We start from the raw sequence: 63,602 nt of genomic DNA on the forward strand, positions 1-63,602 counted from the left end.
TGTTGTAAATCTTTGTGCCAGCCAATGTCTCCATAAGGGAATAAAAGTGGGTAAACCATAACATGACGTTGTACAAAAACCTGTCGACAGAGAAGATACTGTTGTTCATTTTATAACAAAAGCTTAGGAAACAACTGTCGCAGTATAACGAAAATAGCAAGGTGTATGGGAGGCCGCAGACAGCATGGGGAAGGGTTTGGAAGAGGACAAATAGGAATCGAGAAATGCCGTGTCAGCTGTGTGTGAGCGGGACCGGTTTTGAAGAGGAGCCGCAGGCAGCGTGGGGAAGGGTTTGAAAGAGGACAAATAGGAATCGAGAAATGCCGTGTCGGCTGAGTGTGGGCAGGACCGGTTTTGAATAGGAGCCGCAGGCAGCGTGGGGAAGGGTTTGGAAGAGGACGTATAGGAATCAAGAAATGCCATGTCGGCTGCGTGTGGGCAGGACCGGTTTTGAAGTGGAAGCAGGACGAACCAGAAGAGAAATATATATAAGAGATTAATAAGTCAACTCATAAATGAAAGAGGTCTCTTTTTACATATACAGAATTCTTATTTCAAAGGAACTTTACAGTTTCATTAAAGGAATATTATACCTCTGTCACAGATTCAATTTGTGATGGTATATGCACCCTTATGAATGAATGATACATTTAAAAAATAGTCGCCCATCATATGACGTCCTTGGAACAATTTCTATAGCAGAAAGACATCTTAACAACAAATTTATTAAGGATCTACTAATACCAAAAATCTTTCCTACTGTAAAATTTTAGTGGGCATCAAAATACATTGTTGATTGGAAAATGGTGTGGACACTTCCTCATAGATTTATTTTAACAAAAACAGTGAAAGATCATATAAGATCATTCATAAATTTTATCTATGCAATAGTTTAATATCTAAATTTATTTCAGATATATTAAATCTATGCAGCGTCTGTGGTGAAAATAAAGAATGCATTGAATATGTTTTTTGTAACAGCATACATTCAAAAAGGTTTTGGCTTGCTTTAATGAAGGATTTTGGACAAACAACGAATGGTACAATAAATATAGAGAATGGTAATATCCTATTATGTTATACAAAAAGTAAAAAAGAATGTAACTATGTAATAAATCTGTTCCTATTAGTTGCAAAACACTTTATTCACAAAATGAGTTAGTAACAGAATTCCAAATTGATTTAATGATGACCTCATTTACTCAGAGGTGCATAACTGCTTAAGTGTCAACATGAGCTAAAATAATGGCACATACCAATTTTCTCTGGTTAAACAATGGTATTGTTACTAACTATATGCAGATTAGAGACCAATATCCTCAGAAGTCATTAATTTTTAAAGGTAGTAATTACAAACATTTTCTAAGAAAGTAGGCAGCTCTGTTATCACAATACTGTACAGAAATGTTGATGAGATACCAATCAAAGCAGTCTGATTTTTCAAAGCAGGCAACTCTTTTGAGAGATAGGTAAATACAAGGGGGCTTCGCCCCCTGCTCACTTCGCTCGCCTACCCCCGGCGTTTTGAACCCGTGCCCACTGGGCAGCCGTAGTTTCAGACGCGTGTTGTAGGAGCTTGCGTTGTTTTGAACCCGTGCTTGCCCTGCTTCTGCGGTTTGAGACACGCGTTGTAGGCGTATATCTGTCAGTCGAGCTTGTTCAGTTTGAACCCGTGCCTGCTTTGCCTCCTTAGTTTCAGATGTTGGGTCGTGTTCGGCGTTTTGTACGATCCCAAGCAGCACATTATTCCTAACTTCACTCCGCAGTAGTGCCACGCACAATATGGCGGTGACGCCTGCGCCTTCACTACGCAGTAGTGCCACTCACAACATGGCGGCAACGCCTGCGCCTTCCGTATTATGTCGGGTTTTACCATGCTGTTTAGGCGCCTTTGCCTTTCGTACTTTCCCGCGCCTTCCGACGCGCGATGTAGGCGCCTGCACCTTCCGGGTCTGCCTCCGCTGTGTGGTGTGGATGTTTAACTGTCGTTTTTTCTGCCTTTATATTCTGTATCTCGCTGTGCATGTGTTTCGTGCCTAGGTTTTTTTGAAGCTGTTGCATTCCAGTTTTCATCATCTATAACCTGCTCTCCATGTGTTTGGCCCCGTTCTTTAACCTCTTTATGACGTTTTACTTTGTTTCCTACTCTGTCTTTTATTTCTGACCTCGCTTTATCCTGCTTGCGGCATGTCAGAGGGTTCGTAGTCTCTCCCGTTTCGCTATTTGTGTGGCGCCTGCGCACTATGTCTCCTGCGTCCTCGGGCAGGTCCCTGCGTCCATATCCGGTTTACCATTCTCGATCGGTTAGTAATACTGTATGGATTTATTATGCCCTGTTCATAGCCACCAACAATAACCTGTAACAGGATTACTCGGGAAATTTGATTTTTCTCTTTTCTCTGTCTCATACAAAAAGGGTACCTATTATCCCTTCATCTATTGGCTTGTCCATTTATTATGGACGTGCTTTTTTTTTAAAAGCAACACACAGACGTGCCCTTTTTCTTTAACACGCCAAATTCCAGCCCATCACGTTATGTATATTTTGTTATATGCATAGAGATGATACAATGTTTAAATAGTACATTTGACTATATTGTATTTAATAATTATAATAACTAAAAAAAATTGGAATTATTCATAACATGGCGTCTGCACTTCAGCTACCAAATTCCATCTCATCTAAATAAATCTGTATTGCTACCCAATTGTGCTCGGTGTATATGACACTCCTATATTCCTATACGATTTTTTTAAAAATATAGTAAATTATTAAGACGATCGAAATAACAGAGCTAATCGAAGAGGCCAGTACAAAAGAACTCGCGATAAAATCACGCCCACAATGTTCTCTCACACTGTCTGCGGCCCTTCTGTTGTACGTCATTATGAAGCTGTCCAATGAGGTGTGAGTGTCTGCGCGGGCGGAATAGCGGCGCCTCCCCGAACTTAGCTATGTTGTGTAGCTTCGCCCGCCCTCTGCCGTCCGCCTTTGAACCCGGCAGATTTAAAATTTCATCTCAAAGCGCGAAGATAAACATTACACGGAAGAAGACGAGTTCCAGTTTAGTTTTATTGTTGTCTTGTGAAGATGAGGCTTCGAAAGCGAAGGACTGTAGCCAGGGCGTTGAGCCCTTCGTATTCACCACTTCCACGGACGCCGAAGTCTTCGAGAAAACGGCAGGTAATTGAGTAAATTAGTTAGATTCCAGTAAGCAATAGGCCGCAGAGCGCTGGTTGTGGCCTGTCGATGCTGGCAGTTTTTCGCGTTATTTATCACCCATACTTTGTTGACGAGCCCGTTTTGTGAGGCCTCGCTGTATTTTTCGGCCTCTATTTCTGTAGACGTGCGCTGAGCAATGTCTTTTTTTCATTTTGCTCAGACTCAACGAGTTAAAACAACGAGGGCCGCATTTACTAGTCTAGCTGGAAAATCCGATCATTTAGTGTTTTTTTGTGTATTTTTCCCTTTACCAAAGTCCGATACATAAAAGATGGAGGTTGATATATCAATGTCGGAAATGGTTTTCAGTTACGAAGGACGGAGCAGGAACGCAGACGTAGCACAGCAGCAAAATCTTATTTTATACACTTTTATGTCTCTTAAACTGGAAATAACTGTTACTTTTAATTAGGCGATGCGGGATGTTTCTACTTGTTTCGCAGTGACTCCAATATTTTTACTGTGAAAATCTGTAAGTTTGGCAGGTTTTGAAAGTACATTTTGGTTCCCAAATCAGTGTTGTTTAAGGTGTCCTTTTATGGTCGGGCTCATTGTCATTTTATATTGACTACATATGACTTTATCCTTTTTTTTTGTTTACAGTGATCCATTTGTAAAATCTTCGTTGCATATTTCTGTTGTAATAGATTAAAAACGGTGCAACTGAAATGTTTATGTACTGTGTAAATAGTGTTACCAAATGCATAATTTGTAAGGTTGTGACCCCCTCCCCCCCACATGATTGTGAAAGTTATCTGAGAAAAACAGCTTGATTTTGTTAGAATGTCTTTACAAACTGCCCCACTGTTGTTCCTGAAGGTCGCTATATACAGTATTCAGGGATAGAGAGTTCATTTCACTCCTTCATCTATTTCCAGCACTAATATGTATTTGTACATTTGCATAATTGTTTGCTGTTTTCTCTGTACGTTTCATTTTTAACATATCGTTGATATAGAATATTACAATATTTCTTTTCATTTTCACCATTAGTCGTCTTAAGAAGTCAAAGTGTATATACTCTGCTACAAGAAGTATTTTAGGTTCTAATGTAGTTATTAAATATTGCAGGTTTGCACTCAAAACAAATGATTCAGATAATGTTCAGAGCAGACGTGTCAACCTCGAGACATCCTGGTTAGATCCAGACCATTGGATCTTTAAGGCCCGCCATGTCGTTGTCATTTAAAACATACTGTGGTTAAAAAAAGCATGCTAGACTGTTGACAGTTTATTTTCACTCTTCCAATCTGTTAGTTGGTCAATTGCCTTACCAAATTAAATTTATATCCCACTGCCATGTCCAAGGAAAGAAAAAAATATATATATAAATACCATGTAAAGAAAGTCTTGCCCAAACTGTTTACGGTGTGAGGGACTTTTATGTCAGTTAAAATGCCAGTTTTATTATTAACTATGGTATTTGAATTAAAATACAGTGTTGAAGAGATTTTTTGAGCTGTAGGTAGAAATTGCACTTTTAGTGCTGGGGGTGGGGGGGGGATTGGGATAAGCAGAATGTTGTGGAACTGTTGAAGGAAGGCTGGCTGTTTTGATCTTGGATATTTGCTTGACATAACTGAGCATCTCGGTTTTAGACTGCATGGGTGAGCTGTTTAATTACAGAGATGCATAAATCTATTAAGGCTTTTCAACTAAAGCTGAGACTGTGGAGTTGCAACTACAGCAGGGTGTCTTTGTCAATCTCTCTGTTTATAAAGTGATCTCCAACTAAGTATACTGTTTCTATGTGCTCAGTATGCTTCAAAGGTTAACCTGCTGTGCACTGAATTTGAATAATGATTTGCTGATTTCAAAGCACAGGACTTTGGACCTTTTTGCACTTGACCATTGGGGAACTTCACTGATTACAAGCACAAGAAGGCATGCAAATGAATATGAATAATGTTGCATCAGTGCCACAATGTTTTCCGAAATGTACTATACAGGTCATAAAATGAGTTATTCCAAATATTGTATATACCAGTGTCTTCGTTTTTTTGTCAGTGCCTCTTTGACATCATGGACCATAAGGTGCAAACTAATTCAGCGTGAGCAGGAACACTCAATAAAACTGAATAAAAAAAAAAAAAAATTCAAGTGACAGTGAGATACGAAGAAAGCAGATTCACCAGCATTTGTGTGTCAGCTTTTATCCCTCCAGATCAGAGAATTTCCAGTTCCATTGTCTCAAAACACCACTCACATGTACAGTTATTCCCAGTTTCACATAAAAAGTAACCGCGTCAGATCTGGGGTGGGGGTGAGTGTTGTATCATGATCGCGACTGAGAGAATAAAAGTGGGGGAAAAAAACACTAACTTTTACAAGTACTATAAATTTACACTGGCTATTACAGACACAAATCACATGTATGTTTTAATTGTATAATATTAACAATAAGAGTAACTCACTACTCACACGGTAAATTTACGAGGGAACTGGTTTCAAACTCACGACCTCTGGATTATAAGTTGGCAGTTCTAACCACTGCACCACAGAATCTATCATTGTATTGTACGTGTACCTTTTGTGAAAGTGTTTATTTGATATTTGGCCATCAGCCTTCACACATTATACAGTTCATGTCTACATTTTGTTATTTATTACTAAAACATGAATAACATTTCTTTTTTTAACGATGTGTTTACATAGACACAGAGCACACATCAAATTATTTCCCCTTACAATTCCGGGTAGCTCACTCCCAGTTAATCAATCAAGGCAGGAACTGGGAGAACTTCTTACCCGTTCTGAGGAGGTGGGAGGGATGGTATAGCAGGTTGCTTGGGCTTATCAACGCATGTAGAAGACATAAGATGCTGACGGAGAGGTGCGAAGCGATTTAAGGTGGGCCGGATTTACAAGTTTTTTTTTTTGTTGGCTCTGGTAATTCTAGTATTAAGACACACCATTTGAGTTTGTACAGCAAGCTGTTTTTACAGCCTTCATTTTTAAATTGGGAAAAGAGACAAATTTGAAATTGATACTTAAACACAGTACAAATCTTTAAAAAAAAAAAAAAGTCTATTGTTTACTTTTTATTGCTATGTGCCGTACAGCATGAGTTTTGGTAATAGACAAGTACAACATAATTGAAATGATAATCCATATTTATAACTGCTAGGGCAGGGTAAAAATACCGATTTTTTTTTGCTTAATCATTATTTTTTGTTTAAACAATTCAATATTGATTCTTAAAGTCTCAGGATCCTTCTTGTGAAACTCTGTCCTGCTCAATTGCTATATGTAGATTTTTGCTTATCTTCAATTTTGGCGTCCGATCCAGTAGATATTGCTAACATGCCTTTTAAGCTTTCTACAGAAAAGGCACTTGACTACCTGTATCTAATTAGTGCATTGGACACTTAGAAGAAGTCCACACATTTGATTTAATGGTGCACCGGTAAAGAATTGGTTAAAAGCAAAGCTATATGGATGCTGTGTAGCTCAGAAGTTAAGTATTGTTGTAATACAACAAATATGAGAAATCATTTATCCTGACGTCACCAAATAAACATAATCTCAGTTGACGTCCAAACAAGTGGAACCTAAGCATTCTGCACTGGAGATGAAGGGTAGCCCCAAGCTTCCATTTAATTCACCTTGTGCACAAAAAATAACAATATATAGCAGTATTTATCTGATAAAATGTGAGACCCTACACCCTTGTTAAAAACAAGGGATTTCCACAAATGATACGGGTTTTCGAACTGTGGTGTGTTGTACCAACCACAAAGTAAACAAATGAAATTATTGTACCTAGGCATTATGAAGCTCTTAAGCAAAGTATCGCCACATGTTTTGGGTCAGCAGAGAGAGCAGCCCTACTTGCAACAGCTGCAGGCAATCGCACATCATGCCAGTCGCAGTGCAAGCAACCTTGCTCCATATACAGTATGCATAGCTGCTCAGATGACTCTGTTTAAAAACATTTCTATCATTTCCAACGAACATTTCATCGTGTGACAGCATCAATCACAAGTTTGTGTGTTGGTAAATCTAATAAACATTGCTTCTTTTTAAGCATGTGGCTAGCTGTACTTTTATGGTGGAGAAAGTTTGTAACACACCTCACCTGGCCAAGCAAGAGGCCCATTGTTGGTATTCAAGTTATTGTCTGTTTTTTACCTGCATTTTTTATTACTCTTTAATTTAATATTTTTTGCTGCTGGAGTATGTGAATTTCCCCCTGGGATTAATAAAGTATCTATCTATCTATCTATCTATCTATCTATCTATCTATCTATCTATCTATCTATCTATCTATCTATCTATCTATCTATCTATCTATCTATCTATCTATCTATCTATCTATCTATCTATCTATCTATCTATCTATCTATCTATCTATCTATCTATCTATCTATCTATCTATCTATCTATCTATCTATCTATCTATCTATCTATCTATCTATCTATCTATCTATCTATCTATCTATCTATCTATCTATCTATCTATCTATCTATCTATCTATCTATCTATCTATCTATCTATCTATCTATCTATATATCTATCTATCTATCTATCTATCTATCTATCTATCTATCAGCAACATGCTATTCCAAAATGTGCTTGTGTACAAAGCAGCATACGTGACTATCTCTAAAAGCTGCACCATATGAATCATATCAATGGAGGTGTCAGTCACAATGGCTGGTTCTTTTATTTTTTTTTTTTTCACCCCCATTCATTCAATATTGCTGTCAACAAACATCACCTCTAGATCCTCATTTTAAAATAGTTCCTTTTTGTCTGAGGAGGAAGTGTAAAAATACATTTTTGAAAACTGATGTGTGTAACTTGTAAAATTATTGAAAGACGCGAGTCTTCCCGCTGTATTTTTAATTTTGACTAAATCAATTTCTTAGCCAAATTTATTCCACTATTACGCATAACAGTTTAGTTGAAAGGTGTCTACTTGAAGATTCATAACACACAAATAGGTTATTGAATAACACTCATCATTTTTAAGGAGCAATATTTGATTACTTTATAATATACACAAGATGATACAAATATTTTATAAAGTACTGTAGATGCCATTTTATTGTATTAAAACAAAGAGTCCCCCATAATGTGGACTCTGATGTGGCGATACATATGTTAGGTATGTTTATGGTGAATTTTGTACGAGTGGAATGCTATGGAAAAAATGTTTTTTAAAGAGCAATGATATTTTTTTCCACACCTTCCAAGTACTAATTTTAACTGTTCATTACTAATCAAGTAATTCTTCTTAAATGCCATTCCATGCTTATGCATATGTTATGAAGTCACAATGTAGACACCCTACAAATACAATATTGATGAAATTTGTCACATTAATATAATGTTCTTTATGCATGGTTAAGTAATCTCTAAAAAAAGCCACCACTTCAAATATAACAGTGCATTCTAATTCAGTCAAGGTAAAATCGATACAGAATCCAGACATTGTGAGATGAAATCGAATTCGATCAGGACATTGCTGCCAGTACCCAGCCCTACCAATTACACCTCGAGAATTGCAGATGTCTGTCAGATACACTGAAAAAAAAACACACACCTGTATAAATGCAGTAAATGTATATTTTAACAGCAAACACCTTCAGTGCAATTAATGATGTAAAATGATTAATACCTATAAGTGCATGTATATTTACATTCAAGCATTGTTTAATTGCCAATACCATTTAATTGATACAAAAAAATGTATTAGAGTAATGGTAATTTTTTTTTTTTTATTAAACTTTATTTCAGATATTACAGAAAATATTTAAACAATATGACAGCTTGTAATTATGAGAATCTTTTTCTTTTATGCCATACATTATGGGTAAATACTTTTGTATATATTTTTATCTATTGTAGTATTTTTATGGTCACTGAACAATAAGCCTTACAGAATTTAATTTTGTTAATGAGGAAGAACATATAACACCTGTGGTGTATAGTTTTAATTCTAAAATTACGAAAGTTAACACTTTAATATAGGACATAACACTTCTACCTGGTTATGCAGGAGCTTAGTAAAAAGTTTTTTTAAGGGGGGGGGGGGGGAATCTGAGTCGGTCAATCAAGTAACATGAAATCAATGATCGGTATCAGCCTTAAAAAACCTGATCTGAGCATCCCTATTTCGAACATGTCTTTCATTTTTCTCTCTTTTTTGTTTGCCATAAACCACACATATATTAGTAGATGTTCTTTAGTTTTGTGTTTTTTTTTTTTTGTTTTTTTTTTATTAATAGCAGGTAAAAGAAGAAGACGAATTGTGCCATACACATAAAAGTTCAACAAAGAAACAGCCTGCCATGCAGACAAGGAGCAGTCGTAAAAAAAAGAGTTATGATGAGAATGAAGGTATGGCTTGATGGTTTGGCAACTCCTGTGCTTAATTGCAAATAGTTATGTTAAGGTGTACACTGTCTTAATTGTGCCTGACATTTTGAACCTGGATATCAAGTTAGAGTAATTTTTTCCATGCTATCTCTGGCACCTACTTTATTTTAGCCTTCACATCTTTAAGATGTTTGCTTTTTGTCTGTATCAGAATTAAAATGTTGATTTGCAGATTTAACTTGCTTTAATTTTGAGAAAGCACCAAGAGAAAACAGATGGGTAGCTATTTTAAAATTTGAAAGCCTGTTTCAATAGTCCCCCTCCCTCTCTGCTCAATCTCAACAGGATTTAAAACCCCTGTACGTGACTGCTCCTTGAAGGTGAGATTTGACACAGACTGTGGCACCCCAGAAAGTACTGTCGCTCGTAATATTTATTCACCTATTGTGAAGTTCTTAACACCAATGAAAGTAGGTAAGTGTCATTTAGATTATTCTGAAATAAATGAGAAATGTAAGTAACAGGGTCATGGAAATGTGTATAATAAACCTAGAATCAGACTTTATTTTGCCAACAGGAAAAATGTTAGTTTTAGATATTTGGAAATTTTCTTTAATCTTCCCAAATTGCACCTAGTAATATGTCATTTCCTTCTCAACATAGATACAGAAAGCCCAAGTCCTTTAAAAAGTGACACGGAAATGCATTCATTTGTTGAGTACAAGTATATGGCTTCAATGACGACTGATGAAGAAGATGGAGAAACATTTGACCCGTGAGTAATAGCCTAATTATGGCATACATTCCATGCTTCAGAATTGGAAATCAAAATAATGTGTTCTCTTCTGTGGTTGTCCCTTAGGTATGACTTTGTAAAAAACATTCGTTCGCAGTCTGAGCCACCAAGTGCTCGTATCAGAGACATCCCTGTAAAGACAAGAAGCACACCAGAAGCCACCTTACTACTAGACCTGGTATAAAAGCTGGCTAATGTCTTTTTTTTTTTGTTTGTTTGGTTTTCTCGACCGAGTTCGGAGTGTTTTGCCTTGCAGGCAAACAAGTTTGCAGAAATTTTTCTTAAAAGAAAAATAAAGTTAATTGCTTGTGTCTATTATGCAGGACGAGACATTGGTTTACAGCTCTTTAAGTGCCTTCCCAGATGCCCAGCACTCATTTTTCATTCACTTCCAGGATCATGAATACAAGGTATGTTGTATTTTTTTCCTGTTATTAGTAGAGACTTGCATGGCTGCATGGTCTGTTTGAGGAGTATATTAATTTTTAGCATATAGCAGCAATAGTTTCAGTCACACATGGTCAGAAATGTTTATCATTGTTCTGTTTTTCCCCATAAATAGACTTTTTAGGAGTCAAGTGAAGTGCATTTTCATCCACTGCAACTTTTCCCAGAGCTATTGTTTTAAGTCTTATTTTATCTTGCTCTTCTCTAGGTTTATTTGAATTTGAGACCTTTCGTGTCAGAGTTTTTGGAGCGCATGTCTCAAATTTATGAGGTTTGTATCTTTTGCTGTGATATGGAATTTATATTTAATAAATGGTGGCATGACATTGTGTTCCCTCTTTCCCAAGTGGTGTGACGTAGTTGGTTTTTTTTTTTTGTAATTTTTACTTGCATGTTGAAGCATTGAAACTTGTGGTTAATAAAATGAAAAAAGGTGAATCTTTAAGAAAAAAACTTTTTTCTATTTTTTTTTTTTTTTTTTAATCATTTGCCTCCAGTGTTCTAATCAACAAGGGGGCTCCGCCTCCTGCTCGCTTCGCTCGCCTACCCCCGGCGTTTTGAACCCGTGCCCGCCAGGCAGCCGTAGGTTGCTTTTGTATTGGCCTCTCTTTCAACCTCATGTAGCATTTTTATAGACTTAGCTAATGGGTGATTCTAAGATGTATATTTCTGCAAATTTGCGTTCGTGATGTGTTTCAGGGTGCACTGTTCCAATGCAATGTAATATTTGTCCACATACGCGAAAGCAGTATGGGCCATTGCCAGCTGGTGGCCTGATATTTACTCCGGTAGATGCAAAAGCAAATGAACCATTGTAGGATCTAATGCAGTTCATAAAGTTTTTACTTTCAGGTACATCGTTAGTTAGAAGCTTCCGTAGATATTCAGGATATTCATGTAAAGGAGGCAGTCTAACTTGACCCTTTTGATAACAACATGTAAATTCATTAGTTGTATTGCCAGTTGTTTCTTCAGGGAAGTTAAGTGAATGACTATGATTGCAAATGACATTCATTAATTCCAATGAATTTTCATTAATAGTGGACTCATTATAGAACGCGTTGTTAGCCAATTGGCGGAATTGTTTAGCAGGTCTATGGAGCCGGGCCCGTTTTTGTATCCCGGTCAGTCGAGCTCTCTCTTTTTGGAGCCGTGCTTGTTTGTGTTCCGGCATTTCAGACGCGCGTTGTAGACGTCTGCGTTCATTGATTGTTTCCCGTCGGTCCCGTTTTTGTATGTCTGTCACTCCAGCTCTTTCCTTTTGAACCCGTGCCTGCTTCGCTTCCGCAGTTTGAGATGCGCGCTGCATGCGTCTACGTTCATTGTATCTGTCCATTTGGGCTCATTTCTGTACCTGTGTTAGTCGAGCTTTTCATTTATGGAGCCGAGACAGTTTTTCTTCCGCAGTTTCAGAAGCGCGTTGTAGGCGCCTACGTTTGTTTTTTGTAATGCGGGCTCGTCTTTGTGGTCCCGTTACTCGAGCCGTATCGTTTTGCACCCGTGATCGTGAATTCATGACTTGTCTGTTCTTTATCGTTAGTAATATGGGTAAGCAATAAGGATGATCGCACTTATTGTTAATTGGGAGCGTTTTCTGTGGTTGTACGGTTAATAGTGCATCACTGTAATGAGATTCACCTATGCTGTATAGTTTGTACATGTTCAGATGACGTATGTTTAATACGGAGCGTTCGTTTCTTCTTATTATTACCCATCAGGTGTTGCGCCTGTGTTATCTGTGGTTGTCCTGTTAATATTGCATCACTGTAATGTGATTCCAGTATGTAGTGTAGTCCGGTTTCTTGTTTATGTATGACGTCGGGTGTCCACGTGCGGTTTTTTAGAAGTGCGTGGATTATGCTGTGTAGTGTGTACTTTGATTTCAGATGCGCGTTGTAGGCGAATGCTCCTATCGTAGTATCTGCCATTTTCCGTACCACAATTCGATGTCCATAATATCTCGGGGTTGATGTGTGACCCTTTGTGGACTCCATAGTCTGTCCCATTTTACTCTGGTGCGGGGGGGTGACTCCTCTTTTTCCGTACCATCTCAGGCTTGATTTGTGAACCTTTGTGGACTCCATAGTATGTCCCGTTTCATTGTGGGGTGGGGATAATGTGATTCAAATATGTTGTTCTGTCCGTATTTGTGGGGTTTCTGTATGATGTCGGGTGTTTGCTTGCGGTTGCTCTTTCGTTTTTGAGCAGTAATCTCGGGCTTGATGGGTGACCCTTTGTGGACTCCGTAGTCTGTCCCGTTTCACTCGGGGGCATGGGTCTGACTCCTCTTTTTTGTGTGCTATGGGCGCGTTGCCTCATTTCTTATTTCTGTTAGTGGAGGAGGGCTTTGTGTGGCGCCTGCGCACTATGTCTTTTGCGTCCACGGGCAGGTCCCCGCGTCCATATCCGGCTTACCATTCTCGTTTTTTTTTTTTTTTTTTTTTTTTTATAAACTCATTTACCTTCAGGGTTCTAATCAATGCTGTTTCCTGGCAAAGTCGCATGTAGTCAAAAAACAATGAAAAATAGTATGCAATGTCTGATAGAGTAGTGTATCCTCGTTCTTTTTTTACTTTCTCGTATACAAAGTATAGGGAAAGTATTGGAATTCCATTTTGAGATTTTGATGAATCTGGACATTTTAGACCTCCCTGAATCCAAAAATACCAATTTTTGAATTCTGTGTGTGCGAATGTGTGAATGCAATAACTTGAATACACTTTCACTTAGGTCAATCAATGTTTGCATACAAGTATTTCGTACAAAATGTAGATTTCTATCAACTTTTGGGCTGTTTCTGTTAATCAGAAGTGGTAGTATGTTTTATTCATGCAGCTGCAGAGTCTGATTTATTCAGCTTTACTGTTATAATAGTTGTTCAATATACAGGGTGGGGCATAAAGATCTCCCACATTTTGAAGGCGTATAAAAAATTAATGAAGCTATCTAAAAGAAAACTTGTATACATTTCTGAAAAGTACATAAACAGTTTTGTTGTAATAGGTTTTAAAAATCATATCAGACAGAAGGCGGTTATTCATTCATTCATTGCTGAAGACGTTCCTGGAAGTTCTCCATTACTCTCCGGGTCATCTCGGGCAGAATGGTGTCAATTTCCTGTCTGATCCTTTCCTTCAAATCCTCGAGATTGCGAATAATGTTTGATAACTTTTTCCTTTAGGTATCCCCAAAGGAAAAAGTCACATGGGCTTAAATCTGGTGACCGTGCTGGCCACCCCATGTCTCCCCTTAAAGAGAGCAAATTCCCAGGGAACATTTACCTTGGAGCGCCTTGGCGATTGCTGAATGGATGCTCTTACTGCTTCCACATTTTCTGGCGTTCTAACAGTCCTAGGTCTGCCAGGTCATTTTCTTTTCAGTGTGGACCCAGCAGCCCAAAGGTTAGAAATACATACCAAGATCGTTTTCCAATCTGGTACAGATGCATTTCGACCAAGTGCAAAGCGTGTATGGAACGCTCTCTGCGTCGCAATCACAGAACGGTTGTTCTCATAATACACTTGAACAACAAAGCCCAGATGTTCACCGTTCCAACTCCAGATGGATACTGAAAACAGTAGAGCTTAACCTACTGAATGAGACCTACCCCACCTCTCTACCCCCACAACAGCCCGAAATGTGGGAGATCTTTATGCCCCACCCTGTACTGTTGATTTGATTTGATTTGTTGTTGTTTTTTTAGTGTACATACAATAAATATAATCATTGTCTTGCGGTTTTCTCCTCAAATATCCATCCCCATTTCTGAGTATGCAAGAAAATCAAGGGAGACCATACATTGTGTGGTATATGCATAGCTACTTATAAAGGTAGATACTTAATAGGTATTGCAGGTTGGAGGACTGTTGTGTGTTTTGGGATGGGAGTTTTTTCTTTTTCTTCCCACTTTCCCCTTCATATATGATTCAAATCTACCTTTTGAGTTCTGCCTGGCAGTGGCTGGTTCGCATCTTTCCTGGCACACATGTCAATATCACATATTTTAAATGATTGTCTTGATTACATATGCACCCTTGTGGGCCTAAGTTTCTGTTAGGTTGGCTAGATTTTGGTTTTCAAAGAAGAGGACTGGGAGATTGTATATAATCAACACACTAAACATACTTTCTTATGAAATGAGTCTTAATTCTTTGATCAATTTAAGCTCCTTAGTTTATATTCAGCTTCTTGGTAAAGTTTCTGATGAGTTCTCTGCCTTAGTAGAACTTATGATTTGCACAGAGAAGTCATTCAAGCCATCTCTGCAAACCACATTTTTGGCTTGTCACTATTGTGAGAATGCCCTATATTTATTCATTCATGTCTTTACTATTCTTTTTCATAAGACAATCTGTCATGAAAAGATTTACTCCCACCTGCATAATGGTTTTCCCCTCATGTAGATTCTGTTATGTGCCCAGTTCAAGTGCTTTTTAGAGGTGTGGGAAAAAGGAATGCATATGAGAGAAAGCGGAAATAGGATAGAATTTTTCTGGGTATGGTATAAATCTTTAATGGGAGTAGGATTTTAAAAAGAAAAAATGTAATACCGTCACAGTTACCTTTTACAGGTAATAATTGCAGTTTGACCTTGGCCACCACCCAGATGCGGTATTGCAGTTCAGACAACCAACCTGGTGTTTATTAGCTCAATTTGCAGGCTTATCTTTTTATTTCAATATTCCAATATTATATTCTATTAATGGGGGACAAAAATTCAAAACCTTCATATAAGTTCTTGTATGAGGTGTGTGTGGCTAGCAAAGGCAGCTATCTTTGTCATAGGTTTATTAAATGTTCATTAGTGCCATGATCTGATGTATATTGCACAAGAAGGAAGCATTGAATACATTTTTCATTTCTGATAAGTTCCATATCGGTCGTTTTTTATTGTCACATGTACAGTGAAATTCTTACTTGCATAATATTCCCTTGCGGACACAATAATCAGCCTAAAATATCAGGAAGAGGAAAAAGCTCAAATCTAAGTCTAATATTAACAGTAATAACATGAAATAACACTAAGAATTACATAGATAAGAATCTCAGAAGATGTGACACTTAATTAGCTCAGTTGATTATGTCCAGTTTATCACATAAGACAGTTGAACAGTCTTTTTCTTAAAATTAAATTTTCTTAAATTTTTCTTAAGTCTCATTTTTGGTGGAGTTAGTTCTGTAGCACCTGCCTGATGGAAGAAGGGAGAAAAACATGCATGTAGGGTGACTGGGGTCCTATAACTCTTTTAGGGCTAATTTTTTTTTTTTTGTTTCTTTTCTCCCAGGGCTGAATATTTTTCCAAAAACTAACATTTTTTAAAAAAGAACACAAAGCAATTGTTTAACATATCAAATATTTACTTTTGACAAATGTTACTGTCTTGCATGTTGTATGAGCCTGCATACTCTTTGATTTCACATACATATCACATACATTTTACACAGCAAAGTCTGATCTCGCTCAAAGCAGCCAATTTCAGTCATTGCCACATTGCACTCCTTACAATATGTGTTGCTTTGGTGCCTATTTTTCAATTGTCTGTTGCTGCATTTTCTCACATATATTGTTAGTGTGTACTGTAGAGAGACAAGTCACCCATTTGCCTTCGTGCCATGCCACTGCCACCAAGTTTTCTGCCTGCATGAAAACCGTATTGTCGCCTCTTTTCATCTTCTGAAACTTTATGTATGGCATTATAGCCTGGCTCACCCCATGGGATTTGCTTCTGTTTATTACAGAAGTGAATAAAACTTTGCAGCAGCACGTACCTAAGCCACCAGGGGACAAAACACGTTTGGACCAATGCTCCCTGAAGTTATATCACCAGTTCTGTCCCATCTCTATTTGTAATGCCACAGCACGCTTCATCTCGTCTTTCGTTGTGGGTTTCCACTTTGAAAAACGAGAATGCGATGCAAACGCAGCCCGCAATTCAAAAAAAATCTCTGCCTACCTGTTTGTCTCGTCTGACAGTAGCTGAAAAGCAGCATCAGGAGAGAGCAGCCTGAAGTACTGCAGCTGGTGATCTGTCATGTCCAACAGCAAGCCATGCCGTCTTGTAAACTCCGGGAGCCAGATCAGCTCTCAACGGATCAATGTCTGTGTATTTATCCCATGCGAACCTTGCCGTAGATGCATCGGCTGCGCGAAGGCACTCAACTGGCAGCAGATCCACTGGCGCGGCATCGGCTGGTGTCTGATCAGCTGATGCCTGCTTCTCACTCTCTTGCTCGATCTCCTGATCACTGCCAATAAAATCCGATTCTGAAAAATCAAGAGTCCGACTCCGCGATAATGCGCAAAACATCGTCTGCCGAGTGTTTTCTTTTCTGCACTTGCTTCGCTGCCTTTTCACATGTCGGTGCCATCTTGCCATTGTTTACATTTCGCAACTCACATACACGCAAGGTTTAGTTGCCGAGTCAACGAGTCTAGCATTCCTCCAAGCACAGAGGGAATGCCTGTGACGTGACAGTGAGATTTGTCGCCATTAACAGCTGATTGTCGCCCCCTATCCCTGGATGTCGACTTTTGTCGACATTCGCCTTCAACCCCTCCTGTCGACAAAAGTCGACATCCGCCCTAAAAGAATTAAGAATTTGCCCTTGACCGGTAGCTCTTCACAAATGCGTCCTGTAATGATGATATCTGTGTGCTGATAATGATCCATGCTATTTTCACAACACTCTGTAAGGCCTTGCATTCCTTAGCTGAACTGCTGCCATACCAGTACACAGTGCAGCGTGTCAGGACAAACTTTGCAGTACATTTTATAAAAGCTGACAATTGCTGGTGGAGACATTCGGGCCATCCTCAGACTTCTAAGAAAGTGAAATCACTGATGAGCCATTTTGGTGACCTCTGTAAATTGTTCTGTTTACCTAAGATCATTGGTTGTAGTAACCACCAGGAATTTACAATTGTTGACTCGCTCAACAACCTAAAGAAGAAGGTGACATGGGTCTACCTAACTTTCAATTTTATTACTGGGCGGCAAATATACAAGCTATAAAAACCTGAATATTGACACAAACAGATGAACACACACAAGCTGAGTCCACAATAGAAATAAAATCCTGCTTCACTTCTCTATATTCCTTGCTTTGTATCCTAATTAATATAAGTTATCATCACTATACTACGAATTGTCCTTCATTTACTCACAATATGGAACCAATGTACGAAGGAAGCACTTCAAGATAGGGAAGGTTTTATCTATGGCGCCTCTGCATTATAACCACCTTTTTCCACCCTCTCAAACTTAGTTTTTAATGTTTGGATAACATAAGGGATTAAATCATTTAGAGATTTGAATATAGATAACTTCTTTACATCCTATGAACAGTTAAACTCCAAATTTAGCTTCCCATCAACACAATTTTTCCACTATTTCCAAAGAAACACATTGTATTCAACGGAATGTTTATGCTTGCACTTTATAAATAAATGGACAGTATTTTCTAATGCATTTTTAACTTATGCTGTTAAGAATTGATTGCACTGTAATAAACTAAACTAGTCTTTAATACTGATGTAAAGCCTCACCGATACCCACCTTTTTCAGACACAGGTCACAGCTTACATTACAAGTACAAATGTCTGAAAGACCTAACAGATTTTTAACCTGCTGTAATTTCACATCTCAACTTGTTTACTTCATAGATTTTTGTGTATACATCTGCCAAGAAAGAGTATGGAGAGAAGATCCTAGAGATAATGGACCCTCATAAAAAGCTTATTCGGTAAGAGAATTAAACAATTATTTAATATAGAAGATCTTAGAATGCTGTAATATATTATACATCAATTAATGTATTTCCCATGTCTCCTAGTATGCAGAAGTACCCTTTGGGCATTGATTGATAATTTTTCCTACTGTGGTAAATAGGTGTTTAAAGTAAAAGTCCTCCAGTAAGGGGACAGGACCGGAATAGAGCAGTGTGATATTTATTTGGAATGAATGGAATTATTGTTCAACACTTAAACCCTTGTTACCTTTCTTCAGGCACCGTCTATATCAGGAGGATTGCTTTTGTGTGCAGGGACATTATATTAAAGATCTTGCTGTACTGAAGCGAGACCTAGCAAAAGCTGTTATTGTGGACAATAATCCATATACCTGGCCATACCAGGTAAGTACAGAATTAGCATTTGTCCACTTAGTGTTGCAAAACCACCTTCAATCACTATGATCTTTTCTAGCTAACAAATGTGATCCCCATTCAAAGCTGGTACGGAAATCAAAAGGACCGGGAGCTGCAGAAACTAGTTCCTTACCTGGAGAAGCTCAGTACACTTGTAAGTAGATGTTTGACAAAAATATTGTAGATGTCTGATACATTTACTTGCTTTGTCAAAGTGTGAAAGTTTATGAAATGGTAGTTTTCGTGTGTTCTTAGATTCTGACTTTTAATTTTGAAGGAAGACTTCAGAGTACTTTTGAAGAAAAGAGCTGATCAGCTGCAGAGACTCCTGTCTGAGGACTGAAAAGGAAGCTAGATCACCCACTAGTGGTCTCCATTGCCATCACTACTATGGAGGCATGCCATGCTTGCCATTCTTTGTTTGCCAATGTTTTTATGAGGGGTGGGAGGGTGGTTATTGTAAATTATTGTACATAAATGTGTAAATAGTTCACAGTGCAAGTTTTAAATAAATTAAATATTTAACGAAATTCAGTTTGTGCTGATTTACTTAATTTTCCTAGATTTTCACCTTTCTCCTTCTGGGGAATTCTTACTTTGGTTGAATGGGATTTCACACTGGCACCCCAATGCCAAATTAGATGTTTTGCTATTCATTTTACAAAAACAAATTCTCTTTAGGAAAAATGCCCAGCTTCTATGTATGTAATAAATCACTGTCACATCGTACTTCACAAATGTGTTGATTTTCAACTTGTGTAATCAATGTCCAGTACTTTACACACTACAAAGAATTGTCTTTGCAACTTAAATGTTTGCTGTTTTACAAAGGTGAGTGTGCTGTTCAACCCTGGTTGGTCATCTATTGCACATAAATTATTTTATGTTACGGGGTTTCAGCCCAAGTTAGAGTGATAGCTTGAAATTCCTGTTGCTGCAATGTGCAAACAGAGTGAAAGTTAAAGCACTGCTTCTTCTGCTTAACTGTTGCATCCTACTGTAACCAGGAATTTAGGGTGTGTTTTGGATTTCCCCAGTCTTTAATTGTTGGTATCCTCTCTCTCTCTCTCTCTCGATAGATAGCATTAGTTGCAGCATAGTAAAATGTACAGTGAAATTTTTACTTGTATGTGCGATCCAACATGCAATTCCCAGCTATTTTCTGGCACCATGAAAATTCAAGAATATTTTAAATTTGCTTGCTTAATTTTACTTCTCCTTTACCTGTTTCCAAGCAACTTGTTTGGTGATTCTCTCAGTTCTTGAAGCATTCTGAGATAAAAACCCTGAATCTTTGATTATATAGATATAGAGATATAGATATATTTATATATAGATATAGATAGATATATAGATATATATATATAGATATATATATATATAGATAAAATATGGTAATGGTAAAATGTTGCCTTATTCAAAGAGATTACTCTGCATGTTTAACTCATTTACTGAATCTAATATTTAAAGATATTTGTTTTATGTATTTCATGTATGTATTTTGTGTATCCTTTTAATGGAGGTGTAAGCACAATTGATTTCATCCCAGCTGTTTACATTCTCCTCTGGTAAGGAAGATATGGAGCTTTTATAATCTCTGTATTTGGTTCTGCTGTACTAGTTTGTATGTATTGGGGCCCCTAAATTATATATTGGGCACATAGTGTTCTTAAATCAATAAAAATATTCACTTTTTGCCATTTTAACCAATCATCTAATAGTACTCTTGCAGTGACTAATGGTTTTATGTGAGCTGGTTAGAATATATCATTGGGACTTGAGTCACTGTGAGAATATTAGGAGCACAAAGTGTCTGCTCAAGATCGTGCCTTGGCAGTTCGTGTCACAAATTAAATGAACCAGGTGCTTGTTTCTGTATTGTATGTTCTAAAAGGCTGCAGTAGAGCAGGGACTGAATAAAGGCACAGTTACAGCATGACAGGTCAAATGTACAGAGCAGGTGTTTGCGTTCTCCAGTTTTCATTAAGTGGTGGCTCTTGTACCACTGCATCTGTGCCAGGCGGTGTATGCAACCATAAACTCTGTATTGACACATTTATAGCAGAGTGTGTCTGTCATTCACAATGATTGAACTACTCATTGACTTGTGGGTTGTGTGCCTTCCTCAGCAGAAGTGGCAGCATCCTCCTCTTCATCTACTCTATAACGAGAAATTACTTTGAAAAATATCAGCTTTGGTGAACTCCATGATTTTCATTTCCAATCTAATAATAATGGGGAAATCTCTGTACTTGTTTAAGGGTATAAACATTACTTTATTTACAAGATAAATCTTTTCTGTCAGAAAATTCCTTTTTTTATGTTGGTGCCCTCTTGTCTATTTTCATAGCTGCACAGTAAAAAAGAAAACACTTTTTAAAGTTCTTCATTGTTAAGTTTGTTTAACTTAAAATGCTGCAGTATTCCTTTTCATTTTAATTTATTGTACTAGTAAAATTAATTTTCCATAGCAAGGGAAAACACCTTAAATATGCTTATTGCCTGTATCAATAGAACTGTATTTAGGGTTTATTTATATAATTAATTGGATTTGAACCAATTCCCCTTGTTTTTTGAGCTATTGTTGTTTTGAAAACCTCTCCAGACCAACATTAGCAATTACTAGTACTGTACAAAGTTTCAGACTTGTTTTTCTTACTTTAATGCCTGTACCTGCTACAGTACATTGTTTGGGGAAAACATCCTTTGATTTATTGTTTTTTAATTAAATAAAGGGAGTGGAGTTTTAAAGAGGTCAACCATTTTCTATGTTTTTCTAATCACTGCTTCTCCTTACAAGCCTACTTCTGCAAACAGTATTATCTTCACTGGCACTTTATTTTAAGGAGTATCTTCCTACCCTGTAGTGCACTTAAGAATTAGGATTGTCCAAACATTTCATTTAATTTGCACTTAGAGCCTGGAGATGAGACTGTTAGAGTTATTGCACAATTAAATGGTTTGCGTTTGAAGAAAGCTGAATGAGCCAAGCTTTTTCTGCCTTATGACATTTTGACCCTGGAGAAATGTGTAAAATTATATTGTTAATTGCATTTCCTTAGATGGGAATATAATGAAAGATCTAAATTTGATATGAACTCCTACTATACTTTAAAATGACTTTTTTTTTTTTCCTTTTGAAAGTCTCTTAAATAAACTTGTTTAATAATTGTTCACAAAGTATTCTAAAAACATGAAGCCAGTTGCCACTTAGAAGGTGGCATTATAGTTTCCTTTTAAAGGTAAAGCTGAATATTGGTGATGGGACAGTCAACATTTTTATTTTATTTTTTGGTGGTCCTAAGCTTGACGACTTTTGGAAGTTTAGGGAGTTTGCTCCTCCTTCCAACATCCGTGTGGGTTTTGTCAAACTACTCTGCTTATCAGAAAATTAGAAAAATTTGACAAACATCCCAGCTAATCTCGTCAATGTTATTTTCCTCAAAGTAGCGTCAAATCGTGTTTTCAAAGGTCCTATACCTCATAACTTATTCCATTATGCAGGTATACATGGAAAATACTGTTTTGATTATATAATGTGATATATAATTTATTTGTGGGTGCTAAATTTAAAAATCAAAACCATCCTTCATAAAACACATTGGCTGTCAATTAGTTTTTTGTTTTTATGCTAAAATTAAATGCCTATTTTAATGATTATTTACTTTCAGTGTTTTTAGAATTTTAAAATGTATGCTTAAAATAAAAGGTAACTTATTCAACAGTAAGGTCACAATGTAGCTGTAATTTAACACCATGTAGAGTCCTAGGAGCAGGTGAAGCTGACAGAAGACCCCATTTTTCCTCCATTGAGTTGGGTAGCAGAGACAGAAATTAGCATGGAGGTCAGAAGGAATGACCAGCTAGAAATAAAAGCCCCAGCTTGGTGCTAAGAACATCATCTGGCCTCGCTGTGTGGATGCAAATAAAGAGCGGCTACCACTGCTTCATATTAGGCGTATTTAAAGATGGAGCTTGTTTTATGTATTTGAGTCAAACCTTTCTGCGGTTGTGCAAAATTGAAAGTGGTTATTTTTTGCTGGACCCGATATTAAAAAAAACGGATTTCTGGTGAAGAATTTGATGGTGTGATGAGCGACCTTGGGTGTCATTCAGAGAAGTAAGTTATAATTCATGTATTAATTAATTTTAAGGAATTGGGTTGCAACATAAGTCTCAAAAGTTCACTTTTTGGGTTTTATTTGGAATTATTTCTCTGAAAATCTTGGAGTGGTGAATGAAGAGCAGAGTGAAAGATTCTGTGAGGGTATCTTAAGTTACAGTGAACATTGGGATATCAGTATGATGGCAGGTTACTGCTGGATGATTCATAGGGACGCACCAGAAAAAGTGTGCAAGTGACATGCCACAAAGCAAAGTTTTGAATCAAACTAAGTGACAAAAACTAAAGATGTTAAATGTAAGTCAAGAAATATGTGGGGGTGATTTCATTACATATTTTTAAAAGCATTAGTTTGACTCGGTATTTTCATATTAAACTAACTTAGAACAATCATGTCTACATGATAGTGATTTTTCAATTGCTTTTTTCAATTTTGTATTTAAATGTGATTTGTGTGTTAATTAATGCACTTAAAAATAACATCAATTAAAACATTTTTTATGAGTTTTTAAATTTGCAGATTGGGTTTCTCTGCATTTAAAAACAACACTGACATTTTGTGTGAAATTTTCTCTTAAATTGTTTCCGCCTGTGTCCCTGTATTCTTAAACTTATTTAAACATTTCTGGTACTTACTGTATGAATGTGAACAAATCAGTCCTGTCTCCTAAACTGCTGGTTTGCTAAAACCAAAAACTTTGAACTCCAGCAGTTATTCTTACTAAGTAATACTTTTCACTTCAGGACTGGCATAGCAGCTGTTGTCTGGACTTTCTGCCTCTTGTGTGTCTTGTGTGTAATACAAAGACCAAAACTCTCACGTGTGTGTTTAGCTCGAGTTTAACCTTCTCCTGCCACAGTGGACTCTGCAGCCTGACGTCCTGTAAGCTCACTTCATCTCTGCTGAACTGCAGATGTAGTCTCTTAAGGTATGTTTTTGAGTTGTACACCTCTCCTTGAGTATTCAAATCCATCCATCCATCCATTTTCCAACCTGCTGAATCCAAACACAGGGTCACGGGGGTCTGCTGGAGCCAAGCCCAGCCAACACAGGGCACTCGGGCAGGGTGCCAACCCACTGCAGGACACACACAAACACACCCACACACCAAGCACACACACGGGCCAATTTAGAATCGCCAATCCACCTAACCTGCATGTCTTTGGACTGTGGGAGGAAACCCACGCAGACACGGGAGAACATGCAAACTCAAAGAAAGCGAACCCAGGTCTCCTTACTGTGAGGCAGCAGCGCTACCACCATGTCGCCCGTATTCAAATCTAACATTCCAATTTTCTATTGTAATACTTATATATAGAGATAGAGATATATAGATATCTATATACTGTATATCTATATATATATATATATATATATATATATATATATATATATATATATATATATATATATATATATATAAGATATTAATATAATATATATAGATAGATAGATAGAGTATATCTATCTATCTATCTATCTATCTATCACATTGCATTAAATGTCTTGAGTTTTCCCAAGTCTGAATTCTGTCCTGGTCCATGAACTGATGCTAGATTTTCTTTAATCTAATTTATGATCCACAAATCACTTTTAACAAAACCTAATTCTGAAAAAAAAAAAATACTTTGAAAGACGGGCTGGTGGCACAATGTTTAAGTCAATATTGCTACCATCTACAACACTGTGTCCTCCATTCCCAGCTCATTTGTGTGATGTTTAGTCTTGATAATTATCACATTCATTGACTTACCATGGTGTGTGTTAAGTTTACTGGCCTGTGATTTTTTTATTTTTTTATTTTTACATTCTCCTATTCAGTGTTGTAGATTTTGTCCTTTCCATCACCTTGGCATAAAGTATGAAGCAGCCCTAGAGGGAGCACCAGTCCAAGGCTTGGCACACACACCCATGCTCACTCATACCATGGCCAGTAGAGTCTTTCTTAACCAAGTGTTGCACATCTTTTTTGAAAACCCATGGACACTGACCGAGCACTGATCTCCATCAAGACCTTTAACAATATCATCTCACATCTCGATATATCGTTAATGGTAAGAGGCACCGCGTATTAATGAAATAGTTGACACCTGGCTGTGATTTAACACTAACTTGTAACCTATCAGTTGTGGGAAATAAAGGGAATCCTTATTTATGAAAGGGCTTAGTGCCGTCACATCATTTTAAAATGTGTAAATAATAATGCAAAACGTGTGTTGTATAGGTTTTTATTTAAAACCACACAGATGTACAGACAATTATGATGGCGAAACCACTGCGCTCTTCCTCTCTCCTCATTTTGTCTTCCCACATTTTCAAGTGTATTATTTGTGTAAATCTGACTAAATGAACTTAACAATGGTCCAGCCCTTAATACGGTATCGCCATCGATCCCCTATTTCGAGCCCAGGCTGTACGTTGTTAGATGTTGCGTTGAAACCCGCGCCGAGGTGGACGGCGTGAAAGTCGACATCATGGGATACTGAAACTCTGGAGCTGAAGATTTCACGCAGCCTGCACATTCTGTTTTAAGACGCTGCATTATATTCCAAAAGCATTACCAGTACAATTAGTATGTACAAAGGGAGATTTGTGGCTAAATTTAAATGTTAGTTTAAGGGGTATCACAATCCAAAGATAAGTGAGGGTTTTCTTTGGGAATAGAAATCCATCCATCCATCCATCCATTTTCCAACCCGCTGAATCCGAACACAGGGTCACGGGGGCCTGCTGGAGCCAATCCCAGCCAACACAGGGCACAAGGCAGGAACCAATCCTGGGCAGGGTGCCAACCCACCGCAGGACACACACAAACACACCCAGCACACACTAGGACCAATTTAGAATCGGAATAGAAATCTGATATATAAATAAATAAATATAAATGTGTCACACACCCACACACACACAAATGTAATTTATTTGTATTCTGCATAGATGCAAGTAAGACAATTATCTCAAAAAAGATTTTATCATTTTTAAGTGCGTGTATAAAAACAACCGAACCATTCAAGAAGTGATGCAGCATATTATGCATTCATTTTCTGTTCTTAATAAATATGTAACGAGTGAGGAAGTATTTAGTATTTAATTGGAGTTAATAAATTACGGGAAAAGCCGTTTGAAATAAAACAATAACTTGATGAGTCTAAACGAGGATCCTTGTTTGCTTTCCATCCATCCATCCATTTTCCAACTCGCTGAATCCAAACAGGGTCACGGGGGTCTGCTGGAGCCAATCCCAGCCAACACAGGGCACAAGGCAGGGAACCAATCCCGGGCAGGGTGCCAACCCACCGCAGTCCTTGTTTGCTTTAAGTTATGAAAACTACACGAATCTTTGTAGTCTGTGAAATAACGCGTACAAGATTTTTTTTTTAAGACCTCGATATCCAAGCCATTGGTTTAAAAGAACCGAGTCTTTCTCGTTTAAGTGGTCTTCAAAAAGCGGCAATATTGGTAACTGGAATCGTACTGGATAATAACGAGGCAGGAGCCAGCCCTGCACTGGGCACTCGAAACGGGTGCTGCTGGCACTGCACCAACGCCACTTCTACGAATCGGTTCTAGTGGGGCGTGTGTTTATAATAGAGCGCGATAACGGCTAAAATGTAGGATTCGGCTTTAGGCGATGAAAGAAAAAACAAATCTGCTTCAAGCACTACCATGGCACGGTGCCCCCCTTCTCATGTGAGACCGCTTCTCAAAGTGCCCGCCCCCTCTGTCTCCGCATGGCCCACGCAAACCCTTCAAAGGGGGCTGGGCGGACCGGTAATAAACTGAATGAAAAACAGCCGAGCCGTGAGCCCAACCGAACCGGTAAGTGGCGAAACAGTGTACGATTAGTAGCGAAGATGCAGGAGGCTGAGCGCTCCCCTGGATGGTCCTCTTTATTTGTTTTTAATTTGGTTAATCCGTGTGGCGGCCACAACAGTTCTGCTGATATTTAGTAGCAGAATGAAGCAGAGTCTCATCTCAGGACAAAAATTAAAGCACTTCACGAGGGAAGGTGGGTGGGACTAACTTAGAAGGGTCTGCTCCGATGCATCGTACAGCTACCGACAAAGACCAGTTGTTAGCTGAAAGTTAATGCTGTTGGATTTGTGACCGTCAAGTCAGAAATGAAAAGTCTATGAAAGACGCCCTAGAAAGTGTGTGGAGTGGAGCTTCTTTGAAGATATGGACACACCAGGTGCCCGGGTGAAAGCAGGAGTGCGAAGTTCATATGTGCGCGTGTGTCTAGTCACTTATAGAGCACGCTGTTGATTGTGTGTGTGTCCCTTAGGCTGTAGTTATAGTTTTGTTTAACGTAAAGGTTTTACGTGAATGTATGTCCGCTACGTGCCAAGTCAACCGATCTGACTGCGGTACCCAGTCATCCGAAAAAAGATTTAATGCCAACCTACCATCGTTTTAAAGCTTAAGAAAGCAGGACTCGTGCGTTACCAGTAAAGTAGTTCAAAGCAGATTGTTAATGTCTTTATCTGTAAAAATATCAAGTAAGATGTGGGCTTTAACTCTGAAGCGTTTGCATACATGCATTAAAATGAAGAGGGGCGGTTGATATCGTGTAGACTTGATGATTAGGTTTATTTATTTATTTCAATGTTATGTATGTATAGCACCTTGCATGACTCACGTATTAGCATCAGCAAATCAAGACGTGTGTTTTTTAATAGAACAGGAGACATTTGCATGAAATGCGCCCAGGGAATAAGGTTGGTGTGCCAGGCTTGTGGGCAGGAAATAGTCAAACATTTCTCATGGTCTTTAGATCCTAATCTCACTGTGAATAACAAATCTTTTTCTTTCATAATGCACACTTGCCGTGAAAATGAATGCATTAAACTATTCAAGACAATCTTGCCCGTGTTACATTTACATTCCAACTCTCCTTCACCTTGATGGCCAATGCAGTAACAACTGCGAACAGCAGCCCTGATTATTGCTGCTTAATCGTAGCGGCTGTGAGATGCTCCTACTCAAATGATTTCTTTAATCTTTTTAATCTTGCAGAGAAGGCAGTGTGTCTCAGTAAATATCAGAAACGGAGCATCGGCCTGCTGTTACACAGAGCACACCATTCATTTCACACGTACAGCATTTGTTTTGGCAATAACTAGAGTTCTTTTCGAAAGCAATTTTGTTTAATTAGATGGTCCTCCTCCTCCTCTTTCTCAATTTGTTTAGTCTGGAGAAGGATCCTCCTTACGATTTTTCTTCCTCCCATGCAATGTGGTCAGCATGCAGACCTTAGTGGGAGAGCAGGCGATGCCTCCAGGGCTCCATATAGGCAGCTGAGAAGATCTGAGTGGTGATTAATTCAGGAAGGACCAGGGTGGGATGAAGTTCCACCATTCGACATCCTGTGAGTGTTTGAAAGGAGAGGGCTTTAGTAGTTTTAATGTTCTACTGAGGGCTGTTACATCCTTTCTTAGAACAGGGAAGGAGGGTACTTTAGTGGTCTTTACATGGTCTCACTCCATTTGGGGCAGCCTTTGTGTCTCAGCCTATTCATCCCTCTGTTCCAGCTGAATCATGTCTTCGGGCTCTCGGCAGCCTGCCAGCCTTCGTCAGCTAAAGGAATTTGACAATCTTACCGAGTCCATCAGTGACCTGGTCCACCAGCTGCAGGATATCGATCCCACCCGCCTTTCATTCTCCCCTTTTCTGGATCTGGACACACAGATCTCATTGGCTCCTGTTTCCGACAGTCCCGAGTCATCCGTGTCTGAACTCAACTCCATCTCTGTGTCAGCACCAGGTTCCCGTACCTCAATTGAGATCCTGTCAGTCGAGGAGCAGTGTGAACCAGCGACTAGAGAAGACAGCCGAATCAAAGGTGGGTGCATGAGAGATGAAAACCTTGAATCATTTTAGACTGTCTTTCTTGAAGTAATTAAGATGGTTATTTCCTGTTTATTATAAGAGACGGTTTAATATTTACATTGGCAGAGGGAGAGGTTATAGGTTACCTTCATGTTGAAAACAAAAGAAGGTTAAAAATGGAATGTTTCAGCTGTGTAGTCCTCATCAAGTGTTCAACTGAAAAGTAAAGAGCAGGTAACCAAAATAGAAGGGGAAGGAAAGAACAAAGCCGGGGCAAGTGAAAGAAGAAATGGTGAGAGTAGGTGTGAGACACTGCCATTAGTGAAGATGAAGATAGACAATAAAACGTTGGTTGGTTTTTAAGACCTGGAGAAATAAGAAATCCCAAACTGGAAATGAGCTTTAGCTTCTCCTGTTTCTCTTTAAAAAGTGTCTTTGAAGGCCTGTGAAAGAACACTGACAGAGACACCAGTGCAGCTATGATCAAGGGATTCGAAGTCTTCTACAAAGGCTTTGTCAGGTCTTTGATTTTAACAGCTTGAACAGCTCCCTGAATGATCTGCTAGCCGTTTCCTTGTTTCTTACATGTAGATGGCTGGACGCTTTTTATGAGAAATGCAGTAGACGAGATTTTTAGACTGGCAAAAGACCCGTTGTTTAATATTGAATTCACCAGAGTGACCAGACACAAGGGCATTGTTGGTGACATATTTGAAAGTGAAACAGTGACTCTTGTTACAGCTCAGAGTGCCTGGTGGGGAATGTTGCTGTCCTCGGTAAAGTGGGCTGTGGACGAGAGGTTTGTGTCACTTAGGTGGTCGATGGAAGGAGATCAGGAGAGGGATGAGGACATTTGGTTTCCTCTGGGGAAAGAGAGAGTGTTAGGATGGAATGGGAGGACCAGTGGGATGCGGATTTCTTTTTTGGGGTCCCTCTTAGAGTTTATGTAATGAGGTCTACTCCTGGCTTGATTAAAGGCCCTGTCTACAACATGAGGTGGGGATCCTCTATCAATGAAAAAAACTTCACATTCTGAGTGCTTCATTATGGAAGTCAGCCTCATCACTGCAGGGGTGGTGGAGTCTAAGGAACTGTGAAAGAGGTAGGCAGCGTTTAGTATGCCAGGGTGGGAAGGGACTGTCGAGAAGTTAACTGTGTGATTAAGTTGGCTTGTAACAAAGTCCTGGAAAGCTGATGGAAAGCCTGATAACTAAAAATGGTAAGAGTTGTGGTAGAAACATTGACTGGAAACTCGACAGATGGATGGAAGCTTGTAAAATGATTGACAAATCTCTGTAGCTGGCTTTTGGAACAAGAAGCAACACCAGCACAATTGTCAATACATCTTCTTTTATAGATGATACATAGCTAGGAAGAAAAATGTCTTCCACTCAGCTGGTGAAGAAGTTGGCATAGCGAGGCCCCATTCTAGTACCCACTGCAATGCCACTGGCCTGGTGAAATGAGTTGTTATCAAAAGAGAAGGCATTGAGGGTAGGAACCAATTCTGCCAGTCTGATGAGCCTGAACCAGGAGTTGGTCTGCATACTCCGTCAGATTGGCTCTGATCCTTAGTGTGTTACAGAGAATGAATCTGCAAGACCGAGAGACTGTGTGTGGCATGGTCAGTGAAGGACAGTGGGTTACTGATCACCACTCCAAGGGTGAGGACTGACTTGTCAGGTGTTTGCGATTTGTGGGCTGAGCTGAACAGAGATGTGGTGCTGATAAGATGGATGAGTCGGAGGAATATGCAGGTCCATCTTTGCCAGGTTGAGCTGGTTGCAATATCAATAAGACACATGCAAAGAGTCAAGCTGATACCGTGAGGTCATCTGGAGGGAATAACACCTGGCTGGAATGACTGAGGTAGAGCATCCACGAAGTCTCACCTTTCCAGGGACGACAGAGGGCAGCGCTCATGGGCAGCTGTGGTGTTACAGCTTCCCGCGTGGCATGCTGGAAGTTGGAGTTTGGTACAGCCTTGTTGGGTTCTATGGGGGCCACCAGGTGGAGCTGTAGAACCCTACACACCTGGGAGTGAGTCCAGTTAACCCTGATGAGCCACCTAGAACACTCCTAGGTGTTACATAATAGGAGCCACCGCACTCCATTCGGGGAGCCAGGGTCGGGGCGAAGCTTGCCATTGGAGGAGTGGAGGTGGAAAGGAGAGGAAAAGAAGGAAGGAGAAGAGATGGTGTATTTGGTGCTTATTGTGCTGTGCTTCTGTGGGGAGTGAGAGAAAGACGCTTCCCCTCTTGTAAATAAGTGTGTGGCTGTGCTGGAACTTGTGTCTCTGCCTGTCTGTGTCGGGTTGGGGCGGCTGGAGCGTCCCTGGTTTCCATAAGATCAATACGTACCCAGATCAGCTTGGGCCTTTGACATCCTCCATTTCCTTTCAGCTGTCCTAAGCTCTGTCCACAGACTGTGTAGAGCTTCAGAAAGCCATGGGCAGGAGGATCTTTCACCTGCAGGCCCAGAGGAGAGAGCGCAGCCAGCATCAAGGCAAGCCACACATTATGTGAGAGGCAGCATGGTGGTACAGTGGTTAGCACTGCTCCCCCAAGGATCTTGCATTCAGATTCTGCACCTAATCTCTGTCTGTGGGGTCTGACCATTTTTTCTGTGTCTTTGTGTTTTTTCTTTTCCCCCAAACTCTCCTCCATTCCAAAAGTCATGTGTGTTAGTTTAAGAGGGAATTCTAAATTGATTATTATTCATTACTTTTCACCCAGCTAACAAAATATTTAGATTGTTCCTTTAGTGAAAGTCTTTATAGAAAGTCCTCTGTACCCTCACATGCTAAAGATGAGTTTGTTAGGTTAAGAGGCAAGTCGGACTTGACCCTGTTCGAGGGTGGGTGTGTGTCAGTGGGTCTGGCAATGGACTGGTGCTAAGTCTGCCTCACACCCAGTGTTTTAAGGAAAGGTTCAGGACCCCCCCACCACTATAAATTGGGCTAAGCATTTTGTCATCTCCTCCATAGACACAAGTTGGAGGGAGCAGTCATGGCAACCATGATGAGTAAATCACTGAATAAAGCAAGCTGTAAACAATGACACTGTGTGGGTAAAGAACGAGGGGCTTCTTCACGAAAAAAAAGTGAAGTTTTTCACATAGTTAATCCCAATGATGAATAGATGGGTTCTATGATATTGAAAGGCACTGTAGACAATATGAAATAAGGGAAGTTTGGTTTCCCTATATGAAAATATTATGCACTCCTTCATGGAAGATCTAGTTCTGCTATCTCTAGTAATTCTACTTTCTAATGGATAAGTGACAGTGTGGAGAAAGGTGCTATATGCAATGCGTGATACCTTACTTTATATGAGAGGGATTTATTATGTGAACAAGTTTTTATTGAAAAGAATAAGTACGATACTGAAGGAAACAGGATGTATGAAATTATGAGATAAAATGATCATCCACCCCAACCCCATGAGGAGCAAAATAAACAAAAAATGGAGAAATGATGAAAGTGGAGTCTGCGAGGCTAATCGGAAAGGAAAGGAGTCCACAGCCAGACCAGAAACGAAAGGAAGCAAAGAGGATAAGTTCCTGTCATCACTAGCCACAAGGTAGCCTTCCTCCCACAAGCTTGGTGACCAAAAGCCACTCCCTGAAGTTGGAACCAGTTGCTCCATTAATCCTCATTGCAGAGAGTTCACGAAGAGTTAGGTTATGAAAAGAAGATCTCCAAGAATAAAGAGGGGGGCAGAACAGGGAGATTTCCAATGAGAGAGCCCAGTGCAAGTTTGGCAGAGCTGGCACCCAGAGAGAACAACTTCTGCTGGATTGAGCTGAGAAAGAGTGTGGAACGATCCAGGAGAGGAAGCATATGAGGCAAGAGATAATCTGGACAGAGAGGGAATTCAATACAGAAAGCCAATGGAGAGCAACGGTGGGGCAGTTCCCAAACATGTGGAGGAAGGTTCTGAGGACATTTAAAGAGCAGAAATGGCTCCCTAAACCCTTACAAGGAGTATGACACAAGCGATGGACAAAATTATATGTGGTATGTTGATGATTCGGGATTCCTGGAAGACATAGTGATGTTCCATGAAATGGAGGCTCGACATAGAATACCACAGTAAGAAGGGCTTATTGGAGGCTTTGCACAGTGCTGCACATAAAATGGAAACTGATTTTACATGAGATGAGAAAGAATAGGCAAAGACAAAAAGTGGATGCCAAGGAAGAAGGGAGGAAACCAATACACCTCATGGACTGACCTTAAGGACTGGCTTCAGTTGAAGATGAAAGACAAAAGAAGAGGAGGAGATGGAGAATCTGGATCTTGGTGCCTGGAATGTCTGGAGTCCTTTAAAGATGTCCACCAGAATGTTAATAATATTTTATAGGTGAGGGATTAGCCACGCAATTCGTAACTGATATCCATTATATGCAGAATTCTTCATAACAGACACCTTCATGAAAGGCTTTATATAAAATCAGTCAGTTCCACATGCTCTTTATACACACCAAGTCAGTACACAACCTTGAGGTGGTCTTTGATGTCCAATGTGTTTACTGTTTCTTGGTCTTGCAGTTTCACTCTATAAAGCATCTGCAAGATCACACCATGTCTTTATGCAGTACAGTACAAGTCCTGGTCCTGGATTTATTCTTGTCAAGTCTGGACTTCCGCAACTCTCTGCTCGGTGTGTGTCACCAAGTCACAGCAGATGATTCAAAATGAAGAGACATGTCTGGTGTTCAACCAGCTGAGTTGGGCACATGTCACTCCTCTCTTCAGATCACTGCATTGGCTCATTGTTGTGACTCGTATTAAGCTGAAATCCTTGATGTTTGCCTACAGAGTAGTCAATGGATCAGCACCACTGTGTACATAGACAGTGGTGAGGTCCTGTGCTCCTTCTGGACCACTCAAGTCTGCTGATGAGCAGAATCTGGTGATGCCACCACTGCATGCTATCAAATCTCACTCCAGACTCTTTTCATGTGTAGCTTCAAGCTGGAGGAACAAGCTGCCCACCTCTAATGGAACATCCGACTGCCTTAATGTGTTGAAGACCCCCTTGTTTGTTGAAGTTCAGCTGATTCTAACTGTTAGGTTTTTATAATCTAAGAATTGTAACTCCTTGGTATTTCTGTTCTGAGCTTTTCACTTATAATAATGAAGTTTGTACCCTTGCCCCGTAACACTTATTTTCAAACAGCCCCCCAGATTGATGTTAACTCGATTATGTTGATCTCCTTTGTAACTCCCTTAAGATAAAAACATCTGCTTTCCAAATTAATGTAAATGTAAATTATTTCACAGTTCTGTCCTAACTGTTTTTTTTGTTTTTTAATTTAATTATAGATGGGCAGAATTTGGAACCCAGTATTTCAGAAGTGTCACTGAAAGTTGCAATGGAGGCGGAAGAGGAGGAGGAAGAAGAAGAGGAGCAAGAAGAACTAGAGCTTGTAACTTTGGGTATGATAAGTGAGACGTCTTTTTTGGACGTCAACAAAGACATAGATGGATCGGTTCCTCAAAATATTAACACAAGGGTGGAGCTTCATGAAGAGCTGGATAGTGAAGAAGCTGAGGAAGAACAGCCATTTTTGGGCAATAACTCATGGCCCAGTTCCCCATCTCCAGAAGATACGGATAGGGGGTGCAGGAAATGCTGCCCGGGTGTCCGTCTCAGACTTCTCATGTCCAGCTTCGCTGCGCTCCTCCTCACACCTTGCATTTTATACGGGACTTATATGTACCTACCCTTTGACCCACCAGTCTGCAGGGACTTGACCGAACGCATTGTCTATGCCATCCAGTGCTGCGTGGTGTTGACTTTGCCAGTCATTCTAGGTGAGTTTTGCCCTTTCTATTTAAATAAAATTGCAGGACATTAAGGACAAGATAAACGAGCCAAGTATAATACCTAAAGAAAAATAATCTGGGGGGAAAAGAATGGAAAGCAGATGTGAAACCAATTTTGTCACTGAGGTCCCATTTAGTAGATTGGATGTGTAGTCACACCAGGCTTTGAAGTCCTATTAATTAAAGGGTAAGGGAAATGGCTGAGGGCTTTGTCTCACAAAGCTTTGGCGCAGATGTATGGAATTATGCGTAGGAACTGTGAGACCTGATATGGTACCCTGTGATGTGCCCCTGCAGCTTCATTTCCTCAGGAATTTGCTTTTGAGACTTCGGTTAGTCCCCTTGTGCAGAGGTCATGGTCGATTGATCATGTAGGATCTGAGAGAGTCAGAGATGCCATCTTCATTATGTATGGGCCGTGTTGAACAAGATCTCCTCTTCTTATGGTGCTTGTGAACATCTTAAAGTAAAGAGGGCTGCACTGTGTGTAAAGGAATAAACTCTTCAGTCCTATTCTGATGACTGAAGAGAAGGTGATGCAGTAGGAGTGGATGTGGACCATCAAACAATTTTCATTATTTTACATAACACCTTTCACATGAAACATCAAACAATCAGGGCAAAGAAATACAGTAAGCAACAAGGTGGCAGTGCCCAGTTTGAGAAGATGAAACCTGATGAACTCCGTAAAATCAGGGTGCAACTGGGCGGTGTATAGAGGATACTGCTGCAGGTACAGAACTTTGGAGGTCCAGGAAAAAGGCTTAAATATGCTGGGTTCAAGAGAGTTTCCCACTCTGTTCCTCAGCTGCTCCCAACTGTGTGCTTTAGCCTGCTGGAGAGCTGCATATAGCTGGGGTTGTGGGGGGCCTCAAGGTAACTTGACACCATAGTCTTCAAAGACGTGAGGTCAAGAGGCGCCTTGTCTCTTAGCAACCTGTCTGGCAGTTTGCCAACAGGAAGCTGGACTGGGGTGTGCTTCCTTCTGAGCTGGAGGTCAGGATACTAGAAATGTGTGAGAGGTGTTGAGTGGGCAGCGGGATGTCTATAGGTGGCTCCTGGGAGGCTTTGTGGTGGATTTCTTTCTCTTTCTCTTTCGTTTTCTTTTTTCTTTTCATTTTTTAAGTTCTTCTGTAGCTTTGATGGAGCAAACTATATCTAGCAAGGGCAAGTGGGGTCTCTGTTTTGTGAGATGGGTGCTGGACTAAACCTGACTTGTTTATCACTGGGATATTTTTCCTAGGAAATTAGTTCTCAAGTTCAGTCACTATGGCTGCAGGTTTTGGTTGCAACCAACTTCTGCTTTTAATTGGACTCTAACCTTTAATTAAGCAAGCTGTTATTTCCTGTTTTCTATGTTTAGTGCCAATACATACTGTATATTACAGTACAAAAATGAGTTTTCTAATTGCTGTATGTTACATGGAATTAGTATAGTGTTTTTTTTATTGTCATTTTTATCATTTTCATTATTATCAATTTCATTACACTTTCCAGGTGTTCTGCTAATTTAAATGAGCATGTCAGTGGGTCTAACTGGTACTGGTAACCTTGAGGTGGAAATTTTAATACCTTAGACAGTGCGCCACATTTTCTCCTCTGCATGTGGTGTAACATCACCTGTGTCTCCCCAGCAGAGTGTGCCTCACGTCATATTTACTGTTCTTCATTTTTTAAATATCTTTATGTTTAGGGTCACCTCAGCTTAGTTGTTTAATAAGCACGGGGTACAGTTCACTCAAACCCAACTAGACCCTCATTTCTTTTATACAGGCCTTCTCTCCAGTGCTGCCGCCACACTCTGTTCAGCCACCGCTCAAGATTCTCCAGCTCAAGGTGCCACTCTGCAGCAGGTGTTTGTCTCTTCTTCCTCAGAACATCTTAGCCTTTACGCCCTCAACCTTGTAGCCCTGGCCACATTCTTGGAGCAGGGGCAGTTACGTGCCATTCCCATCCTGGCAGGGTTGTTTGGGGTCAGCAGGTAAGTTGGCACTGTTTCCTTTAAGCATAGTAACATTATTCTATAAAGTAGAAATAACACAGTGATTCATTTCTGCTTCAAAACAGTTTTAATAATTGTTTGCCTAAGCATATTAACTTATTCTTATTTATTTATTGGGCGGCACTGTGGTGCAGACATGTAGGTTAGGTGCATTGATGAACCTAAATTGTCCCTAGTGTGTGCTTGGTCTGTGTGTGTGCCCTACGTTGGGCTGGCATCCTGCCCGGGATTTGTTCCTGCGTTGTGCCCTGTGTTGGCTGGGATTGGCTCCAGCAGACCCCCATGTCCCTGTGTTAGGATATAGCGGGCTGGATAATGACTGACTGACTGACTGACTGACTGACTGTTTGTTTATTGAACAGTTTTGCATAACAGAAACAATAACCATCAACCCGCCCAATCTCCCCTATTCCCTAACCCCAGGGGGTTGCGATAATATTTTGGAAACCAATACATATGGTTTGCACTTCTGTGTTGGAAGACAACATGCTGAATGCACTAGCAATTACACCAACAATTAAATATTAAAACACAGAAACATCAAATCCTGGTACCGCCTTTGTGCAATCGGCACTATTGGAGCTCAGGTTGTGCTTACCTTTGTGATACACATGAGCCGATTCTGCAGCCTGGAGAGGAGAAGTCATTAATTAGATTGAAAATGTGTATTAGCATGATTAATTTGCACTTATTATTGACAGTTTTATTATTTCCAGTATAATATAGGCTTAATGTAGGCCACAGTAGGTAACATACAATTATTTAAACAACAAATATCATGTTTGTGTTGGGGGAAGTGTGAGTGAGGTATAAGGAATTCCATTCTGTGTCATCTGCTCTTTGCTTGCTCAGAATTGTGAAGTTCCTGCACTGTGCAGTTTCAGATCATATACCCCTCCAAGGGTGACCAAAAAAGATTGCCAGCAAACGTAATCATTGTTAGGGACAGGGCTGACATTTCGTCTCACACTCAGATCTGTACCTCCACTGCCTGTTATTACAGGTGGTCTTACATTTGCAGACATCACATTAATAAAGTATCTATCTATCTATCTATCTATCTATCTATCTATCTATCTATCTATCTATCTATCTATCTATCTATCTATCTATCTATCTATCACTGTGTGTACCGTCTTGTTCTGGATGTTCCGTTATACTGTGCCATGTAACTTTTTCTTTTTTTTCTTTCTCTCCATGCTGTCGATGTGTGATAACGGCAAGGATGACCTTGATGTGCTATCTCAGAGCACAGTGCTTGTCTGTCTGCAATGTTAGTGCTACACAAAAATGAAACTCATTCTTTTGCTTCTATAACTTGTTTTGGTTTTAATTGTTCTCATGTTATTCTCTGTAGTTTGAAGAGCTAGGGTATGCATGAAATGAAGTCTGTCTGTCCATCTGTCTGTCTCTCTCAGTACGCAGCATTTTATATTCCAACACAGAATGATTCTGTATTATAAGGGATGTGTGAAGATGAACACCATTATCAAGAATCCCCATTGAAAATGATTACCGTAAATACCCGCATATAGGACGCATTTTTTTTCTTAAGAAGTAGGCCTAAAAACCCAGGTGTGTCTTATACATGGACCAGCAAGCCCGCGATTCTCGAAAGAATTTCAAATCCAAGAATGGCAATCACTTTCTGTTCCCTCAGATATTTGGAGGGATGAAATATTATGGAGGGTGGGTGCGCCCTGGGAAAGTTCATTTAATTAAATAAACATACTTGTACTAAAGCGGTTTCTTTTTGGAGCTGTGACTCATCTGGTTCTGGTGTTTCAGAAGTGCGTTGTAGGCGCCTTCGTTTATTGTTTTTATCCATGCAGTCTCTTTTTTGTTTTTCTATGGCTGTGTCGTCAGCAAGAAGTCGTTTGCTGACGGTGGCGGATTCGCGTGCTGAAGTGACCATGGCGGCGGATCCGGGCATGGAGGGCTACATTACTAAACGAACGTGGTATATGCGGTGGTGTGGGCGGTCGCATTTGGGCGGCTGTACAACCTGGCGTGCACGCTTTAACTCAGGTTTAGTTCACAGGTCGTAGCCACGGTAAAGTTTTCATTTAATTAAATAAACGGGCTTGTGTTTGTATTACTAATCGTTGAGCTCCTTCCATTTGGAGCCATGACTCCTTTGCCTCTGCTGTGTCATAAGCGCGTTCTGGGCGCCTTCGTTCATTGTGTTTATCCATACGGGCTCGTTTTGTATTTCCGTTAGTTGAGCTCTTTCATTGTGGAGCCGTGACGTCTTTGCTTCTGGTGTGTCTGAAGCGCATCGTAGGAGCCTCATGTATTGTTTTTATCCATGCGGTCTCGTCTTTGTTGTTCTGTGGCTGTGTCGTTAGGTAGAAGTCATTTACTGTTAGGAAGCATACTTCAACTTACACAAACTGATTGCTGGCACAGTGGATTAGAGCAGGTGTAGTTTACAGGTTGTGGTGTTTGGGCGCCACGCACTGACTCTGGGAACTATGCGCTCGGTTTTATATTACACATCGTTGAGCTCTTTCCATTTGTAGCCGTGACTCCTTTGCCTCTGTTGACACCGACTGCTGGCACAGTGGATTAGAGCAAGTTTAGTTTACAGGTTGTGTTTTACTGTTTTACACGCTGCATACAGCGTTTCCCAAACGCAACAAACTTTGATAGCTTGCCCGCCTGTCCGCCCGCCTGACTGTTACCACCATTGACCACAATGTACTGGAGTGTTAAACTCTCGCAGCTGATACCTCACAAACTGTTCTTACCGTATTCCCCGGATATCCCTGACCCCATCAGATTCAAATTTGCCTTTTACTTTTACACGCAGACAATTTCCTGTTAGATTGGCATTTGCAATGACAATTACGTAATACGGTAAGTCACAGGGACAAACTTTCAATCCATTTAATGAGCGCCTTTTCCAGGTTAGGGTGGTGAGCCATCGAGCCTCTGTTCGCCCTCTTTACTTTTCGCATTTCTTTGATGGTACTTTCGGCTTTTCTCCATTTTCTGATTACGCATTCTGTCGGACCAAATTGCTGCTCAGCTGCCTGGTTCCCGTGTTCTTTCGTGTATGTGATCACTTCCAGTTTAAACTTTGCAGTATAGCTCTGTCGTGTTGTCTTCGCCATGTTGACTGGGTAATAATGAACAGCTATCTTTAAAACTACGTAATAGGATATTGGACTTTATGATCGTGTGCACGTGTGTCAGTGCCTCTCCTTCGCCTTCGATGGCTGTGTGACGGGGACAGAGAGGAGTGGTTTGAATCCAATTTGAATTTCAAGGTTTGTTTTCAAGCAACAGTCGGTTAGCAGTGCTGCAATTGTAGCTACCGGGGTATGCCTCAGTCCGCGCGCGATTAGCCGTTGCCCCCGCACTGGCATTTCACACCATTTCAAATTAAAGTATTTTTCAGGTGTAGCGTCGCTAATACTGTATTGATTTTGGAGAATGAGATGGCATTTGAAAGCTCATTTTACTATACATCCACCTGTATGCCTTATTGTGAATTTCCCATTGGGATTAATAAAGTATCTATCTATCTATCTATCTATCTATCTATCTATCTATCTATCTATCTATCTATCTATCTATCTATCTATCTATCTATCGATCGATCGATCGTAATGTTTGGAAATTGTTTTATTTTGAATATTCACGTCACCAATATGTCATTTTCGCCGTCTAGTATGTTTCTAGCTCTTTGTTGTTGTTCAGAGATACTCCAGCCTAACACAAACGCATGGATATAATCACTGGCGCTGGCGGCAGCAGCTTTTAATCAGTACCCCGGTAACTCAAAAACAGGATGCGTCCTATAAACAGGTACACAGGTTTTTCCATGGTTTTTAGGGTCAAAACTCCACTGCGTCCTATACATGGTATCGTCCTATATGTGGGTATTTACGGTAAAGGCCAGTGACCCATTACTACTATTAATAGACTTGGATTTACTTCAAGACATGAGAAATGTGGTCAAATTAACTGGATTAAATAAATGCATTTAGGAGTAGTGTTAAAAAATATAATCACAGAAATTTTTAATGCCTTAATCACCTCACAAGTCATCAGAAGCTCTAAATATAGATATATATACAGTAATCCCGCTGTGTATCGTGATTCAACTGTCGTGCTCGTGATTCAACTGTCGTGCCCCCGCTATATCGCGGCAAAATTCAATAAGTGCATCCTACCTGTAGTGTACTTTGCAGCCAATTCATAACAAAGCATATGGTTTTCAGCTGACACTACTGTAGACAAAGAGTTTTGCATTACAGTACCCAGATGATTTCTTACAAGGCCCGTTGTTGGCTGAAAGATGATTTTCATTCTCTTGGGCTCTGATTGGCTGCTGCTAACGTGGTGTAATCTCACAAGAACAGCGAGTGTGAGTCCTCAACGCATCTCAGTTCTCTGCGTATCGTGTACCTTGCTTGTGGTCCGATTGTTGTGAGCAAACTTTTTGTGAACTTTTCGTTTTGTTTTAAGCCTTATGATGGCTCTTAAGTGTCCTGCATCTTCTAAGAAGGGAAGGAAAGCGTTATGCGGACGTTGCTCTTGATTACAGCTTGAATGAATCGACGGTACGCTACATTATTATTATTATTATTATATTTTTATTATTATGTTACTCATATCCTTAGCCTGACATTCACATATCATATGTGTTTACAAAATGTGTTTTAATAAGTTTGCATTTGTTTAAAGCATATGGGAGGGGTATTTTAAGGCTTAAACTATAAACAAAATGTTTATTTATATGGTCTTTCTATATCGTGGATTTTCACCTATCACTGATGGGTCTGGAATGTTACTTACACAATAGGTGGGGGATCACTGTGTGTGTGTGTATAGATATAGATATAGAGTTATACTGTATATACACACACACTCACTGAGCAAATTCTTAAGAACACTGTACTAATTCTGTGTAGGGCCTCCTTTTGCTCTCAAAACAGCCTGCTTTTCATCACATGGATTCTACAAGATGTCAGGAACATTCCTTTGAGCTTCTGGTCCATTTTGATATGATTGCATCACACAATTTCTGAAGATGTGTTGGCTACACATTCATGCTGCAAATCTCTTGTTCTGCCACATCCCAAAGGTGTTTTACTGGATTCAGATGCGCTGACTGGGAAGGCCACTGAAGAACACTGAACTCATTGTCATGTTTATGAAACTGGTTTGAGGAGGTTTGCTTTGTGATATGCTGCAGTATCGTCCTTTAAGTATTAAGATTTGGACACCAAAAGAGTAAAAATATGTGAGGCATTCAAAATGGCCCACAGAAAGCAAGCTAGCAACCTAACTGTCTTGTCCAAAAATAGATCCTCCCCCTAGGGGAATATGACCCTAGGAAATTGGGAGGCTTCAGGTCTGTCTAGGCCTCAAAACAGAGAGCAGGCTTTTTCAATTCAAAATACATAAAGACAATCTTAAATTTTTGAAAATCCGTCTCACAAGAGGGAGTACTGTGAAATTGTGTACTACACTGTGTTATAAAAGAGGATTTATTAACAAAAATTGCAAAAATAATAAAATACTATTAAAATATCAAAAAGGGAGTCTAAAAATGATTATCTTTATCCTCTGTAAACAAATCTCAATACAAAACACATACAGTAAATTGGAAAGCTTAAAACAGCAGCAAAGTCACTAGAACCAGTAAATACAAAGAAACATAAAATCAAAATGAAGACTCACTAAACAACCAAAGCACATTCAATGAACTGTGAGGGACTGCATTTCCCATAAGGCCTTATAGGGTTAGGGGCAGACCCCCAACAGTGATGGACAGGTAGCCCCACCTCTTTGGGAACCTCCCACAAAACAAAGACATTTCAAGAAACAGTACATAAACATTCTTAAACACAACAAAAACAGTAATAAATTAAAAATACCAACTAAATAATAAATGAGCAAAACAACAGTAACCTTTTAAAATGATTTAAACTGAAAAATGAGCAAAAAAGACAAGAGAAGTAACATAAACATAAGCCAACCCTGGCCAGAGCATAACAAGAGGTAGCCATTAGAAGATGGGTACATTGTGGGCATGGAAAGATTGTCAAGGGACAAGTGGGCTGAGAGTCCTCAGGAATAGTTGGGGGTACCAACCAGGCCACCCCATTTAGCTCAAGAGTCAAAAAATCAGATCTTAACCAGATGTTCGGTGGTGCAACAACAGGAAAAAGGTGTATTAACTGCCTGTATGGCCAACGTGGCTTTTCAACAAAAAAATGCTCTATCACAGTTGGGGACGTCCTTCATATAAAGAGTCTCGTTCCCAAATGGAACCTTTCCTTCTGGGGACATACTAGTTTTTATGCCTGACCAGAAGGGATATTGTGGGAGCATTTCTGTTGCCCTCTCTGATCATCTTCTTGGTCCTGAGGAGGGAAATGGAAATGATAATGTTAGCAACAGTGCCCCCTTCTGCCCTGGAGTGGTATCACAAGCACCAGCAGGGTTTGAAAGGTGATCCTTAGGTGCCCATATAGGATGTACATGGTCAGCAACAATTGATTGATTTGTATTAATGGGCCTAAAGTATGACAAGAAAACATTCCCCACACCATTGCACCACCAGCAGCAGTCTTGACTGTCGACATGAGACAGGTTGGATGCATGTTTTCACAATGTTTGCCACAAATTCTGGCCCTTCTGCAGTGGCGTTGTTGGGGGGGCACGGGGGGACATCTGAGCCCGGGCGCAACATCCAGGGGGCACCAAATTTCCCTTCCCCATTGCATTTTGGCAAACAGGAGGGGGCGCGAAATCTTCAGTTGTCCCCGGGCGCTGAAAACCCTAGCTACACCTCTGGGCTTCTGTCTGTGTGTTTCAGCAGAAATTCAGATTTAACAGACCAGGCCATGTTCTTCTAGACCTCAGCTTTCCAGTTTTGGTGATCCGGTGCCCACTGCAGCCTCAGCTTTCTGTTCTTGCCTCACAGGAGTGGAACCTGACATGTTGTTCTTCTATTGTAACCTATCCGCCTTAAGGTTCAACATGTTGTTCATTCTGCAGTGCTTTTCTGTTCAACACCGTTGTTTAAAGTGCTTCTGCATGATCGTAGCCTTCCTTTCAGCTCAAACCAGTCTATTTATTTAGGGTGATGAAAAAGATTTGAATTTGAGCAGTGGCGTAGCCAGCTTACTGAAGGCCCCTGTGCAGCGGCCTGAGGTGGGCCCCTCCTGTGTAGCATAACTGTTAGTAATTTATTTGTAATTAGTTCCTAGGGGCCAGCTGGGCAGTGGCATCCGCGTCACTATCAGATCACATGCTGGTGACAAACAAACCACCTCTCTAAATGGAATTTGTAATAACTTTTTTAATTGCTTTATTACAGCCGCTGTAAGTTAGCAAAAAAAAAATAAATTATGGGAATGAAATGTGGTAGGTGTGGGTATTAGTAGTAGTAGTAGTACATTAATATATGTAAACTGTGGACTTGCTTACTTTTCAAAGACAAATTGTGAAGGGAGATGATTAAAATGTAACGTAAGCTAGAAAGTAGAAAGTGTGCTGTAAAATGAAGCAATTTCGATTTGTAACAAATTAAAATGACAACACTGGCTGGCAGGATATTACTACACAATCGACCTGTTTTACACAAGTTCTGAGAAAATGGACATCATAAAGTGGTCACGCTCACAAATCCTCACAGTAGTGATACTAATGCACACTAAGCCATACTAAGGTACACAAGAAAACAGATTACAGATACATTAAACTGTTAAAGCTTACAAACATGGAACTTACTGACAAGTCACAAATTGTATTACTTATATCACTACTACCTTAAAATTCTTACTTGCGTGTCTTCTGTTGCGCAAAAGTTCCAACATTGTTTGACACGTCAAGTTGTCTGGCCCGCTCGTTTTTGACTGAGAGTACAGCCAAGCTGCTAAGTCAGTCTTGCGACATGGTGCTTCCGAGGTCATTTTTGATGAGTTTTAACGTGGAGGAAGATCGTTCCCACGCAGCAACAGTCACGGACATGTAAGCCGTGCACATGCCACTGAAAGTAGACAACAGTGCACTGTGATCTATCAGCAACAGTTCAGCTTCTTCGAAAACAGTCGACTTGGTTGACAGGATGGATTGAAAACATGCAAGAAATGACAACAATTGAGTGGGAAACACCGGTGAAATGTTGGTGAGAAGATCGGTCGCAGCATACAATTCGTCATCAGCCATTGAGGTCAGAGTTGATGGTAACAAAGACATTGAATGTTGATGCCACTGCATCGAGACTGTGAAACTGATGTTTATGTGATTAAAAATTTCTTTAAAAATCTATAAGGCCCCGGGTGGCCCCCAACCCCCCCGCCACCCCTCCAAGCTTGTAGGCCCTTGTACTTTGCACAATCTGCATAATCCATTGCAACGCCATAGAATTTGAGTTATTTAGAAGAAAAATAGGCAAACCAAACAAGCTGTTTGACTCCCCTCAATATCGTCGTCATCATCAGCAGGTTGTACCTCACAATGTCGGCCCATCAGTTTGGTAAACAGGCCGTAGTCACACAGGGTCAGGTCTGATCAGCGTAGGTGTGATATCTCCTTGAATCTTCCGTTCCACAATTCAGCCTTTGAAACTTGTGCCTTGAGTGCGGCATACTGTGGCAAAGAAGACAGGGGATGGCTGACAACTTTACTGCCACTGTTTCCTTATTTATTGCTACAAATACCAAAAACAAATCCTTACGATCCTGAACTGTTAGGTGGGCTGTCTTAGGCAGTACCAATATGGACATCACCCTCAACATTATAAATAATTGTGCACCTGATCTTGCCATCAGTGATATGGCCTTTGGTGTTGGAGAATTGCAATGCTTCTGTTGTTTTGAAAGTTGTTTGGATTCTGAGTCATAATTATATATCCATATTTCATTCAAAGTCATGAAACACTCCTTAAATTTCTCTCAGTCTAAATCCATCCATCCATCCATTATCCAACCCGCTATATCCTAACTTCAGGGTCACGGAGGTCTGCAGGAACCAATCCCAGCCAACACAGGGCACAAGGCAGGAACAAACCCCGGGCAAGGCGCCACACACACACACACACACCAAGCACACACTAGGGACAATTTAGGATCATCAATGCACCTAACCTGCATGTCTTTGGACTGTGGGAGGAAACCCACGCAGACACGGGGGAGAACATGCAAACTCCACGCAGGGAGGAACTGGGAAGCAAACCCGGGTCTCCTAACTGCGAGGCAGCAACGCTACCCACTGCGCCACCGTGCCACACTCAGTCTAAATTATTAGCTCAAAATTCTAATTAGGACACTAAATGCTATGATGCGTCATTTCAGGAGTTAATAATTTGACCACACAATGTGCACAAACCTTACTTATTTTTAATTAGTCATAAATAATGGAATAAAATGGCCCATACCTGTAGAGCAACTGTTACTCTTCGATCCTTTATTACTACTAGTTGTAGCAGTAGCAGTATAGACATGTATGCAAAATACAGCAAAATTCTTACTTGCATGTTCCTGTTAACATGCAACACTTTGCACTCTCCAGCACCATGATAAACTTCAGATTATTAAATAGGAAACATAAATCAGCTTACCTAAACCACACTGAAGGCCCAATACATCCAATTAAACTCAAAGAAACCAGCAGTATCCACTACAGACAATATGTTTTTAATTTAACACATAAATTATCCATTTGGTCTGATATAAAGATACACTCCCGGTCCATTTCCCTCGCGGTGGCCTTTTCCTCTTCAGATAGAGCCACTCATTTTCATCACTTTCTGACCCCTCTTATAGTCAAAGTGTTTTGCTGGAAAAACGCAGTGGTGGTCGCTACCACATTGGTTTAGCAACTCCAGCCTGGTCACGTTGGGGCTTTGGTTTCCCAATTAGTGTGTCGATATATTGTTATTGTCAATCATTCATTGCCCACCATGCAAAGTCATTAGCATTACAGTTATAAAACGTGTTCACGTGCCCGAGTGCAAGAATGTCACTACCACTCAACAGAATAGGCTGGTAAGACCAGTTTTCTTACTTTTTAGACCCTTATTGGTATTTTAGATTAGATTAGATTTTACTTGTCTATTATCATTTTAAATTTTTTGACCCACCTTCTATATACTGTGCCTATTTTTAATGTTTTCTTCCTAACTCTAGCAACTTACAGACACACAGATTCTTGTCATTTTATTAAGTTGGATAAGCTGATTTCCACCCGTCCTGCAGTTACTGTCTTTTGGATGTATTCAGTGTTAACATTTGCAATGTATAATCTATTGGAATTTGTTTTGTAATGCATGTAGTTAAAAAAAAATTATTTTTATTCCAACAGATGGTGCATCACAAACATTTCTGCTGCTTTTACAAATCCCATACCAAAAAGCACATAACAGAGCATAGCATCTGGATGAACACACAGACACTTTTACTAAGGTCGATATGATGATGATTACTGTCTGTCCTGCAGTTACTCTCTGTTGGATGTATTCAGTGTTAATATAATACACTGTGTAATGTTTGCAGTGCATCATCTATTTGAATGTTTTTTATAATGCATTGTAGTTTTCATTCCAACATATGGCACATCACAACCATTAACACTGCTTTTACAAATCCTCTTCCAGATGTAGAGCCATCTTAACATATGCACACAATGCACACTGGCCGGTGGCCCCAGGAGTGTAGGGGTCTACCATGTTGTTGATGCCTATGTATGTTTCTATTTTGCTATCAGAACAGTGCCCTGCTTTGCCCGGGGGCCTATGATGCTGGTAAGACAGCCCTGTCCAAATGGAATATAACAGAGACATAGCAACCAGACAAACACACAGACACTTGTTCTTTTATTAAGGTGAATTTTACAGAAAAACATTTCAGATTTAATAATGAAATGACCATGAATCAATATTGTTATATTAGTATAACTCAAATAATATAAACTAAGAGTATGAACCACAGATAATTGGATACATCAACCTTTTATTTTAACATTACAGCTTTTCGTAATGATACTGTTCCTCACGTGATCTTTTACACAGTCTTCAAAGTTATGTTAATTGTAGATATAGCAGCCAATGTCACATTTTGTGATGTCTAGTTGTCGGGGATGTCGGACTTGCTGATCCTGTCACCAGACCATGACAGTTTAAATGATTGAAAAATTGCTGAGCGACTGTTTTTCCATTCTGTTGTGGCACATAAAACACCAGACAGACAGACAGACAGACAGACAGACAGACAGACAGACAGACAGACAGACAGACAGACAAGCAAGCAAGCTTCTCTTCTGTTTGTGAGGTCCAAAACCTTTGCATTCCTTATTCCGTGTAGCTACATTCTATGTGTTGTACGTCCAGATGAGCATCCATTGGTTGCCAGTTCTTGAGCACACAAGTCTTCCCCCTCCGACTAAAGATAAAATCAAACCTGTCTTGGACTAGATGGACTGAGTCACTGAGCATTCAACATTAAGTAACTGGCTTTATGAGAGCGCGCTGCTGACTACCTCCCACTTGCTAAGATTATGTAAAAGAAGGAAGTCTGTGACTGAAAATCGATATAAAAAAGTGTGACATGGTCTTAAATGACAATTGTGTCACATATGTGAACAAAAGCACAAAATGATTGAAATTGTGGCTAAATATGAACTGAACTGTATTATGCCTCTGCCTTAGTGATGACTGCTGCGTATTCATCAGAATCAAATCTAGTGTGCATAATCTGTCAATAAAAAACAGAAGACGCTTAGTGGAAATTAATTGAAATTCATTTGGAAAGAGAAACGATTGCATTTTATGTGCTCATTTGTATCAGCAGACTTCCATAAATTGAGACTGCTGTCACTCGAGGCCTGCCAGTGGAGGAGTTGGCAGCCTCTCTGCTCTTCTGCATCTCACAGCTGCCTCACATTTCCAAAATAGCCTCGCTTATCACCCTGATAAAACACACTTATGATTTGTATGTTAGGAGACATTTATGGCCCACATAGAATGAAGCCTCGTGATTAAACAAAGAAGTCAGTTTGCTCCTGCAAGGTAGAGGAGCACACATCACTTAGCAGAGGTTTGCAATGTTTCATCACTGTATAGATGGAGAAGAGCTACACGTCCAGGAGAAAGGGGGATGGAGAAAAGAAGAGAAAATCAGGAAGGAAAGGGGGTGCAGGAGTGTGGATGGAGAGGAGCAGAAGTTGTCAGAATTAGAAAGTGAAGCATATAAGATGTAGGAGTTAAAATGAGGGGTATGAAATCAAAGTCTTTTATTACTTTACAGATGTGCCTTCTCTACCCAAGCAGCAGACTACTCAACGGCTAATGGCTATTATTATTATTATTATGTGAATTTTCCATTGGGATTAATAAAGTATCTATCTATCTATCTATCTATCTATCTATCTATCTATCTATCTATCTATCTATCTATCTATCTATCTATCTATCTATCTATCTATCTATCTATCTATCTATCTATCTATCTATCTATCTATCTTTAAATCACCTCCTCGGACACTCTTGTAAACTACAGAATTAAAGACAATTACCCTCAACGAATAATATTAACTTTCCAGCACAACCAGATTTACACCAGTTGGTTGTCTGATAAAATAAATTCACATTTTAAAGCATAACTATAGACAATTTACGTTCTACAGAATGTACATTTTTCAACACGTACAAGCATTAAACTAACTTACATTAATACACTACAATAATTCAGTTTCAATGCAACATAAAATAACAGTTACAAATCTGAGCGTTCTGCTGAAGAATTCTCTGAACATGAGTCAATTCTATCACAGCCGTGCAGCCACTTCCTCTTACAAACTTTGTCTCTGCCTCATTTTTAACAACACCATTATACAAACTGTGCACTTTAGAGAGCCCAAAGGGGTCAACAGTCCATCATGGGGTCCACTCATATGCTCACTCATACTCAGTTATACAGGAACAAACTCAAGTCCCCAGTTAACCTAACATAGGTGTCTGTGGGACCTGGAGAGTAAACGCGCGTATCAAATGTAATCCACATTCAGATATGGGGCAGAACTAGCAGACTCCACATATCCGATATACTGTAGTGCCCAGGCCAGGGATCAAGTTTGGCAATCGGGAGCTAACTACTGTGTCACTATGCACCCCTGAAGGCCAAACAATAACCCCTAAATATTTGATTGTGGAAGATGGAATAGGATAACAGCAATGGACAGAGACAATCTTTTTTTAAATGTTTGTGTCCAGCTTCTTCCCATTCCTTAAACTTCTCCTTTTTTAGTTGTGTTTACATATATTGAGCACAGCACCTATTGTGATAGCCCATGCCTGTCTGTCTGTCTGCATGAAACAACTTAAGTGGACCATTTTTGTTAAAATATGGCATGTTTATTCTTCAAAGAAATTTTTTGAAACCGTTCAGTTTTCGTTGAGATATCTCGAACAGATCGCGCGGTACAGAGGTTTTCTTTTTTTTTTTATTTTAAAATCTCCCATTGAAAAGCCTTCGCTGAATTTGAGAACTCATCTATCTTAAACTGCATTCTGTGTGACTTCAAATTAGAATTAGTTTACCTTTAGTTTTATCTGTTTTTATCAGTTTTTTACCCAGTTTTATCTTCACAGCAATTTGACCAGATTGTACATTTTTTCATGTATTTATTTTAGTGTTTTTCACCTCCGATAACTGCTACTGACTGCAAAGAGACCTCTAATACAACTTAATGAAAGAGCAGACTGCGCGCGGGTAGGAAGTCGCGTCACTAACTGATTGTGTGCGCATGCAAACGCTTTCTGAGCATGCGCGGGTTTCGCGAAAGAAGGAGAGAACACAAGTGCGGCAGCACCCCAGTCCTCCCGATGCTTTAACTCGTAACGGGCATAGACGTATATAGATAGACGCCGCATTCACTGTGTTGCCCAGTCGACACGATACGTCAGCGCATCCGCCATATTGCGGGTGGCAAAAGTGCCATTTAAACTAATACAGGTAGACGTGGAAACCGGGTTTTCTGATGAAAAAACAATAACGTCTAAGACAGTATCGTTTACATACAACAGATTTTGGCGAATCGTTTAAATGCAATTATTTATATCCATTTATATACTAATAATGGCAATTATTAAATAATAATAATTGCTAAATAATCCATCCATCCATTTTCCAACCCGCTGAATCCAAACACAGGGTCACGGGGGTCTGCTGGAGCCAATCCCAGCCAACACAGGACACACACAAACACACGCACACACTAGGGACAATTTAGAATCGCCAATCTACCTAACCTGCATGTCTTTGGACTGTGGGAGGAAACCAGAGCGCCCGGAGGAAACCCACGCAGACACGGGGAGAACATGCAAACTCCACGCAGGGAGGACCCGGGAATCGAACCCAGATCTCCCAACTGCGAGGCAGCAGCGCTACCCACTGCGCCACCGTGCCGCCCACTTGTTAAATAATAATAATTATTATTAAATAATTCCTCTCCTATAAGTAACTTTTCTCGGACTGCCTTCTTCCATCTCCAAAACATTTCTAGACTTTGTCCTGTTCTTATGCAACACAGTACTGAAGTATCGGTTAATGCCCGAGTCACCTCACGTATAGATTACTGTAATGCTATTCTATCTGGCATCCCACAAAAACGTATCCATCGCTTACAACTTCTTCAAAATTCTGCTGTCAGGATAATAACCTGCTGTTCTAAATGCACTGAACATTTTGCACCTGTTGCATTCTCTCTCAACTTCACTAGCTCTCTGTTAACCACAGAATACAATACTAAATACCGCTCTTAACATTTAAAGCTCTGCACCACCTCACTGATCTCCTCCACACTTACACTCCTCTCGCTCACTCAGGTCCTCATCTGCAGCTCGACTTTCTGTACCGCACATCAGACTCAGTGCTACGGGAGCTCGAGTGTCTCTCATTGTGCTCCTCAACTCAGGAATTCTCTTCCCTCTCATATACGTCGGCTCGATTCAATAACACAATTTAAAACTACCCTCAAAACTTATCTTTTCAAACTAGCATACCAATTGTGAATTTTGCACTGTTACTGTCAGTTATCTTTGTTTGTCTTTCTTTTAACAGTGAAATGATACACTCAATGGCAAAAATAAACAATTTTGTTGTATACAAATTGGCTTAATAATTTCTGAAAACATTTCACTCATTCCTCTCTCAATCTCTCTCTCTCTTACACACACACAATGTGGTTACTTAAATATATTAGGATAGGATCTAAAATCCTTGAAACCAGGCCCGGCCTTAGGCATAGGCAAAGTAGGCGACCGCCTAGGGCCCCGGTGTCCGGGGGGCCCCGGATCGACTCCTTGGTCTAATTTTCACATATTTCACAGAGCTTCCAGGGGGGCCCCTGGACCCCCCTTTCGCCTAGGGCCCCATAATACCTAAGACCGGGCCTGCTTGAAACGGAACTGTCTTGCATAGCTTTTTACATGTGCATGACAGAAGACAACTAAAGACATGAGCATAAAATGATGGTTGTCAATTTCAAACTGTGTTTCCTCGATGTGCTCCTTCATCTGAACCAATCTCAGCCCGAACAAACTGATTGATCAAAGATCCACTGACAGCTTGCCCTAATGTCGACTGTCGGATAACACGCTCAGCTACTTTGACCACCTTGACTGGACCCTGAGAGGGAATCATCAAACCTCCTTTGTTTTATAATGTGAGCAAGTGGTAGCTTTGATCATATGATGCCGGCACAGCATGTGTTACCAAACTAGCACGGCACACGTCACAGGACAGCTTTCTCAAAATCCCGTCTAAGGGCTTACCTCCCACTGCTTCCTGAGGTGGATTTCTTTGGGAAACCTTTAAAGTTTGAGAAATGTTAACAGCTAACAACAATCTACATAGTTAGTGACTAAATATGTTTAGCCAAAACGTTGTTTGGAGGCTCACTTGAGAACATAAATGCATAGCTTTGCTAGCTTAGCCTGGCGTAGCTAAAGTTAAGATTATAAAACGGGATTTTCTAATGGCCAAATATAACCAAAACAATTGTTCAGCTTTACCTATGAAATGTAATCCCTGTGATCTGGTTTGGAGCGTACAGCGGTTTGTACAATCCCAAGCAGCACATGCGTGAGGCATCTTTATCCATTACTTCACTCCACAGCAGTGCCACTCGCAATATGGCGGTGACGTTGATGTACGATGCTGCTGGTCATGCGGCGTCTAGTAATTCTATGTCTATGGTAACGGGTATGTTAAATGATCTTTCTAACTGTAAACATATAAAATGCAAGCAAGACAAACAAGACTATCAATCAATCTATCAATCAATCAATCACTCACCCTGCAGTTGTGTTTTAAGCCGTTATGCACCGAGTAAATAATCATTTACTCATCTTAACATTAAACCAGCCTCACTCCTCCATTATCTGTAGATTACAATAATTAACCATTTCACTGACACTCTATTTTACTAGGGTCAGTATCCCGCTTTTAACAGGCTACCCATCTAAAAATGTTTTTCAATTCCTCAAACGTATCACAACAGCGCGTACAAAACTCCAAGGGGGAACCTCGCTTGATTAGGAATTTGCAGGGAATTAAGACAGCTTCGCGAGGAGGACCAAGAAGCGCACGAAATCAGACAATATGCAAGCCATTCACTTGTTTCCGCTTCAGTTATACGTGTTTAGTTGTGGACGGGATTTGTTTTGTTTATCCTGTGCCCTCTCTGATGATAAGACACATTAAACAAAGGAGTCTTTATGTGAATACAGTAATCCCTCCTCCATCGCGGGGGTTGCGTTCCAGAGCCACCCGCGAAATAAGAAAATCCGCGAAGTAGAAACCATATGTTTATATGGTTATTTTTATATTGTCATGCTTGGGTCACAGATTTGCGCAGAAACACAGGAGGTTGTAGAGAGACAGGAACGTTATTCAAACATTGCAAACAAACATTTGTCTCTTTTTCAAAAGTTTAAACTGTGCTCCATGACAAGACAGAGATGACAGTTCAGTCTCACAATTAAAAGAATGCAAACATATCTTCCTCTTCAAAGGAGCAAATAAATCAATAGTGCTGTTTGCTTTTAAGTATGCGAAGCACCGCGGCACAAAGCTGTTGAAGGCGGCAGCTCACACCCCCTCCGTCAGGAGCAGGAAGAGACAGAGAGAGAGGAGACAGATAAAAAAATCAATACGTGCCCTTTGAGCTTTTAAGTATGCGAAGCACCGTGCAGCATACTTAAAAGCTGCACACAGAAGGTAGCAAAGTGAAGATAATCTTTCAGCATTTTTAGATGAGCGTCCGTATCGTCTAGGTGTGCGAACAGCCCCCCTGCTAACACCCCCTACGTCAGGATCACAGATAGTCAGCGCAAGAGACAGAGAAAGAAAAGTAAGTTGGGTAGCTTCTCAGCCATCTGCCAATAGCGTCCCTTGTATGAAATCAACTGGGCAAACCAACTGAGGAAGCATGTACCAGAAATTAAAAGACCCATTGTCCTCAAAAACCCGCGAAGCAGCGAAAAATCCGCGATATATATTTAAATATGCTTACATATAAAATCCGCGATGGAGTGAAGCCGCGAAGGGCGAAGCGCGATATAGCGAGGGATTACTGTACATTCATGCCATACAAGTGTTCAAGTTTGGGACTTTGAAAATCCGGCCACCATCTGAGTGCCACATTTGCCCGATTATCCATAATGGTCAGTCACTGTGATAGGATTTGTATTTCTCTTCAGTTATTCCCCTGCATTCAACATAACTGAATAAACAGCTTTGCAAGTACCATTTCATTAAAATTACAACGGCCAGACCTGCTTAAGCAAAGAAGGAAAATACAGTTTTTTTGTTTTTTTTTTAGTTTTGTTAAATGGCAAATGCAAACTGTTACTGTGTGTGAATATGCAGTGTGTGTGTGTGTGTGTGTGTGTGTGTGTGTGTGTGTGTGTGTGTGTGAGAGGGAGAGTCATTCCTGTGATGGATTAGAGTGCAGGCCTGTTTAATTCCTTTTGCCCAATCCTGGTGAGATAACCTTTGTCTCCCACAACCCTGAAATGGACTGAGAAGGTTCAAGAACCCACCTACTGAACTCAGTCCACTGAGGGCTACAGTGCCTGCACAGCTCTTGAACGTGCCTAAATGTTACACTATTTGTACATTTTCTAACTTTTTCTTTTGTCTGGTTTGCGTTGTATCCATCATTATCATGTGTTCCCTTCTTTCTGTTTCATTTGCCTTTTCTCCCCATTCAGGTTGCTCTACTGGGTGTCTCTGCACGTCTGCTCATCACTCCGAGGATTTGCGTCTGGGCTCAGCTTCTTTCCACTTCTGGCAATGAGTGTCTTTAATACAAGTTGCATCTGTGGCTTGAACTTTCTCCATTTACTCCTTAACCACTTTGGAAGCAACTCTTCTGAGACGACAGCTACTCCTGGGACTGGCTGAACACATCCAACATGAGGAGAACAGCAGCCTTTGCACCCCACACAGGCGTGTATTTAGTTCATAAGCACCAGGCGAGGTGAACTTTTCTCAAGTGTCCTAGTATTCCTCAGGACATTCTCATTTGCTTTTTCCCATTTTTTTTTCCTGCTATTGGAGATGTATAAATGAATAGTAGATTAGTTGAGGGAGGTCATCTTTAAATGATGTATTAAAAGTGAACATTTCTATAAAACGTCACTATTTTCGTTGATTTGAGGAAAAAACAGTGCATATGAAAATCTTAACCAGTTCTGTCATTTCACTGGCAGTTGCATTAGTAGTTCTTTTCTAGCGAATGTGAAGAACATTTCCGATCAGGACTCTCTGCAGGGGGCAGGTTGTGAAGCTGTGACGAGAAACAATCGGGCCGTGCTAAAATGGGAAGACAAGATCATCAAATAAGGGTAGCAGAGAAAGGGGAGTGTAGTTTTAAGTATTTTAGAGTTTTGTCCTTTCACATTAGCTGTAATGTGGGACTGCAGTATGACTGCATCTCAGATAATTTGTTGCTGTAGCCTCAGTTTGATGGCTATAAAATAAAGAAAGAGGATCAACAACTACAAATCTCTCTATTATAAAAGTAAATCTCAAGACGAGACAAGACTATTTTCAAGGGATTTTTTCAAGTTCCGCTCTCCTCTCAACCATTTCCGGTTAACGGCCTACGTCCACGGTCCTCTCACTTCTCATTCATGTGAATGCTTTTGTCAGACACAGTTCTCGCGCTCTCAGCTCTTATAAATTTTTACGTTTTCCTAACTAAGTTCCAAATAAAAGAAGACTTATTATGTCCAAATCGTATTGAAAAATTTCATCCTGAAGGGTTATCAACAGAAGAAATGAGTACATGGGCAATCCTAGCACAGAGAAACGATGAAGTCAAATGAATTAACGTGAAAATTGTCAATCGATTACACGACAAATTGGTCAAATGCATAACAACAGACTATGCTGAAACAGTTGGTGGTGATTGTGCGGAAAGTGAAAACATCAACTTACGTCACGAAGAGTATCTACAATCGTTAACACCATCTGGTCTTCCCCTGGCCAAATAACTGTTGAAAGAAGGATGTATTTTAATGTTATTGCATAATTTATGTACATATAAGTGATGGGCTATGCAATAGGACAAGATTAGTTGTATTCAAAATTGGTCAAACAATATGTGAAATTTTAAAAGGCGACAAGAAAGGTAATGTAGTACATCTTCCACGGATAACATTAGACACAAAAGGAGATCGTGATATGCCATTCGTATTAAAACGTTTACAGTTTCCCGTTAGAATTGTTTTTGCTATGACAATTAACAAATCACAGGGACAAACATTTGAAAAAGTTGGTTTATTTATTAGAGAGAAAGAAAAGATATTCACTTATGAGAAGTTATATGTTGCATTATCACAAAGTAAGTCCAAACATGGAATCAAAATTCAATGCGATATTGACAAAAGTTAATTGTTTTTACTGAGGTTTTACAGTAAAAGTGTAAGTTTAAAAAGTATTTGCATGTTAATTTCAAAGCCAAACAGAACAAAAACCTCTAATGCAACATGAAACATAATTTTCTTTCAATTTATTAAGTTTTACTATTTTTTCGAATGGTTAATTACTCGCTGTAATGTAAAATAGTTAGTTTTATTACGCATATGTAACAGTTCACATGAAAATAACAATCTGTTTAAATTGTACATCCGCTTACCCATAGGCGAGCAGCAGAGCAGTGAAGTGGCTGGGACAGGGGCCCCATAGTAATATTAAAAAATGTATCTTGTCAGCCAGAAATGGAATTTTTGTGGTTGGTTTATATTTGGAGCTACAAGATGCATTTTAAAGGGTTTGCTATGTTCTTTATATTCATGTAAAAATGAATCTTACCTTTAAATGCTTTTTGTATGGACCACGTCAAGGCAAATCAACGGGGACCTTGCATTTCTCCCAAAAATTTTGACTGGAAATTCAAAATGAATGAGAATGTGAGACATCACAAGTGACATCGTAGAAAGCCTCCAGAGCCTGTGCATGTGGTATTAGATTGGGCCTGCGCCTTACTGCATAATCCTGATGAGCAGACGTTGGCTTTGATGAAATCTCACCTCACTGACGTGACTGGATGAGGTGTGGATCAAGCACATGCATTTTATGTAACATTACTTTGCCTAAAGTGGTGATAGATAGATAGATAGATGATCAGCAGAATCAAGAGTATGAAACCCACAAAATGGAGTGGGAGGTTTGTGAAAGGGCGGCTACCCTAAGGCTCCCTTGCAATAATTTAATTGGAGGTTGGTGAATTATCCAGAGAGTTTGTTAGAAGTCCTGGAAGTCCAAAACTATTGACAGTCATTTGGTGGCACTGCTGATTGTTAACACAGGATATGACCCTTGGGGTTGGACAAAGTGCCCTGTAACATGCCCCACATACCATCAAGGCAATTACGTGGTTAATTTCTGCAGTACAGGCAAATCCATTTGTGTTCTCCCACTACTTTTGGTTTCAGGATACTGGGTCTTCTCTTTTGATATCCTTCGACTAGTAAGTGGGACACAATGATTTTATGATATACGGTACAATAAAAGTTTGTGACTATCAGCTAACTCTAATGTAGTCTAACCAATTCTGAAGCGACCTTGCATTGAACAAAAGCATGCGTGTGAAAATGTGTATGCCCTCATGGACAAGATATCAAGGCATAAGTAAAGATTGGAGAATATCCAGTGTGTGGATGATGATGTTTGCTTGATTTTATCAGATTGTGATCTCTGGAAAGAAGAATGGAATGGCTTTTAGAACATTAGAACAATCTAGACAAGAACAGGCCATTCAGCCCAACAACGTTCGCCAGTCCTATCCACTTAATTCTTCTAAAAAAAATCAAGTTGAGTTTTGAAAGTCCCTAAAGTCTTATTGTCAGCCACACCACTTGGTCGCTTATTCCAAGTTTCTGTGGTTCTCTGTGTAAATAAAAGGTTTGTAATGTTTGTGCAAAATTTCCCCTTAACAAGTTTCCAACTGTGTTCCGTGTTATTGATGAACTCATTTTAAAATAACAGTCTTGATCCACTGGACTAATTCCCTTCATAATTTTAAACACTTCAGTCATGTCACCTCTTAATCTTCTTTTGCTTAAACTGTATAGGCTCAGCTCTTTCAATTTTTCCTCATAATTCATCTCCTGTAGCTCTGGAATCCACCTAGTTGCTCTTCTCTGGACCTTTTCTAGTGCTGCTATGTCCTTTTTGTAACCTGGAGACCAAAACTGCACCCAGTACTCCAGATGAGGCCTCACCAGTGCATTATAAAGCTTAAGTGGAACCTCCTTGGACTTGTACTCCACACATCAAGGTGCTATATAACCTCACATTCTGGTAGCCTTCTTAATGGCTTCTGAACACCGTCTGGAAATTCATAGCTTAGAGTCCACTACGACTCCTAAATTCTTCTCATAAAGTGTACCTTCAATTTTCAGATTTCCCGTTGTGTATTCAAACCCAATACTTTTATTTCCTACATGTAACACTTTACATATACTGATGTTAAATTTCATCTGCCACAAATCCGCCCAAGCCTGTATGGTGTCGAAGTCCTTCTGTAATGAGTACCTGGATGAGGATGAGGATCAGCCCTTTCATAGGCGAGGTTGATATAAAAAAGAATGCATTGCAAACGTATGATAGAACTGCTGCTATAACTGAAGAATGTCCAGCAGTTTAGGGCCTTATTTGTTAGGATGGGTAGAGGTGACTGTAAGATTAATCAATGGCTATGAGCACTGATATCAATTTTTCAGATGTTTCCAAACTGTGTCTTCAAACACATGATTTGATTTTTCTGTCCATCATCATAAAACTCCCCCCCCACCCCAAACTCCCATAACCCCCAAAATCTGTTGTCCTAAGCTCTGGGTAATAACCAAAAAATTGGACCATGGGTGCCAGCTACCAAAATGAGTCTCTAACAGGGTGAAGAGTTCAGCAATAGAGGAAAACTGCCGAATCGAGCTTCTACGGACTTGGGCCTGTAATTTGGCGGGAGAGCAACCAGTGGCACACCCAGGACACTCCGGAGCCTTTATACCAGGTATCTGGCCTAGTAACATGTGGTGCTTCCTTAGGAGGAGCTGATGAGTGTTGGTGAAGGTAGCGATGCCTGATCTGTTCAGCTCTGCACATTACTAATCCCTGCCTTTCCCTGGAAGTGAGAAGAGGTTTTAAATGACTGGAGACATATTCCTTAAAGAAGCTGTGAAGCCACTGCCAGTCTGCGATCAAATTGAGAGGGTCCGGTTAGGCCAGGGATAGTAGGAAAGAGTCCTCTACTGGTGAAATCGGTGTATTGTAACAAACTGACTATAGTGCCGTGTATCAATAAGCTCTATGTCATTGTGCTTGTTTGATTGTTCTTCATGCACAATTTTGTTTTTCTGGTCACAGAGTTGAAATTTGGTACATAACTCCTTCTCACCATAACTTTCTGCCTTGCCATTCTGGGGGGCTGTGTGGTGGAGGGCAATTCAGGATTGGAGCAAAAAATAAGTTGACAGAAAAGCTGTGCTACATCAGTAAGTGTTGGTGTGATGGTTGGAAAAACTGGATTTTCAACCAACAAATCAGGGTTCATTTGTAAACCTGTTACATTTAACCTTTTCATTAATTAAGGATTTCCCTCGATATTTTTGTCATAGTCCTAAGCCACCCTATGTGAGGACCGTACTGTCTCCAGACTTATTTATTGGAGTTTGATGTTCCTTCATGAAGACCTGTAAATGTGTGGATATTTAACCTTGACAAATCAAAGTCTGATTGGCTCATCCTTACGAATATAATGGATTGAGAAAACATTCAGACCCCTCATGTTCGGTTCATAAATTTGCTGTTTGTCCACCAATGTACACTCATGAACCCATAATGACGAAGTGAAAACATGTTTTTAGAAAGGTTTGAACATTTATGGAATCTCTCATTCATCTCAGTATTCTGATCCTTTGCTGTGGCTCTCCAAATTGTGCTCATGTGTGTCCTGTTTGCTTTGATTATCCTTGAGATTTTTCTAGAACTTGACTGGAGTCCACCTGCTGCACATTGAATTGACTGGACATCATTTAGAAAGGCACACCTCTGTGTGTATAAGGTCCACAATTTACACTGCATGTCTGGATAAAAACCAAGCCATGAAGTCTAAGAAACTCTTTGTATACCTCTGTGATCAAGTTGTGGTGAGGCATTGTGATCAAGGCAAGGATTTCTAAAGCTTTGAGTATTCCCAGGAGCACTGTGGCCTTAATAATTGTCAAGTGGAAGATTTTAGAAACCACCAGGACTCCTTCTACAGTTGGATGTCCAGCCAAACTGAGTAACCAGGCAAAAAGAGCCTTAGTCAGGGAGGTGACCAAGAACCTAACAGGCAATCTAACAGAACTTCACAAGTCCTCTACTGAGATGGAAGATCTTGTCAGAAGAACAACAGGACTCCTTCAATCAGGTGCTCATGCTAAAGTGGACAGACGCAAGCCACTGTTGAGGAAACATTTGTAAAACAGCCTTTAAAGGACTCTGAGAGCACGAGAGAAAAGATTCTCGGGTCTGATGATACAAAAATTGAATTCAGTGGGCAGAACTCTGATCACTGAGTGTGACAAAGACCAGGATCTACTGGGGGCACTTCTCAGCGTCAGGGACATTGAGACTGTTAGGAACTGAGGACAGAATAAATGCAGCTAAATACAGAGAGGTCCTTGAAGAAAACCTGCTCCAGAGTGCACGTGAACACAGACTGGGGCGATGGTTCACCTTTTAGCATTACAATCACTTGAAGCATTGAAGCCAAAACAATGCTGGAGTGGCTTTGGAACAAATCTCTAACTGTCCTTTAGTTTCCCCGCCTAAGCCCACACTTGGTCTACATCAGTGTTTCCCAAACTCGGTCCTGGGGACCCCCTGTGGCTGCAGGTTTTTCTTCCAACTGGATTCCTAATCGGTGACAACATCTGATAACACTGATCTCATTTAATTAGCTGGTATTTTTTTTTATTTTATTCGACATTCAGAAAAGCACAGCAGCATGATTTTGACATTTATAAGACATTTAGAAATATTTCTGCTTTTGCTATAGATTGAAATGCTTAACTCTCTTTTGTTGATTTCATTATACTTTGCCCTTTCTCTGTGCAGTTTTTCCCCCTTTGTTGTATCTTAATAATGACAATTTAAAACGAGCAGATCAGACACCCAGGCAAACAACACTAAATAATCAAAGGCTGCAACTACTTTAGAGTCAGACCCACTAATTAGTAAATAATGGATTAATTAAACAATTAGAAGACCTAGAAAAGTAGAATGAAAATCAAGACGAAAATATTGTTAAAAAGAAAAAAAATACATTATTCCTATATAAATGCTTGGTACATTTTAATATTTTTTTTTTAGCAAACTTAGTTTTCTAATTTCTATATTGTTCCCTAAACACAAAAATTGGGAAATGTCAGTTCACTTAATTAGCCCTGGAGTTCAATTAAAAACAGAAGCTCGTTGGAACAAAAACCTGCAGCCACAGGGGGTCCCCAGGACAGAGTTTGGGAAACACTGTTATAGAACATCTCTGGAGAAACCTGAAGATGGCAGTTTACAGATATGTCCCATCCAGAGAATATCTGCCAGCAGGGCCGGATTTTCCTATAGGCTAACTAGGCTTCAGCCTAGGGCCTCAAGATCAAGAGGGGCCTACATTCAAATTGTTAGCAAAATTTTATTATCTCTCATGTAATTTACAAACTTAAAAATGGAAGGTGAAAGGGCCTCATAAGTGGAATAGCCTAGGGCCTCTTTTCATATAAATCCGGCCCTGTCTGCCAGGAACAATGGGATCAACTGCTCAAATTCAGGTGTGCAAAGCTTGTAGACAATTACCCAAGAAGACTCATAGTTGTACTTGCTGCCAAGGGGGCTTCTACAACATACTGAATTAAGGGACTGTCACACACGTGTGTTTAGGAGGCAGTTTACGGGCTCAAATAGATACATTTACCCACCGAACCAGGGGTTGGCGCTGCCCCTAAATCTTTTTCCTCTGTCTCGGCAGAACAACTGAAGAATCCACCCAGTATCATCACTTCTAGTTCCCATCCTCAAGATCCCACCTCTTCTTAGCATCGCTTCCTGCAAACTCTACTATATATACACCACCATCTTTTTCTTTGTGTCAGTTCCAATTTGAACTCTGTCTGTAAAGACGTCCTTTCCTTTTCTGGTGTGACAGTATATCAGGGATTCCCTACAAACCTTTGACAGTGTTCTTGTGTTTATTTTACAGACCTGAATACTTAAATGTATGAGAGAATTCAGTTTTTGATTTTTAAAAATTTGTAAACCATTTTGAAAGCATGTTTTCACTTTCTCATTATGGGTAATTAAGTGTAAAATGATGGGCAAACACGTGAAATGAATCCATTTAAAATTAAACCTACAACACAACAAGTGTTCTGAATGTGCAGAGGCCTCAGTACTCTCTTCACAAAAATTACCTTGAAAAAAAAAAATACATGGAAAATGAAGGATTTGCTCCCTGAACACTTTTGGATTCCTGTTCACAAAAATGACCTTAAAATCTTTCTATCACACGCCAGTTTATTTACTTTTGTGATTTCTTCACATATCCAGTACAACATCTGTGGAGATCTAAAAGTGGTGGCCCTGCTACCAGGGAGGCAGCTCAGGTTCTCCAAGTCCTGCAGATGGGACAACTGAGCTAAAGAGGCTCATTAGGTTAAAGAACTGGCTGCTCTGTAAGCATTTGGGTCCAGGACTCGAAACTGAGGAGCACAAACGAGTTGTCAACCCAACAAAGAGATGTTTAGGTCAGGTCAGGACCAACAAAAATGCCTTCTTCAGTCTTGGCCTGTTATTTATGGGCACATCTGCTGTATCACAAATATGAAAATAATTCACCTTCCTTGTTCATCACTTTCATAACATTTTTCATCACTCTAAACTTTAATGACCTCTTGGGCACAGCCATCAGCAGTGTGTCTGTCTGCAGAGAGAATTAAAATTAAACCTACAACACGACAAGTGTTCTGAATGTGCCGAGGCCTCAGTACTGTCTGAATCCACTGCTTATTTTATCATCAGGAGCCTTTGATTCCGAGTTTCCTCACCAGGTAAAGCCGGCCATGGCTAGGTAAAATTTTCTTTTCAGATACTCATAACAAAAGTCTGCAGTTAACTGTCAAAATATTTAATACTTAATGAAGTTTTTGATATCAATTCAAGAAAGAAAAGTCTGATTTAAAAGATTCCGTCAAACTTGTATGATTTTTAGGGCTTCACTAAACTTGTTGAAGGCCTTGATGGTTGCTCCACTGGTAAAACTCCTCCAATCCTAAATCAATGAATAAATCAAAGATCTGACCCGTTTT

The 63,602-nt window shown here is 39.9% G+C and overlaps 2 protein-coding genes across 7 annotated transcripts; both read left to right on the forward strand.

Moving 5' to 3' along the window:
- The first annotated feature begins 2,913 nt into the window (after positions 1-2,913).
- On the forward strand, positions 2,914-19,450 carry ctdspl3 (CTD (carboxy-terminal domain, RNA polymerase II, polypeptide A) small phosphatase like 3). Of its 3 annotated transcripts, none has more exons than XM_028816221.2 (11): positions 2,914-3,184; positions 9,458-9,569; positions 9,894-10,022; positions 10,212-10,323; positions 10,411-10,522; positions 10,668-10,754; positions 11,000-11,062; positions 18,455-18,534; positions 18,798-18,924; positions 18,995-19,090; positions 19,214-19,450. In XM_028816221.2, exons 1-11 carry the CDS (start codon positions 3,092-3,094, stop codon positions 19,277-19,279), a joined length of 1,077 nt encoding a protein of 358 aa, XP_028672054.1. In that variant the 5' UTR covers positions 2,914-3,091; the 3' UTR covers positions 19,280-19,450. The 3 variants fall into 3 exon arrangements, with proteins under 3 accessions (XP_028672054.1, XP_051790624.1, XP_051790623.1); XM_051934664.1 differs by having other exon boundaries at positions 2,917-3,200; positions 9,468-9,569; positions 19,214-19,449; XM_051934663.1 differs by having other exon boundaries at positions 2,917-3,200; positions 9,471-9,569; positions 19,214-19,449.
- Positions 19,451-26,769: 7,319 nt separating this feature from the next.
- Positions 26,770-55,428, forward strand: LOC114662630 (transmembrane protein 79-like). 4 transcript variants are annotated; one of them, XM_028816220.2, is made up of 5 exons: positions 26,770-26,879; positions 28,592-28,902; positions 34,219-34,710; positions 36,496-36,703; positions 54,960-55,428. In XM_028816220.2, exons 2-5 carry the CDS (start codon positions 28,599-28,601, stop codon positions 55,150-55,152), a joined length of 1,197 nt encoding a protein of 398 aa, XP_028672053.1. In that variant the 5' UTR covers positions 26,770-26,879; positions 28,592-28,598; the 3' UTR covers positions 55,153-55,428. The 4 variants fall into 4 exon arrangements, with proteins under 4 accessions (XP_028672053.1, XP_028672052.1, XP_051790621.1 ...); XM_028816219.2 differs by lacking the exon at positions 26,770-26,879 and adding an exon at positions 26,894-27,069; XM_051934661.1 differs by lacking the exons at positions 26,770-26,879; positions 28,592-28,902 and adding an exon at positions 26,894-27,069.
- The last annotated feature ends 8,174 nt before the right edge of the window (positions 55,429-63,602 follow it).

The sequence above is a fragment of the Erpetoichthys calabaricus genome, chromosome 12 (assembly GCF_900747795.2).
Source record: "Erpetoichthys calabaricus chromosome 12, fErpCal1.3, whole genome shotgun sequence".
NCBI lineage: Eukaryota > Metazoa > Chordata > Cladistia > Polypteriformes > Polypteridae > Erpetoichthys > Erpetoichthys calabaricus.

What these genes read in the sequence shown, in the direction of transcription:
- ctdspl3 (XM_028816221.2), top strand. Translation starts at nt 3,092, where the DNA reads ATGAGGCTTCGAAAGCGAAGGACTGTAGCCAGGGCGTTGAGCCCTTCG. An exon ending in AGTCTTCGAGAAAACGGCAG is followed by an intron (nt 3,185 to 9,457) that starts GTAATTGAGTAA and finishes TTTTATTAATAG; the next exon opens with CAGGTAAAAGAAGAAGACGA. An exon ending in GATGGAGAAACATTTGACCC is followed by an intron (nt 10,324 to 10,410) that starts GTGAGTAATAGC and finishes GTTGTCCCTTAG; the next exon opens with GTATGACTTTGTAAAAAACA.
- LOC114662630 (XM_028816220.2), top strand. Translation starts at nt 28,599, where the DNA reads ATGTCTTCGGGCTCTCGGCAGCCTGCCAGCCTTCGTCAGCTAAAGGAA. An exon ending in GACTTTGCCAGTCATTCTAG is followed by an intron (nt 34,711 to 36,495) that starts GTGAGTTTTGCC and finishes TCTTTTATACAG; the next exon opens with GCCTTCTCTCCAGTGCTGCC. An exon ending in GGGTTGTTTGGGGTCAGCAG is followed by an intron (nt 36,704 to 54,959) that starts GTAAGTTGGCAC and finishes CTCCCCATTCAG; the next exon opens with GTTGCTCTACTGGGTGTCTC.